This window comes from Eleutherodactylus coqui, chromosome 9 (genome assembly GCF_035609145.1).
Source record: "Eleutherodactylus coqui strain aEleCoq1 chromosome 9, aEleCoq1.hap1, whole genome shotgun sequence".
Taxonomy (NCBI): Eukaryota; Metazoa; Chordata; class Amphibia; order Anura; family Eleutherodactylidae; genus Eleutherodactylus; species Eleutherodactylus coqui.
In genome coordinates, this window is record NC_089845.1 from 159,880,470 (window position 1) to 159,952,558 (window position 72,089).

Below are 72,089 nucleotides of genomic sequence, written 5' to 3' on the forward strand. Positions count from 1 at the left end.
AGTGCTCCTCAGTGACCTCCTCACAGTAATAGTGCCCATCAGTAACCTTCTCATAGTAATAGTGCTCCTCAGTGACCTCCTCATAGTAATAGTGCTCCTCGGTGACCTCCTCACAGTAATAGTGCTCCTCAGTGACCTCCTCACAGTAATAATGCTCCTCAGTGACCTCCTCACAGTAATAGTGCTCCTCAGTGACCCCTCACAGTAATAGTGCTCCTTAGAAAACCCCTCACAGTAATTGTGCCCCTCAGTAACCCCCTCACAGTAATAGTGCTCCTCTGTGACCCCTCACAGTAATAGTGCCCATCAGTAACCTTCTCATAGTAATAGTGCCCCTCAGTGACCCCCTCACAGTAATAGTGCTCCTCAGTGACCCCTCACAGTAATAGTGCTCCTTAGAAAACCCCTCACAGTAATTGTGCCCCTCAGTAACCCTCTCACAGTAATAGTGCTCCTCAGTGACCTCCTCACAGTAATAGTGCCCCTCAGTGACCCCTCACAGTAATAATGCTCCTTAGTAATCCCCTCACAATAATAGTGCCCCTCAGTAACCCCCTCACAGTAAAAGTGCTCCTCAGTGACTCCCCATACAGTAATAGTGACCCTCTCACAGTAATAGTGCTCCTCAGTGACCTCCTCACAGTAATAGTGCCCCTCAGTGATCTCCTCTCAGTAATAATGCTCCTCAGTGACCTCCTCACAGTAATAGTGCCCCTCAGTGATCTCCTCTTAGTAATAATGCTCCTCAGTGACCTCCTCACAGTAATAGTGCCCCTCAGTAACCCCCTCACAGTAAAAGTGCTCCTCAGTTACTCCCGTCATAACAGTTTCCCTATATCCTTTATTATTCAATAAAATGAAAAAAAGCTTATACTCACCTCTCTCACTCCCCCTCACCGCACAGCTGTCTACAAAAGCTACGGTCCCTCACTCACTGCCAGATAAATTGATCGTGTGATCTCTGCAGCCAATCCCCAGCCTCAGTGTTGGTGACTGAGGACAATGATTGGCTGCAGTGATCACATGTTAGCACTATCCAAAAACTAGTGGGGGGGAACAAATTGGGTGAATATGGGAAGTTTTTTTATATTTTACTGCTTTCCTGGCCACCCCTACAGGGGATGTCTTTTGCTTTCTGGGATGGTAGGACAGTCCCAAGAGCTAGGCCTGTCCCACTGACTTTGGGATGGTTGACACAGCTATACTCAGGATCTTATTACATTAGACAAATGACATAACAGTGAAGAGTTAAACGACAGATTCAGCTCTGCTACATCTGTATTATGAAAGTAAGAAAAGTTTCTTCTGCTGACTCTTGAGGGGCATAACTTGCAAAATCCAAGACAGGCTGCTGTAACCTCATGCGACCACAGATACAGTCACCTAGCAGAGCCAATTAGCGGTAGTAGCTCTGTTCAGCATAGTGCATTGTTTGTGACATCCTGAGTGTTTCCAGCCGAAGGTTTTCTGGAACATTTCAAATCATCTATTTATTTTTCGGAATCTATTATTAAAACCTGCAGAAAGGAACACAAGACTTCATTTGGTCCCCCGTCATACGCAAGAGGTTAAAACCCTACATCCACTTCAGAGGATTGACTGGGAGACGTCTGAAACAAAGACGTTTAATATTTAACGTGCTCAGGGGCATCAATGGGAAGCAAAGCACAGGCTGTTAATTCACTGGCCCAGAGTGTGCAAATACAAACCGCTCTCCGATGAATATTCATGACGCGGCGCGCGAACATCGATGTTTGCTTTAATCTGGTTACATTTGTATCAGTCAAAAATCTCCACAACAATGTTTAAACAACTTTGCGGACGTGATCGTCTGACAACCAATCTTCACCTAGACTTGAACGCTGCCAGGCATAGACGGACAACGCGCCAAAGACGCAAATGAATACTTAATAATACTTTTCCCCCAAATTTCTCAGGTGCTGAGCAACTGTAAAACCACTCATTCCAGTAAATGCATGGTCGCCAAGTACAAGCACCGGGACCCCCTTCTTGAGCCGAGAGGTTACTTGAATTTCCTTAACCCCAATGTAAAATTAGTAAATGTCCACAATAAGCATGTGCCATAATAATAAGGCATTTGAATCACAAAAAAGGCACGTCTGTACCTTTTTTTTCTCTACAAATGGGGTTCAGTTGTTAGCACTGTTGCCTTTTATTGCTGGGGTCCTAGGTTCAAATCCCCTAAAGGCTAACATTTGTATGGACTTTGAAAAACTCTATCCAGATGTTGCCCTTGGTCAGATTTGAACTTACCATTCCAATGCTGCAAGGAGTTCTAACAACTGAGCCCCCACACATGTTCTTTCTTCTCCCAAAAAGGAGATTAGTAAACACAAAAAGAACATAAAACTCCATTCAGATGTTGTCCTTGGACAAATTTGAACCTAGAGCCCGGCAGTGCAAGGCAGCAGTGTTAACAGCTGATCTGCTTTACAGGAGGAGAAGAACCAAAACAAGAACAAACACAAAGAAAACATAAAATTCTGAACTATGTGTTGCCCACGGACAGATTTGAATTTAGCTCTGCAGCCTTCCAGTGCTGGAGTTCAAATCTGTCCAAGGGCAACATCTAGAAGGCATGTTTATGTTCTCTTTTTGTTTATTCTCCTCGTTATTCCCCTCCTCTGGAGCAGAAAGTGGTGGCTCAGTTGTTAGTATTGCTGCATTTCTTCTCCAGAGGAGAAGAACAAAGAGAACATGAAAACCCTATCCAGATGTTGCCCTTGATCAGATTTGGACATACTTTGTGTTAATTCTTCTTCTCCATCTTCCCGTCCTCTGGAGAAGGAAGAAAATTAAAGAAGTGTGGTAGCTCTGTTGTTAGCACAGCTGCCTGCAGTCCTGGAGTTACAGGTTCAAATATGACAAAGCATAACATCTGGATGGGGTTTTCTTTGTCATTATTCTTGTTGTTCTTCCTCTCCTCAAGAGCAGAACAGAAAAGTGTGGTGGCTTGATTGTTAGCGCTGCTTTACAGTGCTGAAGTTGTAGGTTCAACTCTGACCAAGTACAACATCTGAATGGCTTTTCTCTGATCTCTTCATAGCGGCTCAGTTGTTTGTACTGCTGCTTTGCAGTGCTGGACCTATGGGTTCAAATCTGACAAAGAGCAACATCAAGATGGAGTTTTTTAAAGTTGATGCAGATGTGGACTTTGAGGGTATTTGAACATAGGACACCAGCACTAAAAGGCAGCAGTGCTGACAACTAAGCCCCATTCATAGAAAAGTACTCATATGTAGGTGGTGGCTTTTTTTTCTCCCATTGGTTATTTCAATAATCGCTCAACATTACACAAGAGCCCCTACATCACACCACAAAAGGAATACAGAGCCCAGATCAGACTCCCTAAACTAATATCACTGGGTCCCCAAAAGGAGTGGAGGGTCATTTTAATTCCTGAGCACTAGTACCACTAGGGTATTAAAGGAGTCCAAGTATAGCTCCCCTATAGCTATTGTAAGGTGGTGGAGGAACTTGCTGGTTCTTCGAGTGAAGAGAAATGTTGCTCTGGGTGACAGAGCCAGGAAGAGACTTTGACAGTCTCTCAGAGCCCTGGACAAGAGGCCCTACCGTCTTGGTGATATGGGTGGTAATGCAACCAGCATGTCACACAGAAGACTTGGGTCTCAGTAGGAAGACTGTTGACCTTCTCCATGGGATGCAGCTAGCTTATTACCAGTGATATGGACTGGTAAGAGGGACTTATTATAAAAGCCAGACAGGCGCCATTGTGCACAGTCCATCATGCAGTTAGAAGGACAGCTAGACAAGTGGCGGAGGCCATCTTAAAGACTGAGTGGGGACTTTGAGTAAAGCCCACTGTGGCTGCTACATCAGAGGGTACAGTGAGCAGACTGCCGGAGAGACCAAAGAATACAAAAGATGGTGAGCAGAACAGCTGATGTATTGGTGAAGTGGGCAGATGATGGTGCAGCCCAGCAGAACAGTTCATGGGGGAGAACAGAGTCTCCATCCCTGCTACGACCAGATGTGATGACCACTGCAAGCCAAGCCAGGTCAAGTGAAGAGGTTGTCCAAAGGAAAGGCCTGCTGCTTAAGGAGTTGTCTAGTTACCGGACAATATTCACCCTATTCCACCAATTGTACTAAAATAAGTAAAGATTCAGTACTTATCCCTTTTTTGCCACCGCGATTCAGCACTGCAGTCCCGCTGTGGTCTTGGTGTTTGTTGTGGCAGATGACGTCAGCGGACATCACCTTACCACTGCAGCCAATAAGAGGCTGCAGTGCCATAGACCGTTTTCCTGGCATCAGAACTCACAGCCTAGATGCCATGATGTCAGGAGTTCAGTACAATCAGAGGCTGTGGCAGTTAGGTGACTTCCGCTAATGTTGTCTGCCACAACAAACAACGGGGCTGCAGCGCTGGACTGAGGCGTCAGAAAAAGGGTAAGTACTTATCTTTTTCTTATTTTAGCACAATTGCTGGTGTGGGGAAAATGCTGCCCAGTAATCGAACAACCCCTTTAGACATGTGTGGGACTGCAAACCAGGAACAGCAGTCAGCATTGACCCCGTATCATGGAGGTTCCCTGTGGGCTGAAGACACAACACAATTTGTTCTTCTGGGCAGTAGGCCCTGATTAAGAGACTTCCGTAAAGTGGGCACTAGCCCCATGTGTTAATGTGTTAGCATTCGGGACTATCTACTATGAGTTTGCAACATTTAAGTAGTCCAGTGCCTACTGTATTTATGTTATGGTTTGTGCTGTATTTATTTTATGAGGTTGGTTGTGGGGCTGTTTTTATGTTATGAACTTAGTTTTAGTGTTATGAGCTTGGTTTTGCTACTGTATTTTTGCACTGTGGTTGGTTTGTGCTGTATTTATATTATAAGGTTGGTTCTGGTACTGTATTAATGTTATGATATTGGTTCTGGTGCAATATTTACTTTATGAGCTTAGTTCTAATGACACATTTATTTTATGAGCTTGATTCTGGTGCTGTATTTATTCACTCAGCTGTTCTGATGTGGGTACTCTGCTTTCTTGCTACCTTCCGTACAAGTAGAATACAGGCAAATTGTCTACCAGCGCTATATATTGTCTACCAGTGCCATCTAGCCTAAGGCCAACACTGTTGCCAACGCTACGCAGAAGTTAGAGTAAAGCGCAATGAAGAGTCACAGGGAAAATAAAGTGAGGATATATGGTATCTGTAGTGGTGAATCTTAGAAAAGGATGATAATGAAGAGCGGCAAAGACAGTGGGAGATGTAAGTGTTTTCTGAAGACTCCGGCCTTCTCATCAATAATTAAATAATTTTCGTTTTTTCTTTCTTTAAGGGATGAAAACCGGATAATGTCAAAGAATTTACTCGCCGCTGCAGGGAACGGATACAAACCCTTTTTCCTGAAAATGCTGATGACTGGGACTATCAAGCATATGATTACTGAACAAATTGCTTTAACTATACAAAGATAGCTGCTTTAAAGTCTGACAACAATCAGAGTCCTGATGTGATTACAGATAAACCTTTTATCTCTTACATATTTTCCTTTATGTACGGCTGATAACAGCAAGGAGCGGCGTGCTGAGCAACCAAAAACACAGAACATCCAAACAATGCAAATTCCACTTTTTTATGCTAATGGCAACGTGTGCGGCTAATACTGTCAGCAAACAAATAATGACTTCACGTTTTACAGAAAACCGCTGGCGATTCCTCGCTTTGCTCACGATTATGAACTGTAGAAGGGAGAGTTATATTACCTGCTGTTGGTCTTTTGTGTCATTTACCATCCGATTCACTAGCTCTGGCACCATTTTCGGTTGTCTAAGATGGCCAACACAAAGTTCTGACCAGAGGTGTAGCTAAAGGCTCAGGGGCCTGGATGCAAAAGTTCAGCAAGTCCCCCCTTCCCCAAAACTTTCCTCTGCAATGCTGGGTCTCTAAAGAAAACCATCAATGCAACACCAGCAGCCAAGGCTATTGCTAGAATCTTAAAAGATTAGGCGGTAAAATCTGTAACATGGCCCCCCAACCATCCATGTGCCATTTATAATGCTGGTGTTTTCTTATATGATAGAGGGGCCTTAGGGCCCCCTAAGGCTAGAGGGCTACCGCTGAACCCCCTATAGCTAACCCCCTGCTTCTGACTACCTAATCCACACAGTGTATTGGTAGTGAGTTAGACTACACTACACCGTTCTCTGATTAGCTAGCATTACTCACATGATCAGTATGGGCCAAGCAGAGAGCAGCACACAGGTGGTTAGAAGATTGGGACCGCCATCTTAGATAACATGATTAAGAGGGCCTAGAATGGGCAGATTAGAGGGACAACGGCTGAGAAAACCAATGAAAGGTAAAGTAAGCCCAGGCTTCTCCTGGAACTGGAGAGTCACTTTAAAGGGGTACTCCCAATATCCTATTAGTAGAGATGAGCGAACGTACTCGTCCGAGCTTGATACTCGTTCGAGTATTAGCGTGTTCGAGATGCTCGTTACTCGAGACGAGTACCACGCGATGTTCGAGTTTCACTTTCGTCTCTGAGACATTAGCGCGCATTTCTGGCCAATAGAAAGACAGGGAAGGCATTACAACTTCCCCCTGCGACGTTCAAGCCCTATACCACCCCCCTGCAGTGAGTGGCTGGGGAGATCAGGTGTCACCCGAGTATATAAATCGGCCCCTCCCGCGGCTCGCCACAGATGCATTCTGACAGAGATCAGGGAAAGTGCTTCTGATGCTGGAGCTGCTATAGGGAGAGGGTTAGGTGTTATTTTAGGCTTCAAGAACCACACGGTCCTTCTTAGGGCCACATCTGACCGTGTGCAGTACTGTTGAGGCTGCTTTTAGCAGTGTTGCACATTTTTTTTTTTTTGTATATTGGCCGTGCAGAGCATTGCGTCCGCAGTCTGCAGTCATTGTACATAGTATAGGGCCAGTACTGGTGAGGCAGGGACAGTGGGAAAGGTGAAAGAGATATTCAGGCTATATAGGCAGTGGGCTTTTTCAAACAAATTTGGGGAAAAAAATATATATTTGGGCTGCCTGTGACCGACCTCAGTGTACTGCGTCTCTGCTGGGGGTAGTAGTCCTAATTAATACGCAGCCAGCTAAGTGTTACACCAGGCTTGCGCAAAAGTGTTTCCTGGCTCTGCGTTGCCCGTTACATCACCGCCGTCATCCCGTCCAGAGGGAAACAGTATACATATATACGCTGCCGTGGGGCGTGGCCTGGGACATGAGGAAGTGAGACATTTCCTCGCAGGGCTCCCGCTGAACACCAGCTCATAATCAGCCTACCTGGCAACCACCAGCGGCATCCGGACACCATGCAACGTGGCAGACGATCTGGACTTCAGGGGACCCCGGACACTAAGAATCCGGGCCCCCCAGACCTATTCCTTCGGCAAAACACCGGGAAGAAGAGAGCCCCGGCAGAAGCCAAGATGGCGCCGATGCTCACTGCAGGGGGCGGAGCTTCTGCGCTCCCCGCTCCCGGCTCGGCTGCAACAGCTTCCCCTCACAGAGGTCCGCAGCGTGAAGAGAAGCAGGGGACACCAGACCCCCGGAGAGGACAGCACTCCCCACAGCAGCCTCAGAAAGGAGCAAAGGACCCGGTAAGGCTCCCGCGACAAGCCCGCCCACCTCGGCAAACATGAAAACCGGCACACAGGTGCCGACTCAGGGACTCCCAGAAACAGCCCCTGGTCTAAATGGGGAGACTCTCACAGCAGGAGGGCCCCCACAAGCAAGCTCCCCCACCAGCAAACTATATGGGCATGGCCACAAGGAATATAGCCACAGCATGCCAGGGAGTGAGTCTAGCTCCCCCCAGTGGCAGGAGGGGGAGAACGCCACAGTCTCAAAACATACCCACAATAAGGGGGGCCCCTGCCAATCCCCATCCTCAACGTACTATGAGGAAGACGAGCTGCCATACGGATCTCTAGAATGCCAGCACAATGAAAGCTGCAGTGGCCAAACTGAATCACCCCTACCAGCTACTAAGCCACAACCAGACCCGAAAGCTCGACCCAGAACTAAACCAACAGAGCCAGCAGACGAAGATGAGGGCTGGGACTGGAAAGCCCACCTAAGAAATATCCCAACACGTAACGAGATAGACGCTCTTATTACAAAAACCGCAAACTCCCAAATGCAAGCCATAGAAGCGCTACAAACAGCAATCAAACAGATAGGCCACAGAGAAGATGACTCTGAAGAATCGCAAGCGCAACTGCAGGCGCAGGTAAACGAACATTATCATATTCTACTAGACCACTCTATACAGATATCGACCATATTAACACAACTGGACAACATTGAAAACAGAAATAGAAGGAATAACATTCGCATCAGGGGCCTGAGTGAAGAGGTGGACTCAACAAAGCTGGAAAGATGGGCCAACAAATGCTTCGGAGACATCCTCAAAAGATCAATGGACAATCCGATAGAAATAGATAGAATACATAGAGCACTGGGGCCTAAAAGCACAGACCTGCCCAACCACGTGATGTCATATGCAGGATCCACTTCTTCAAAGATAAAGAAGCCCTCCTGAGGAGAATCAGAGAAGATGGACCCATTACATACAAAGGCTCAGCCCTCCTGGTTCTCCCTGATCTATCAAGAAGGACCCTGCAGCTGCGCAGAGCCCTAAGACCCATCCTATCTGCATTAAAGGAAAAGAACATTCCATACAGATGGGGATATCCCTTTCATTTACAAGCTGGAAGGGACGGCAATACTGCAATCTTTAGAGGCCTCAGCGACCTTCCCAAATTCCTAGCAAAGCTAGAACTTCCAATGATCTCAATCCCAGACTGGCCTAAAGTCGGGGCGCCGGAACCTCGGCCACCGAGAGAGGAATGGCAAGTGGCCGGATCAGCCGGAAGGCACTGAGATACGAGACAATGCTATTCCCGGACAGACCTACCACACAAGAGTGGCCCATTTCCGCAGATGCCGCAGTAGCCGCCGGAGTCATCCTCGTACGACTTGAAGATTGCCTCCATAAGGACATACCCTTCCAAGGGTCCATTTTTGGAGCCGGAGTTTGGGGGAGCCAAACCCCTGTGTTCTAGTCGTGACTCCTCCAAACTAGGCCAGCAACACTGGTTGTTGCACTAATAATTGTTTACTCTTTTGGTAGCGCTATACGCTACACAATTCCTCTTTCTTTTGGACGGGTCTGCCCTGGCCTCAGACCCAGTCCCAACAACAAAGCAGAACCATGCTATTGTACTACTTAGTCTATTCTTTCTTCTATTTCTCCACTATTTGTCCCCGGTCTCCCCCTTCCTCCTAACTCTTCCCATTCTTGCTGGGCTCCCCCCTATCTCACTCATACAGGCGGAGATCCCCTGCGGACGCTCCGTGCAGTCAGGCACCGCCCCCCGGGGAAAGACCAATGGCTTCCATAACAGTAAGTTCGTACAATGCTAGGGGCCTCAATAGCCCAGGGAAGAGGAACCAAATCCTATACAGCTTCCACAAAAAACGGATCATGGTGATCCTTTTCCAGGAAACTCATTTTACCGCCACTAACACCCCTAGCTGTCATAACCGATATTATCCACACTGGTACCATTCCCCACACCCAGACCGCAAATCCTGCGGGGTATCTATAGCATTCCACAGATTATTGACTCCCCAGGTCTTATCAATTGAAAGAGACAAAGAGGGAAGATATTTATTCTTAAAAATAAAATGGTCCAACGACATCTACACTATTGCTAACCTTTATTTACCTAATCAAGCACAGGTTTCCTACGGATCCAGGGTTCTTCGGAGACTGGTGGAGTTCTCAGAAAACACCACCATTATAGCCGGAGACGACTTTAATATGGCGCTGGACCCGCTCCTGGACACATCCTCCGGCCGATCCTCCGTCTCCCGCTCAGATATCTGCAAATTCAAGAGGACACTGGTGAGTCTACATCTCATTGACCTCTGGAGAACACTCCACCCCTCTAACAGGGATTACACTTACCACTCCCAGATTCACAACTCATACAGCAGAATAGATTATATATTCGTCTCACATAGACTCCTAGATGGTCACCCAAAATGCTCACTCGGTAACTTTACATGGTCAGATCATGCCCCTATATATGGCAAGCTAAGCCCCAGAAGGCAGGACTATAGAGGTTACAACTGGAAATTAAACGATAACCTACTAAGAGATCCAACCTGTATGAGCAACTTATCCAGAACCATAATAATTTTTCTTGAGTCTCACGAGTCGGACCCTACTCCAGCCCCGATTAAGTGGGAGGCTTTGAAATGTGTAATGAGAGGGGTATTCATGTCACACGGCGCGAGACTCAAGAGGGAAAGGTCATTAAATCTAAAACAGCTACTACTGGCCCTAGAGACGAGAGAGAATGCGAATAAAAAAAAGAGCTCAGACACCTTGCTAATGGAAATAACAAATATAAGACACGAGATCCTCTCCATTCTAGACCAGAACACCCTGCACCTGAGGGACAGATTTCGGGCAGGATGGTACGAATATGGCAATAAAAGTGGAAGATGGCTCACAAGAGCCCTGCATCCACGAGCTCCCCAGACAAACATTTTATCCATAAACACCCAGACGGGAAATACAGTACACGCCCCGGGAGAGATACTAGAGACCTTCAGGACATTCTACGCCAAGCTCTACAACATCCCGCGCCCAGGGGAATTGGGCTCAGTTACCCAAGCCAACGACATCAACCACTACTTACAACAAAACATCTCCAAAACCATCCTACCCGAGGTAGCCGAAACACTCGAGGAGGACTTCACCCACGCAGAACTAATGCAGGTTATGAAGGACCTGAAAGTAGGGAAAAGCCCCGGACCAGACGGGTTTACCCCGAGGTTCTATAAAAAATGCGGCGGTCAGATAGCAGAACTCATGCTAGCGGCCTTCAACGCGGTCTCCCGGGGCTCCCCCTTCCCCCCTCAGGCACTACAAGCCCATATAGTAGTTATCCTGAAACCAGGAAAGGACCCCTTATCGTGCAATAGTTACAGGCCCACCTCCCTCATCAACAACGACCTCAAAATTTTCTCCAAGATCCTAGCTAATAGACTAAATCCACACATCCCTCAACTGATCCACACAGATCAGGTGGGCTTCGTCCTGGGCAGGGAGGCACGGGATAATACGATTAAAACCTCCTGATCAACATCGCTCATAGATCAGCTATCCCCCTGTGCCTGCTTGCTGTGGACGCAGAAAAAGCCTTCGACAGGGTAAACTGGAGCTTCATGGAGGAGACGCTGAGGGGGGTGGGCCTGGGACCGAGAAACCTCTCCTGGATTATGGCCTTATATAGTTCCCCTTCCGCCCGTATCAGAATTAACGGAATACTATCAGACTCATTCGAGATCACGAACGGAACCAGACAGGGCTGCCCCCTATCTCCGACCCTATACATTATAGTAAAGGAACCTTTAGCTGAAGCCCTACGAAATAACCCCGACATACAGGGTGTGAAAGACGGAGACAGAGACCACAAGCTGTCCATCTTCGCGGACGACTTACTACTATACGTTTCAAACCCCCGGATCAGTCTGCCAGGAATTCTTAGGGAGCTGTCCAGATTTGGGAAGCTCAGTAATTTTAAAATGAACGCACAAAAGTCCGAAATTCTTAATATTACCCTACCATCTCTGGAAATCGACGCATTGAGAGATGCCTTCCCCTTCCAATGGAAAAAGAGTTCCTTGACATACTTAGGGATACAAATCCCAGCTAAATCCTCCCTGACTTACGAACTGAACTATAGCCCCTTATTGTCAAAACTGGAGTCGGAGTTAGAGGGGTGGTCCAGGCTGCAACTCTCCTGGTTTGGAAGAATTAACGCATTAAAAATGACCATCTTACCTAGAATCCTGTATGTTTTCCAGACAGTCCCCTGGGACCTCCCAAGACAGTTCTTTACTCGCCTACAGAAACTCATGGGCAGATTTGTCTGGAAAAACTCCCCCCCTAGAATAAGCTACAAGATTTTGACCCGGCCTAAATCCTTGGGAGGGGCAGGACTGCCAGACCTCGAACTATATCACAGGGCGGCGATAGGTAGCTGTATCCTGGATACAATACATCGCACTGGCGAGAAATCTTGGGTGGCCATCGAGTTGGGTCAAAACCACTTCGATCTACGCGGGGTTTTCTGGATCCCGGGTAGGGTAGACTGGAAAAAGGAAGGAGCCACACCCCTCGCCCTAAGCCTGATCCAAGCCTGGGCCCACCTCACGAGAGGAGGACAGGTAGTAACGATCCCCGGCCCTCTGACACCCCTGGTAGGGAATCCGCAAATCCCTGCCACAAGATCTAATTCAAATCTGGCTTTTATGCCAAGTAGCCCGACCCCGCGGATCCGGGAGATCGTACACGCGAATGGGATACGTCCCTTGAACGAAATGAGGGAGGGACCTGGATCAAGGCCAGGAGACTGGATGCAGTACTTCCAGGTGAGAGATTATATAAGGACCCTCAAAGCCCCCGAGTCACTCACGGCGGAGCTCACCCCATTTGAGAAAATATATGTCAACAGCACCCCCCAACACATGTAGTATCTCTGCTGTATGGGTTGTTGATCAATAAGCGGGTGAAGGGAGTCCGACTGAGATGGGAATCGAAGTGGGAGGAGGAACTGGGAGGCCGGCTCTCCGAAGAACACTGGACCAAATCCTATACCCTCTCACACAAATTGTCAATATCGGCTAAAGCCCAGGAATTAAATTACAAAATAGTAACTCAATGGTACAGGACCCCGGACAAGCTCCACAGAATCTTCCCGGAAATACCAAACGAGTGCTGGAGGTGCCATTCAGAGGTAGGCACTATGCATCACATATGGTGGAGCTGCCCGATGGTTGCTCCCTTGTGGGGTGATGTTGCCAGACTGTATGGAGCGGTAAGTAGATCCCCCCTGAACCTGTCCCCCAAGATCGCCCTCCTCTCTATGTTACCAGGCTCTCTATCTCACGCCAAAAAAGGGTTGTCTTGGAGACAAGAGGGGGCGATGCCGAGGGTGACCTGGGTGAATGCCCTGGAATCTATTAAATACATGGAGGAACTTGTGAACTTGTGAGATCGGACCGAGATCTGAGCCAGACAACAGCTGACACACATAGCGCATGGAACGCATGGATAGACTTCAAGGGTTCACCCGCGTTCTCCAGGTGGCTCGAAGAGGGGGCGACTTAGGAGACAGGGACGGAACCCCCTCAGTGGACTGATGGACGGAACTTAGCCTCAGCCTTGACCTTAAGCCAGGCCTGGTACTGGGGTTAACCTCAACATAGTGCTAAGCACTTACCATAACAACACCTTAACCACAACATCTACACGAGAGAGAGGTGGGAACCCAACACCCTACCCACTACCCAAGCCCAACATCCCTAACATCCCTCCCCCCCCCCTATCCTCTGGCTTCCTTTAAGCCTCCTTTTCAACCTGCTTTAATCCACTTTCACATTCTATTCTATATTCTTCTTTATACAGTTTTTTATTTCCACGCGTGCTAGGATAGCCCAATACAACAGCTAAAATTTATTTTGATTCTGGTTTAAACTAAAGAGGGCTCTATATTCCTCCCCTCGGGAGGCCCAGCCGATGGGGATGCAGGGCAGATCGCCCACCCGCCTGACGGGTCTCCTCGCGCCTGATCCTCTGGAGGGGTACGTTTAAAGGTAGTTGGTTTCATAGTTGAAGGTTTTATTGACCGTTTAGTTATCTGATGGAAATTAGCAAACAATGTGTCTTTGTATCATTGCAAGATAAACATCCAACATTATTGTACGTAAACCTGCCAACAATGGAGATACAAGCACGTAATCTGTTACATGTAAAGTTAAACGAATAAACATATTTTGAAACATATATACGCTGCCTACAGTATCTGTCTGCTGTCTCAGCTCAGCCTTTAAAAAAATAGAAGGAAAACACTTAAAGGGGTTGTCCCGCGCCGAAACGGTTTTTTTTTTTTTTCAATAGTCCCCCCGTTCGGCGCGAGACAAACCCGATGCAGGGACTTAAAAAAAAAACCGGACAGTGCTTACCTGAATCCCTGCGCTCCGGTGACTTCTTACTTACCTGGTGAAGATGGCCGCCGGGATCTTCACCCTCGGTGGACCGCAGGGCTTCTGTACGGTCCATTGCCGATTCCAGCCTCCTGATTGGCTGGAATCGGCACGTGATGGGGCGGAGCTACGAGGAGCCGCTCTCAGGCACGAGCGGCCCCATTCAGAAAAGAAGAAGATCGGACTGCGCAAGCGCGTCTAATCGGGCGATTAGACGCTGAAAATTAGACGGCACCATGGAGACGAGGACACTAGCAACGGAACAGGTAAGTGAATAACTTTTGATAACTTCTGTATGGCTCATAATTAATGCACAATGTACATTACAAAGTGCATTAATATGGCCATACAGAAGTGTATAACCCCACTTGCTTTCGCGGGACAACCCCTTTAAGGCCTACTAGTGGCCTTTGGACACTTGACTGCTTCTGCGCTGTGAATTCCACTAGCTCAGTCATACGCACCTACGTCTCACTACAGGCTTGCGCAAAATTCTTTCCTGGCTCTGCTGTGCATTCCGTAAGCGAAGTCAGCCTCCAACCACAGGCCAATAAGCCGCACATTTAATTACAGCGTTCTGTTTCTGCACTACTGGTAATACACCATGCTGAGGGGTAGGGGTAGGCCTAGAGGACGTGGACGCGGGCGAGGACGCAGAGGCCCAAGTCAGGGTGTGGGCACAGGCCGAGCTCCTGATCCAGGTGTATCGCAGCCGACTGCTGCGGGATTAGGAGAGAGGCACGTTTCTGGCGTCCCCACATTCATCTCACAATTAATGGGTCCACGCGGTAGACCTTTATTAGAAAATGAGCAGTGTGAGCAGGTCCTGTCGTGGATGGCAGAAAGTGCATCCAGCAATCTATCGACCACCCAGAGTTCTGCGCCGTCCACTGCTGCAACTCTGAATCCTCTGTCTGCTGCTCCTCCTTCCTCCTAGCCTCCTCACTCCATTACAATGACACATTCTGAAGAGCAGGCAGACTCCCAGGAACTGTTCTCGGGCCCCTGCCCAGAATGGCCAGCAATGGTTCCTATCCCACCGGAGGAGTTTGTCGTGACCGATGCCCAACCTTTGGAAAGTTCCCGGGGTCCGGGGGATGAGGCTGGGGACTTCTGGCAGCTGTCTCAAGAGCTTTCAGTGGGTGAGGAGGACGACGACGACGATGAGACACAGTTGTCTATCACTCAGGTAGTAGTAATTGGAGTAAGTCCGAGGGAGGAGCGCACAGAGGATTCGGAAGAAGAGCAGCAGGACGATGAGGTGACTGACCCCACCTGGTTTGCTAAGCCTACTGAGGACAGGTCTTCAGAGGGGGAGGCAAGGGCAGCAGCAGGGCAGGTTGGAAGAGGCAGTGCGGTGGCCAGGGGTAGAGGCAGGGCCAGACCGAATAATCCACCAACTGTTTCCCAAAGCGCCCCCTCGCGCCATGCCAGAGGCCGAGGTGCTCAAAGGTCTGGCAGTTTTTCACTGAGAGTGCAGACGACCGAGCAACAGTGGTGTGCAACCTTTGTCGCGCCAAGATCAGCCGGGGAGCCACCACCACCAGCCTCACCACCACCAGCATGCGCAGGCATATGATGGCCAAGCACCCCACAAGGTGGGACAAAGGCCGTTCATCGCCTCCGGTTTGCACCACTGCCTCTCCCCCTGTGCCCCAACCTGCCACTGAGATCCAACCCCCCTCTCAGGACACAGACACGACCGTCTCCCGGCCTGCACCCACACCCTCACCTCCGCTGTCCTCGGCCCCATCCACCAATGTCTCTCAGCGAACCGTCCAGCCGTCGCTAGCGCAAGTGTTTGAGCGCAAGCGCAAGTACGCTGCCACGCACCCGCACGCTCAAGCATTAAACGTGCACATAGCCAAATTGATCAGCCTGGAGATGCTGCCGTATAGGCTTGTGGAAACGGAGGCTTTCAAAAACATGATGGCGGCCCCGCGCTATTCGGTTCCCAGTCGCCACTACTTTTCCCGATGTGCCGTCCCAGCCCTGCATGACCACGTCTCCCGCAACATTGTACGCGCCCTCACCAACGCGGTTACTGCCAAGGTCCACTTAACAACGGACACGTGGACAAGCACAGGCGGGCAGGGCCACTATATCTCCCTGACGGCACATTGGGTGAATTTAGTGGAGGCTGGGACCGAGTCAGAGCCTGGGACCGCTCATGTCCTACCCACCCCCAGAATTGCGGGCCCCAGCTCGGTGCTGGTATCTGCGGCGGTGTATGCTTCCTCCACTAAACCACCCTCCTCCTCCTCCTACGCAACCTCTGTCTCGCAATCAAGATGTGTCAGCAGCAGCACGGCGCCAGCAGTCAGTGTCGCGCGGCGTGGCAGTACAGAGGTGGCCAAGCGTCAGCAGGCCGTGCTGAAACTACTCAGCTTAGGAGAGAAGAGGCACATGGCCCACGAACTGCTGCAGGGTCTGACAGAGCAGACCGACCGCTGGCTTTCGCCGCTGAGCCTCCAACCGGGCATGGTCGTGTGTGACAACGGCCGTAACCTGGTGGCGGCTCTGCAGCTCGGCAGACTCACGCACGTGCCATGCCTGGCTCACGTCTTTAATTTGGTGGTTCAGTGCTTTCTGAAAAGCTACCCACGCTTGTCAGACCTGCTCAGAAAGGTGCGCCGGCTCAGCGCACATTTCCGCAAGTCCAACACGGACGCTGCCACCCTGCGCACCCTGCAACATCGGTTTAATCTGCCAGTGCACCGACTGCTGTGCGACGTGCCCACACGATGGAACTCTACGCTCCACATGGCCAGGCTCTATGAGCAGCGTAGAGCTATAGTGGAATACCAACTCCAACATGGGCGGTGTAGTGGGAGTCAGCCTCCTCAATTCTTTACAGAAGAGTGGGCCTGGTTCTTGGAAACTTTGAGGAGTCTACCCAGATGGTGAGCGGCGATGCTGCAATCATTAGCGTCACCATTCCTCTGCTATGCCTCTTGAGAAGTTCCCTGCAAAGCATAAAGGCAGATGCTTTGCGCTCTCGGAAACGGAGGCAGGGGAAGACAGTATGTCGCTGGATAGTCAGAGCACCCTCCTGTCTATATCTCAGCGCGTTGAGGAGGAGGAGGTGGAGGAGCATGAGGAGGAGGGGGAAGAGACAGCTTGGCCCACTGCTGAGGGTACCCATGCTGCTTGCCTGTCATCCTTTCAGCGTGTATGGCCTGAGGAGGAGGAGGAGGAGTATCCTGAAAGTGATCTTCCTAGTGAGGACAGCCATGTGTTGCGTATAGGTACCCTGGCACACATGGCTGACTTCATGTTAGGATGCCTTTCTCGTGACCCTCGCGTTACACGCATTCTGGCCACTACGGATTACTGGGTGTACACACTGCTCGACCCACGGTATAAGGAGAGCCTTTCCACTCTCATACCCGAAGAGGAAAGGGGTTTGAGAGTGATGCTATACCACAGGAGCCTGGTGGACAGACTGATGGTAAAATTCCCATCCGACAGCGCTAGTGGCAGAAGACGCAGTTCTGAGGGCCAGGTAGCAGGGGAGGCGCGGAGATCAGGCAGCATGTACAGCACAGGCAGGGGAACACTGTCCAAGGCCTTTGACAGCTTTATGGCTCCCCAGCAAGACTGTGTCACCGCTCCCCAGTCAAGGCTGTCGGCGGGAGCACTGTAAAAGGATGGTGAGGGAGTATGTAGCCGATCGCACGACCGTCCTCCGTGACGCCTCTGCCCCCTACAACTACTGGGTGTCGAAGCTGGACACGTGGCCTGAACTCGCGCTGTATGCCCTGGAGGTGCTTGCTTGTCCTGCGGCTAGCGTCTTGTCAGAGAGGGTGTTTAGTGCGGCTGGGGGAATCATCACGGATAAGTGTACCCGCCTGTAAACCGACAGTGCCGACAGGCTTACAATCATAAAGATGAACAAAGCCTGGATTTCCCCAGACTTCTCTTCTCCACCAGCGGACAGCAGCGGTACCTAAACAATATGTAGGCTGCACCCGCGGATGGAAGCATCATTCTCTATCGCCATAAAAAACGGGGACCTTTTAGCTTCATCAATCTGTGTATTATATTCATACTCCTCCTCCTGCTCCTCCTCCTGAAACCTCACGTAATCACGTCGAACGGGCAATTTTTCTTAGGCCCACAAGGCTCAGTCATATAACTTTTGTAAACAATGTTTATACGTTTCAATTCTCAATTCAATAAAGCGTTGAAACTTTCACCTGAACCAATTTTTATTTTAACTGGGCTGTCTACAGGCCTAGTTACAAATTAAGCCACATTAACCAAAGCGATTAATGGGTTTCACCTGCCCTCTTGGTTGAGCATGGGCAATGTTTCTGAAGTACATTTGTACTGTTGGTACACCAATTTTTTTGGGCCCTCGCCTACATTGTAATCCTAGTAATTTTTAGCCCACCTGCATTAAAGCTGACGTTACCTCAGCTGTGCTGGGCACTGCAATGGGATATATTTATGTACCACCGGTGGGTTCCAGGGAGCCACCCATGCTGTCGGTCCACACGGAGTTGTAACTGCATGTGTCCACTTCTAAAGAACCCCAGTCTGACTGGGGAATACAGTGTGGGCCGAAGACCACCTGCATTAAACCTGACGTTACCTCAGCTGTCATGGGCACTGCAATGGGATTTATTTATGTACCGCCGGTGGGTTCCAGGGAGCCACCCATGCTGTGGGTCCACAGAGACTTCACATTAGGGATTTGTACCTGCCAGTGTCTATGTATTAAAAACCCCGGTCAGACTGGGGCATGCACTGTGGGCCGAAGACCACCTGCATTAAACCTGATGTTACCTCAGCTGTGCTGGGCACTGCAATGGGATATATTTATGTACCGCCGGTGGCTTCCTGGGACCCACCCATTCTGTCGGTCCACACGGAGTTGTAACTGCATGTGTCCACTTCTAAAGAACCCCAGTCTGACTGGGGCATGCAGTGTGGGCCGAAGCCCACCTGCATTAAACCTGACGTTACCTCAGCTGTGATGGGCAATGCAATGGGATTTATTTATCTACAGCCGGTGGGTTCCAGGGAGCCACCCATGCTGTGGGTGCACACGGAATTCCCATTGCGGAGTTGTACCTGCCTGTGACTATTTATAAAAAACTCCGGTCTGACTGGGGCATGCAGACACCTTGACAGAATGAATAGTGTGTGGCACATGGGTTCCCCATTGCTATGCCCACGTGTGCAGCTCCTGATGGAGGTGGCACAGGATTGGATTTCTCATTGCTTCTGTACAGCATTATGGGCTATCGCCCCGCCCCTTTTAAAGAGGGTCGCTGCCTGGCCGTGCCAACCCTCTGCAGTGTGTGCCTGCGGTTCCTCCTCATGGCAGACGCGCTTATAAATAGACATGAGGGTGGTGTGGCATGAGGGCAGCTGAAGGCTGCGCAGGGACACTTTGGTGTGCGCTGTGGACACTGGGTCGTGCGGGGGGGGGGGGGTTGGCAGCATGTAGCCCAGGAGAAGTGGCAGCGGAGTGTCATGCAGGCAGTGATTGTGCTTTGTTGGAGGTAGTGTGGTGCTTAGTTAAAGGGGTTGTCCCGCGCCGAAACGTTTTTTTTTTTTTTCAATAGCCCCCCTCGTTCGGCGCGAGACAAACCTGATGCAGGGGTAAAAAAAAACGTCCAGTACTTACCCGAATCCCCGCGCTCCCGCGACTTCTTACTTACCTTAGTAAGATGGCCGCCGGGATCTTCACCCACGATGCACCGCGGGTCTTCTCCCATGGTGCACCGTGGGCTCTGTGCGCTCCATTGCCGATTCCAGCCTCCTGATTGGCTGTAATCGGCACACGTGACGGGGCGGAGCTACAAGGAGCAGCTCTCCGGCACGAGCGGCCCCATTCGGAAGGGAGAAGACCGGACTGCGCAAGCGCGTCTAATCGGGCGATTAGACGCTGAAATTAGACGGCACCATGGAGACGAGGACGCTAGCAACGGAGCAGGTAAGTGAATAACTTCTGTATGGCTCATATTTAATGCACAATGTACATTACAAAGTGCATTAATATGGCCATACAGAAGTGTATAACCCCACTTGCTTTCGCGGGACAACCCCTTTAAGGTATGCATTGCTAATGAGGGTTTTTCAGATGTAAAAATTGTTGGGAGGGGGGGGGGCACTCTTGCCGGTATTGAGTCTTAATAGTGGGACCTGGTAACTTGAGATGCAGCCCAACATGTAGCCCCTCGCCTGCCCTATCCGTTGCTGTGTCGTTCCCATCACTTTCTTGAATTGCCCAGATTTTCACAAATGGAAACCTTAGCGAGCATCAGCAATATACAAAAATACTCAGGTCGCCCATTGACTTCAATGGGGTTCGTTACTCGAAACGAACCCTCGAGCATTGCGAAAATTTCGTCTCGAGTAACGAGCACCCGAGCATTTTGGTGCTCGCTCATCTCTACCTATTAGTTTAGTCTGTTCTATGGCTCAAATAATTTGTTTTAGCAATTACAATCCTTTACCATAGTTACACTGTTTTCTCAGTATGTGCCACGTAAAATTCCCTCCCCTACTCTCTATGTCCCTCCCCTACTCTCTAGATTACCCCTGGGGACGTCCTGTGGTATTTTGTAACCAGCCATTCAAGCATGCACAGAATCATTTCTATTGACCGCTATGTTATCATCTACTGTTATGCACTATTTACTGCTGCAAAATGTAGCATCCAAGTGGTCACAATCACGTGTCTATGAAACAGGTGTGACCATTCTGACATCAAACAAAGGCTTGGAAAGGAGAGCAAAATATACACAATCGGACCACAGTGTGTCTGTTGTAGTGTAGTACCTGCAGGGTAGTCAAAAGGTAGTCAGATAATTCACCGCAGTACTTCTCTCTAGCAGTGTATTTTCTCTATTCCATTGCACTATGATTTTGTGAGAACATAACATTTTTGGATAACCCCTTCAAATAGGTGAAGTCAATACAGAACTAATATGGTAGCAAATATGCTGAGCAATGCCATACTGTGGGCCCTACCTCACTCTTCAGGACCCTGCAAAACTAGAAGTGGGGTTTGCCCTATATAGTTGACCAAAGACAGATTAAATGAAGTGGGTAGCTAGGGTAGGTGTGCCCATGAATCCGGGATCTCATGGTTCTGAGCAAATCCTTCAACATTAACGGGTTCATCTTCCGTACACTCTATATATTTTTGTGAATAGGAGAAAACCATTAGTTTGAGTGAAGTAAAACAGTCGAACCCTGATTTAGGTCGGACTTTGCTAAAAGTTCAATGGGAACCCAAGGCATTTTGTCTTGGCCAAATACACTAAAACAACCTCTTCTTCCTCCCTCCTCCTCAATTCTAAGTTCAAGTCTGACCAAGCACAACATCTGCATGGATGTTTGTATGGGTTTCTACAAAAATTCCAGCTAATTTGGACCTAGCCAAACTTTTTGCCAAACTTTCAATGAACCAGCCAAACCAAGCTTCGAAAAGTTTGCTCAACACTAAAAATTGTAATAACCAAAGGAAGCCAACGCAAACATCGAGACTTCATGAAGGTTCTGATCTGGTTGAATGGAAACCATCACCGCAGTTTTTCTTTTCAATACTTTTTATTGGGTTTTATAATAAACAAAGAATAACAGAAAGTTGACATATTTGTTGCGTTAGAATTAGAGTTGAGCGAACGTACTCTGCCGAGCTTGAGAGAGGAAAAAAAAAAGCTCGGCACCCGGCAGGTCCCATACAAAACTGCTCGAGTCTCCCATTGAAGTCAAAGAAAATAGTTGCCAGGTTAATGCAGTGCGTCACTTGAGTACTAGATATCAACTGTGAACGAGAAACTAGAAACTTGTGTGAATCACATTTATGGCTTTTACTTTATCCAGCAGCAAGAATAAAGGACATCACTGATATTGGGGCGTCTTGCTCCCTCACAATCCAAACCTGGAAAAGACAGAGGAGTAGCCATAGAAGGTGAAAAATTAGCAGTTACCCTTGAGACCACATACCTGAGGAGGCCCAAAGACCCTTCTGCCACATAAGATGACACCAGTATTTGAATTGTCTCATGATGGGTGGGTTTCTTTTTCTACAACTTGGGATGCAGGAGCTTAAATCCCATCCCATAATGAACATGTATGTTATGAGAGAGAAGGAATTTGTGCTACATATCATACACTTAGAGAATGTAGATGGTGGGAGCTCAGGAGCTAAGGCCTATGCCATCTGCAGTGAGAACTGGCTTTAACTGATAGCTTGGGTCCTGCTGTAATGGCCAGGATTATAGATAACTGTGATCCTGGCCATTAACCCATACATGCCATGGCAAATGTTGACAATGGCATGGAAGTGGTTAAGAGAGGAAGGGAGCTCCCTCTGTCATATCATGGGCCCTCAACAATGCAATTACAGAGGGCCGCTGGGTTGCTATGGCAACCAGGGGCCTAACAGTAGCCTTTGGACCTGCTATTAGAGATGAGCGAACGTGTTCGGCTCCGCCCCTTTTCACCCGAGCACCGAACTTTGCGAGCAATTCCGTGCTCGGGCGAAAAAAGTTCGGGGGTCGCCGTGGCAGCGCGGGGGGGTGCGGCGGGGAGTGGGGGGGAGAGGGAGAGAGAGAGGGCTCCCCCCTGTTCCCCGCTGCTGCCGCCCGCGCCGCCGCACCTCCCCCCGCCGCCCGGCGCCGGCCGAATACTTACGCGCGGACACTGAAGTCCTCGGATAAGCCGGTGTCTGGGTGCGTAAGTGTTCGTTAAGAACACGTTCGCTCATCTCTACCTGCTATGGCTCATAGTGCAATAGAGAAAATACACTGCAAGAGAGAAGTACTGCAGTGTATTATCTGAGCAATCATACGATCACAGGTTCAAGTCCTTTACAGAAACACAAAAAAAACCCTCAAAAATAGACAAAAAATTTTTTTCTAAAATCAGCTGTTTTGAAATGATTTATTTGTATATTGAGCTGTTTTCTGCAGAAAGCAGACAGCTCTGTTCTGACTTCAGTGGCCAGGCTTGGTATTGCAGGCCAAGTTCACATTAATTTCAATGTTTCTAATGCCAAATCTGACCACTGCAGTGAGTGCAGAGTAGAGATGAGCGAACGCGTTCGTCCGAGCTTGATATTCGTGCGAATATTAGGGTGTTCGGGATGTTCGTTATTCGTAACGAACACCATGCGGTGTTCTGGTTACTTTCACTTACTTCCCTGAGACGTTTGCGCGCTTTTCTGGCCAATTGAAAGACAGGGAAGGCATTACAACTTCCCCCTGTGACGTTCAAGCCCTATACCACCCCCCTGCTGTGAGTGGCTGGGAAGATCAGGTGTTCGCCTAATATAAAAGTCGGCCCCTCCCGCGGCTCGCCTCAGATGCCTGGTGAGTTAGATGAGGGACAGTGCTGTTTGTACCGGAGCTGCTGTAGGGAAAGAATTGGTAGTTAGTGTAGGCTTCAAGACCCCCCAAAGGTCCTTATTAGGGCCACTGATAGCTGTGTGTTGGCTGCTGTTAGCAGTGGCATTTTTTTTTCTTCTCAAAATCGGCTCTGCAGAGCGTTGCACCTGGCATTAGGGACAGAAGTGCTGCATAGACAGGGAGAGTGTTAGGAGTGAGTGTAGCCTTCAAGAACCTCAACGGTCCTTTCTAGGGCCATATTTATCCGTGTGCAGTACTGTCCAGGCTGCTGTTAGCTGTGCTGCATTTTTTTTGGGCTTCTCAAAATCGCCTCTGCAGAGCATTCCACCCTCCATTGATACTGCAGGGAAAGAATTGTATAGGCAGGGCCACAACACAGTTATTATTCATTGAATATACGCAGTGCTGCCTTTTGCTTGTAAAACAAGTGAAAATAATTCTATTTGTCCTGCCTCTGTCCGTCCTAACGCCGGTGGACACGTGTGAGCTGCGTGAACAACATTGCTAAATCATACGCACCCAGCTACGCTTTACTGCTGGCTTCGCCATTTGCTTTCCTTAATTGGGAAAAAAATACCTGCTCTGCCAGAGTTATAATAACTCTGCTACCCTCACGTTCTGTGACACATAAGCAGGGACACAGCACAGTTATTAAACTTCTCATGTTCATTGAATATACGCAGTGCTGCCTTTTGGTGGAAAAAAACTGAAAACAAATCTATTTGTCCTGCCTCTGTCCGTCCTAACGCCGGTGGACACGTGTGAGCTGCGTGAACAACATTGCTAAATCATACGCACCCAGCTACGCTTTACTGCTGGCTTCGCCATTTGCTTTCCTTAATTGGGAAAAAAATACCTGCTCTGCCAGAGTTATAATAACTCTGCTACCCTCACGTTCTGTGACACATAAGCAGGGACACAGCACAGTTATTAAACTTCTCATGTTCATTGAATATACGCAGTGCTGCCTTTTGGTGGAAAAAAACTGAAAACAAATCTATTTGTCCAGCCTCTGTCCGTCCTAAGGGCTGTGGACACGTGTGAGCTGCGTGAACAACATTGCTAAATCAGACGCACCCAGCTACGCTTTACTGCTGGCTTCGCCATTTGCTTTCCTTAATTGGGAAAAAAAATACCTGCTCTGCCAGAGTTATAATAACTCTGCTACCCTCACGTTCTGTGACACATTAGCAGGGACACAGCACAGTTATTAAACTTAGATTATTCATTCACTTGAGGCAGTGGGGCCTTTCGTTTTCCAAAAAGGGCAAAAATTATATTTGGCCTGCAGTCTTGCGCCAATTTATTTCCTGCCTGGGAAATCAAATCACTGGTAATACAGCATGCTGAGGGGTAGGGGTAGGCCTAGAGGACGTGGACGCGGCCGAGGACGCGGAGGGCCAAGTCAGGGTGTGGGCACAGGCCGAGCTCCTGATCCCGGTGTGTCGCAGCCGACTGCTGCGCGATTAGGAGAGAGGCACGTTTCTGGCGTCCCCACATTCATCGCCCAATTAATGGGTCCACGCGGGAGACGGTTATTAGAAAATGAGCAGTGTGAGCAGGTCCTGTCCTGGATGGCAGAAAGTGCTTCGAGCAACCTATCGTCAACACGCAGTTCTGCGCCGTCCACTGCTGCAAATCCGAATCCTCTGTCTGCTGCTCCTCCTTCCTCCCAGCCTCCTCACTCCACTACAATGACACCTGCTCAGGAGCGGGAAGACTCCCAGGAACTGTTCTCGGGCCCCTGCTCAGATTGGGCAGCAGCAGTTCCTCTCCCACCAGAGGAGTTTATAGTCACTGATGCCCAACCATTCGAAAGTTCCCGGGGTCCGGGGGATGAGGCTGGGGACTTCCGCCAACTGTCTCAACAACTTTCTGTGGGTGAGGAGGACGATGACGATCAGACACAGTTGTCTTGCAGTGAGGTAGTAGTAAGGGCAGTAAGTCCGAGGGAGCAGCGCACAGAGGATTCGGAGGAAGAGCAGCAGGACGATGAGGTGACTGACCCCACCTGGTGTGCAACGCTTACTCAGGAGGACAGGTCTTCAGAGGGGGAGTCAAGGGCATCAGCAGGGCAGGTTGCAAGAGGCAGTGCGGTGGCCAGGGCCAGGGGTAGAGGCAGGGCCAGACCGAATAATCCACCAAGTGTTTCCCAAAGCGCCCCCTCGCGCCATGCCACCCTGCAGAGGCCAAGGTGCTCTAAGGTCTGGCAGTTTTTCACAGAGACGCCTGACGACCGACGAACAGTGGTGTGAAACCTTTGTCGCGCAAAGCTCAGCCGGGGAGCCAACACCAACAGCCTCACCACCACCACCATGCGCAGGCATATGATGGCCAAGCACCCCACAAGGTGGGACGAAGGCCGTTCAGCGCCTCCGGTTTGCACCCCTGCCTCTCCTCCTGTGCCCCAACCTGCCACTGAGATGCAACCCCCCTCTCAGGACACAGGCACTACCGCCTCATGGCCTGCACCCACACCCTCATCTACGCTGTCCTCGGCCCCATCCAGCAGTGTAGTTCAGCGCACCGTCCAGCCGTCGCTTGCGCAAGTGTTCGAGCGCAAGCGCAAGTACGCCGCCACGCACCCGCACGCTCAAACGTTAACCGTCCGCATCGCAAAATTCATCAGCCTTGAGATGCTGCCGTATAGGGTTGTGGAAACTGAGTCCTTCAAAAGTATCATGGAGGCGGCGGCCCCGCGCTACTCAGTTCCCAGTCGCCACTACTTTTCCCGATGTGCCGTCCCAGCCCTGCACGACCACGTCTCCCGCAACATTGTACGCGCCCTCACCAACGCGGTTACTGCCACGGTCCACTTAACTACGGACACGTGGACAAGCACAGGCGGGCAGGGCCACTACATCTCCCTGACGGCACATTGGGTGAATTTAGTGGAGGCTGGGACAGAGTCAGAGCCTGGGACCGCTCACGTCCTACCCACCCCCAGAATTGCGGGCCCCAGCTCGGTGCTGGTATCTGCGGAGGTGTATGCTTCCTCCACTAAAGCACCCTCCTCCTCCTCCTCCTCCTCCTCCTCCTCTGTCTCGCAATCAAGATGTGTTAGCAGCAGCATGTCGCCAGCAGTCGGTGTCGCGCGGTGTGGCAGCACAGCGGTGGGCAAGCGTCAGCAGGCCGTGCTGAAACTACTCAGCTTAGGCGATAAGAGGCACACGGCCCACGAACTGCTGCAGGGTCTGACAGAGCAGACCGACCGCTGGCTTGCGCCGCTGAGCCTCCAACCGGGCATGGTCGTGTGTGACAACGGCCGTAACCTGGTGGCGGCTCTGCAGCTCGGCAGCCTCACGCACGTGCCATGCCTGGCCCACGTCTTTAATTTGGCGGTTCAGCGCTTTCTGAAAAGCTACCCACGCTTGTCAGACCTGCTCGTAAAGGCGCGCCGGCTCTGCGCACATTTCCGCAAGTCCCACACGGACGCTGCCACCCTGCGCACCCTGCAACATCACTTTAAGCTGCCAGTGCACCGACTGCTGTGCGACGTGCCCACACGGTGGAACTCTACGCTCCACATGTTGGCCAGGCTCTATGAACAACGGAGAGCTATAGTCGAATACCAACTCCAACATGGGCGGCGCAGTGGGAGTCAGCCTCCTCAATTCCTTTCAGAAGAGTGGGCCTGGTTGGCAGACATCTGCCATGTCCTTGGTAATTTTGAGGAGTCTACCCAGGTGGTGAGCGGCGATGCTACAATCATTAGCGTCACCATTCCTCTGCTATGCATCTTGAGAAATTCCCTGCAAACCATAAAGGCAGCTGCTTTGCGCTCGGAAACGGGGGCGGGGGAAGACAGTATGCCGCTGGATAGTCAGGGCACCCTCCTGTCTATTTCTCAGCGCGTACAGGAGGAGGAGGAGGAGCATGAGGAGGATGAGGAGGAGGGGGAAGAGACAGCTTGGGCCGCTGCTGACGGTACACCGGCTGATTGCCTGTCATCCTTTCAGCGTGTATGGCCTGAGGAGGAGGAGGAGGAGGAGGAGGAGGAGGATCCTGAAAGTGATCTTCCTAGTGAGGACAGCCATGTGTTGCGTACTGGTACCCTGGCACACATGGCTGACTTCATGTTAGGATGCCTTTCTCGTGACCCTCGCGTTGCACGCATTCTGGCCACGACGGATTACTGGGTGTACACACTGCTCGATCCACGGTATAAGGAGAACCTGCCCACTCTGATTCCCGAAGAGGAAAGGGGTTCGAGAGTGTTGCTATACCACAGGACCCTTGCGGACAAGCTGATGGTAAAATTCCCAGCCGACAGCGCTAGTGGCAGAAGGCGCAGTACCGAGGGCAAGGTAGCAGGGGATGTGCGTAGATCGAGCAGCATGTACATCCCAGGCAGTGCAACAGTCTTTAAGGGCCTGGCCAGCTTTATGGCTCCCCACCAAGACTGTGTCACCGCTCCCCAGTCACGGCTGAGTCGGCGGGAGCACTGTAAAAGGATGGTGAGGGAGTACGTAGCGGATCGCACGACCATCCTTGGTGACGCCTCTGCCCCCTACAACTACTGGGTGTCGAAGCTGGACACGTGGCCTGAACTCGCGCTGTATGCCCTGGAGGTGCTTGCTTGTCCTGCGGCTAGCGTCTTGTCGGAAAGGGTGTTTAGTGCGGCTGGGGGAATCATCACAGATAAGCGTAGCCGCTTGTCAACCGACAGTGCCGACAGGCTAACACTCATCAAGATGAACAAAGCCTGGATTTCCCCAGACTTCTCTTCTCCACCAGCGGACAGCAGCGATACGTAAGCAATACGTAGGCTGCACCCGCGGATGGAAGCTACGTTCTCTCTCACCATCCAAAACGGGGACATTTCTGCTTCATCAATCTGTGTCTAATATTCCTCCTCCTCCTCCTGCTCCTCCTCCTGAAACCTCACGTAATCACGCTGAACGGGCAATTTTTCTTAGGGCCACAAGGCTCAGTCAAATAATTTTTCAGAACAATTTTTATAACTTTCAATGCGCTTAAAAGCGTTGGAACTTTAACTTGAACCAATTTTTCGTTACACTGGGCTGCCTCCAGGCCTAGTTACCACTTAAGCCACATTAACCAAAGCGATTAATGGGTTTCACCTGCCCTCTTGGCTGGCCATGGCCAATTTTTGGGATGTACATTAGTACTGTTGATACAGCAATTTTTGTGGGCCCTCGCCTACAGTGTAATCAAATTAATTTTTAGCCCACCTGCATTACAGCTGACGTAACCTCAGCTGTGTTGGGCAATGCAATGGGATATTTTTATGTACCGCCGGTGGGTTCCAGGGAGCCACCCATGCTGTAGGTGCACACGGAGTTTTTAATACATCTGTCCACTTGTAAAGAACCCCAGTCTGACTGGGGCATGCAGTGTGGGCCGAAGCCCACCTGTATTACGCACGACATTACTACCTCAGCTGTGTTGGGCAATGCAATGGGATATTTCTATGTACCGCCGGTGGCTTCCTGGCACCCACCCAGGCAGTGGGTCCACAGGGAGTTTAACCTACATGTGTCCACTTGTAAAGAACCCCAGTCTGACTGGGGCATGCAGTGTGGGCCGAAGCCCACCTGTATTACGCACGACATTACTACCTCAGCTGTGTTGGGCAATGCAATGGGATATTTCTATGTACCGCCGGTGGCTTCCTGGCACCCACCCATGCTGTAGGTGCACACGGAGTTTTTACTACATCTGTCCACTTCTAAAGAACCCCAGTCTGACTGGGGCATGCAGTGTGGGCCGAAGCCCACCTGCATTAAGCACGACATTACTACCTCAGCTGTGTTGGGCAATGCAATGGGATATTTCTGTGTACCGCCGGTGGGTTCCAGGGAGCCACCCATGCTGTGGGTCGACAGGGACTTCACAATAGGGAGTTGTACCTGCCTGTGTCTATGAATTAAAAAGCCCGGTCTGACTGGGGCATGCAGACACCTTGACAGAATGAATAGTGTGTGGCACATAGGTTCCCCATTGCTATGCCCACGTGTGCAGCTCCTGATGGCGGTGGCACAGGATTCTATTTCTCATTGCTTCTGTACAGCATTGTGGGCTATCGCTCCGCCACTTTTAAAGAGGGTCGCTGCCTAGCCGTGCCAACCTCTGCAGTGTGTGCCTGCGGTCCCTCGTCATGGCAGACGCAATTCTAAATAGACATGAGCGTGGTGTGGCATGAGGGCAGCTGAAGGCTGCCCAGGGACACTTTGGTGTGCGCTGTGGGGGGGAGGGGGGGCGGTTGGTCAGCATGTAACCCAGGAGAAGTGTCAGTGGAGTGTCATGCAGGCAGTGATTGTGCTTTGTTGGAGGTAGTGTGGTGCTTAGCAAAGGTATGCCATGCTAATGAGGGCTTTTCAGAAGTAAAAGTTGTTGGGAGGGGGGAGGGCCCACTCTTGCCGGTATTGTGGCTTAATAGTGGGACCTGTGAACTTGAGATGCAGCCCAACATGTAGCCCCTCGCCTGCCCTATCCGTCACTGTGTCATTCCCATCACTTTCCTGAATTGCCCAGATTTTCACACATGAAAACCTTAGCGAGCATCGGCGAAATACAAAAATGTTCTGGTCGCCCATTGACTTCAATGGGGTTCGTTGTTCGAAACGAACCCTCGAGCATCACGGGAAGTTCGTTCCGAATAACGAACACCCGAACATTTTGGTGTTCGCTCATCTCTAGTGCAGAGCTGTTTGCTTGCTGCAGAAATTAGCTCAGTGCCTGAGCACAACGGGCCAGAGAACAACTGATTAGTAGGATTCCCCGGTGATGTATATCTGTTGATCTATTGATATATCCTGAGGATAGACCATCAATAGTTTGCAAGTGAACAACCTGTTTAAAGAGTGAAGTCAGGTGTTTGGGATAGTTGAATATTTTGATGCGTTGTATGCCAGAGGCTGTCCAGGTATGCTGAGCACAGTAGTTTTGCCATAGCTGGAAAGTCACCCTATCTGGTACACAGGATTCTAAGCATGCATTAGGAGAACAGACTCTACTATATGTCCATGTTACCTACTGGAGTGGAAGAACTAGGGACCCCAGGACCACTGATGCCCAACTGGCAGCTTAGGAACCCATTATTGGCCCTCATGTGCAGCCACAAGGCTAAAGAGATCAGCAAATTAGTATGGCAAAGCTGCCTCCCTCAAGATAAAGAGGATGTGTGCCTACCCCATGACCTGACCCTGAAGAAAGGTATGGCCAATCATAGAGCCAAGGGTCATATCTGAGCCACCTACAATACATCATATCTGGTTGACAAACCCTGTCCTACACCCTTGGTGGCTCGTCTCTCAATCCCTGATGAAATGTTTTCATAAATACTGCCGCATTCAGTGATGAAGCTTTGGATGACTTCACTCGGCGAGCTGTCGGAATTTCATTCATCATCAATTTACCAAGCAGTTTGCACAATTAATGAAGCCGTCTTGATGGGTGGAGGATGTAGCTCCCTAATGCTGTCTGCTATAATTGAATGTTAGCAAAGTAAAAAGGTAAAGCTAATTACAGAACTACTCATTTATTTTGCAGCTACATTTCCTTAGAGCATCGTGTCTTCAATTTTAATTGCACACGTAGATATCAGACTAATCCATAAGAACGGCGACTAATGTCGATTGAACTTTCTATCGCCGGCCATATTTTAATACTATTATGTGGAGCACGCGGCTACCTTCAGCTACAATAACATTTGTATGCAGGTTATTTACTGAGTCGTAATACATCTACTTTATTAATCACTTCATATTTCTACCAGTAGGGGCAAAATTGTATTACATATCATAGAGTGAAAATGCTTGGGGAACTATGAATCGCAGTGCAGCGACTGTACACTGGGCTCCCCGCTGTGATCATATCTCCCAACTTTTGAACTATGAAAAGAGGAACAGCTATAGCCGTAAGTTACACGTATCACTGAAAATTTTTATGATACGCCGTGCCCCTTTTTATGATACGCCGTGCCCCGTGCCTCGCCATAGGTATCCCATAATAGCACCCTTCAGGGACCTCTGTACAGTAATAGTGTCCCTCAGTGACCCCCTGACTGTAATAGTGATCCCCTTAATAGCCACAAGAGTAAGAGTGACCCCCTTAATGGCCCTAGTAGTAATAGTGATCTCTATAGTGGCCCCAGTAGTAACAGTGTCTCCGTTGGTGGTTCAGTGGTAATAGTGACCCCCTTAGTAGCTCTAATAATAAAAGTGATTTCCATAGTGGTTGCAGTAATAACAGTACCTCTGTTAGTGGCCCTTCTAGGAATACTACCCCCCCATAGGAGCCACAATAGTAATAGTGTCCCCTATAGTTGCCCCATTAGTAATAGTGTCCCCAATAGTGGCTTCAGTAGTATAAGTTTCCCCATTAGTGATCCCAGTGTTACAGTACTAGTAGTGTGCACAGGTATGCACGGCGCAGGACTCCATGACTCCCACCCACGCCAATGTCCCTTCCTGGAGGTAGCCCCAAAGGTGGACAGGTCCAGGCCGCCAAAACTGACCCTATGCTGCCTAGTGGCAGGACAGGAAGGAACCGCCGTACCAACGCAGAGGACAACTTACTAGTACTGACAGGCTAGGCAGATGGAATAACCAAAACGACAGGAAAACCACAGGACCAAGGCAGAGCTGGATCGAGCCAAGGTAACTTCCACAGGAGCGGGACAGAAGTAAAACATACAGGGAATGGAACAAAGCACCAGAGCCAGAGACTCAGCAGGTCTGAGCAGCAGGACTGCTCAGGGATCACTGGTGAATAATCGGCAACTCCCAGGGAGCAAGAGCTGGCTCTTATAGGGAGGCGAAAGAAGCTGACTGGCAGACAGACATGTCAATCACCAGCACACCTCTCAGACCCTAGCAGGGTAATTAACCAAGAGTAGAAAGCACAGGAGCTGATAACCCTGGCTTGTCTGGACAGAGCCTACAGAAACAAGGTGTTCTGGCAAATAATTAACTATGTGCTGACTGAAACGTGACATCCAGTAGTAATAATGAGCACCATAGTGTCCCCAGTAATAACAGTGGCCCCAGTAGTAATAGTGACCCCCACAGTGGTTCCACTAGTGATCATGCCCCCACAGTGGCCTTAGTAGTATTAATAATCTCCATAGTGGCCCCAGTAGTAATAGTGACTCCCATTGTGGACCCAATAGTAATGATGCCCCTACTAGGGCATGATTTTACTTCATTTACTGCATTTATTGTTTTTTTTTAATCTTTGCATCTATGTGGATTTATTTCTGTTTTTCCCTTTTATCAATGTTATGTATTGATGTTTATTTCTGTTTACTTTATGTGTATTTGCATTAATATTATCAATAAGGGTTTTTATCATGTTTATGGTCTTAGATTATCAGTGAAACTTCTCTAGGCATTCACTGTATGGCAAGTCAGATATGGCTACATATGAGGCCTTTGATATTCCCGGGCCTATAGTGGGGGCTAAGATGGACCAGGCGGTGCCGGGGGCCACTCTGAGGGCAGTAGCATATGCCTACAATGTCATGCTCTTTGTGCCCTCAAGAGAGTAGGAGGAGTTTGTGGTATCGGAGGTGGACAGCTACTAAGATGTCTCCAGATCCAGGGTCAACTGGGATAAGTGTGAGAGTCTCTGGTTAGGAAGGGGGTATCATGCATTTGATCTGCTGGACACCCTTCCAGTGCCACAGACTTCGGCCAAAGTTCTTAGCATCAAATTTGGCAAGGGAGATTACCCCATGCAAAATTGGGTGAACAGGCTGGATGGTGCCACTCACAAGGGTAATCAGTGGAAGGGTTGGTCTTTGCCCCTTCAGGAAAAAGTTAGCCTGATCAAAATATACCTGCTTCTTTTACTCATCTACCTGGGCAGCATATGCATTTTGCCAGAACCTCTCTGGACCCAGGTCTACAACCTGTTCTTCCTAATGTTGTGGGGAAATAGGGGGGGTTATCTATGGTCAACCCTGTGGTGTTTCTCGAAGACACCTTTTTTTAAGATCAACATAGGTAAACTCTGGACCTTTTTCCAGGAATGGGAGACAGGAGGGTGAGTGAGTGCGGATATATGCCGGCTTACACTACCTTGGCTCTAAAGGTGATATGCCCGGTAGGCTCTGGGGATGTAAGAGATTAGGACTCTGAAGAGCAGGCTCCTTGATAATAGAGTCCTGTTGATCCATTTCCTGGAGCCCCTGTCCCCAAGTCGTGTTACGTTTACTGAATTCAACCTAGGTCCCCTTGAATTTTGGGACTTGGCTTTGCTCTGCTTTCATGGGAGACTGTATGTAAGCAGTAATCTGACCTCTCGTTGTTAGGGGTTGCCTATGTCAGTATTGCAGCAATGTGCTGGAAAGTGTGGAGCATTTCGTGCTTCAGTGCCCCTTTAATACGAAGCTATGCCAACAGGTAGGGATCTCCATAGGATTTCCTCAGCTGGCAGACCTCTCCTGTGTGGAGTGGGCTTATGGAACATTCAGAGGTCCTGGTGTCAGGGACCACAGCACTTTATTTCTAGTTAGCCTAGTGGTCAGGTTTCACATCTGGAGTGTACGGTGCTTAACCCCTTAATGCTACAGGATGTGCAATGTCCAAGGAGCAGGCCCTCAGCTGTGACGCCACCATTCCGTCCTCTGTGGCGAATCCTTGGAGATGGAGAAAATAGTCCACGCACACAGAGTATCTTTTGGAACAAAACCAGGAATGGTCAATCTTGTCCATTAACTTAAACTTCTTAATAAAGTCAATTACAGTTGAAGAAATCACAGCATACCAGAATTAAATATGGAACTCACAGGGTACTGAAACAATCCACAGGCAAAGTTATCTGCAGGTCCTTTCACTCCCGGCAAACACTTTTTTCACCGGCAAAAACACTCATACTTGCCTTTCTTCTCTTCTCGCTAATAAGAGGTTCCTTTCTCTTAGTACTCAACAGTGGTACTGAGGATTCCTGGGTTGAACGGGCCCAGGCTGAGCAGCAGGTGTAGTGGCCCAGCTGGTCCTACAGAATACTCACAGCACACTTGTCCTGTCTCACTTGTCTGTATGCTGTCTATAGATACAGAAGGTGCCGTCTGTGGAAGAGACCCTGTGTCTCCCCTCCTGCTCTAAGTCTAGAGCTCAACCCTGATGTCAGCTGGTCTCTCATTGGCTGACAGGTTTAATTTGACTGATGCAGAGCCCAAAGGTGAGGAAGCAGCTTCACAAGTCCCTATGTAGGAGGAGGAGTCCAGAAAGTGCAGGAAGAAAAGAGAGGTTATAAAAGAGATTGACAGAGAACAGTTAGGCAGACTCAGCCAGGTGTGAGTAAGGGGAGGTTGCAGTTCAGTTGTCGGAGAGGAGGAGTCCAGTTCAACATGTCTTTCACCCAAGGTAGAGTGAGGTGAACAACCCACTCCCTTGGCACTGCAGCAGAGTAAAAGAAGAAGATTTCTGAGGTCTATCTTCATCAAACAGTGAGTTATAGCTACCTGGTGAAATCAAAGCCAGGATTAGCATACATCCACTTGTCTCTCTGCTGCACAAATCCTTCAGTCAAAACCAACTCAATTATTCATCTAAATCTACTAGTGGGAAAATTGTCCAATTTAGCAATATCCAGGAAAGGAGTTGGGAGAGTGTTTAAGTTAAGGTCCACTTATACAGGACAAATGTCGGGCAAACGATGCGCGACACTCATCCCTGTTTCCTCACTCCCGTGCTGTCACACAGGAGCTAGCAGAGCAGGCTCGCTCACGGAGCGGCCAGCAGGGGGGCAGGGCAGTGCAGGAGATTTTTTTCTCCTCTCGCTCCCCCGCCCCCCTCCATTGAGACAACACAGCGGCCGTTCACTACTGAACGGCCACTGTTTAAACTGAACAATGAGCGATAAGCTCATTGTTTATGCAGCATAACCGATGGGTGATTATCTCATCGCTCCTCGTTCAGTTTAAACAGCGTCCGTTCACTACTGAATAACTGTGTTATCTCAATGGAGAGGGGAGGGTGAGTGAGAGGAGAGAAGTCTTCTGCACTGCCCCCCCCCCCCCCCTGCTAACAGCTCCGTGAGCGAGATAACTCTGCTAGCTCCTGTGCAGGAGCACGGGAGCGAGGAAGCACAGGGACGAGTGTCGGGCATCGTTTGCCTGACATTCATCCTGTGTAAATAGACCTTAAGAGTATCTTCAACTCAATACTGTTGTATTCAAATTGTCTGCTTGCTGTTGCATCTTATTGTATTCATTTCACATAGGTGTTACAGAGAACTGTGTACTCAATTTGTTTGTGCAACATGAAAATTTAGTAAATCTGCACACTCTCAGATTATTAAACTATTATTTCTGCGGCATATCATCCTGAGTGTCCAGTTAGAGTGTTGGCATTACGTGACAAGGATTAGGCCCCCGGCCATATGGACTGTAAGTCCATTGGGGCGTTACAGCAGGTAATCGCTCAGCCTCCTCCATACTCCACACACAGGCGGACCTGACAGCCTCTCTGTCTCTGATCGTGTCTCACTGACTGACTGACTGTCCAACTGTGCATTGCCTTCTTGCAAACACATATATCAAGCATCATTACTAGAGATGAGCGAGCATACTCGTCAGAGCTTGATGCTCGTTCGAGTATTAGGGTGCTAGAGATGCTTGTTACTCGAGACGAGCACCACACGGTACTCGTCTCGATTAAACGAGCACTGACCATTGAATTCAATGAAGCCGGCAATACAGCCGGCTCCATTGAAAGCAATGGGCTGCCGGCGAGCGCGGGATGAATTTTCGGGAAGGGCTTAAAGATATAAGCCCTTACCTGAAAATCATCCTTAAGGGTGCGTTCAGACGAGCGTGTTTTGGTGCGTGCATACGCACGCACAAAAACACGCTTGTATTTACAACACTGCATTCCCTATGGTGTGTGCACATATCCATACTTTGCAGGTGCGTGCCTGCAAAGATAGGACATGCGTGCACCATAGGGAATGCACGCATTGTTTTCAATGGAGCCGCGGCTGCTGCCGGCGGCTCCATTGAAAACAATGGCCTGCTGGCTCCCTGCATTCCTTTTCAGGGAAGGACTTTACATATAAGCCCTTCCCTGAAAAAGAAAGATTTTAGTGTAAAAAAGAATAAAAATGCAGGCATTCTCTTCAATGGAGCCACTGCTGCTGCCGGCGACTCCATTGAAGACAATAGTCTGCTGGCACACCTGAATTCTTTTTCAGGGAAGGGCTTTACATATAAGCCATTCCCTGGAAATGAATTAAAAGTGATTTAAAAAACAAAAAAAATAGATACTCACCTCCCTTCAGCTGCCGCGGCACAGCCCAGTCTTCTCCTGCTGTCCTGCAGGGGACAGCAGGAGAAGACGCGGCTGTGCCCCGGCAGCTGAAGGGAGGTGAGTACCTATTTTTTTTATTTTTTTTTACTATTTTAAAAGGCTTTTCAGGGAAGGGCTTATGAAGCCCTTCCCTGCAAAGCCACTAACAGCTGCCGGGACTCAGCGGGAACTTCTGCCGCTGTCCCCGGCTCTGTAGCGCTCCTGAGCTATCAGCAGCCGGGGATTTTAAATCCCCGGCTGCTGATAGCTCAGAACTACAGAGCCTGTGACAGCGCTAGAAGTCACGGCTGAGCCCCGGCAACTGAAGGGAGGTGAGAATTGTTTTTTTTTTCATTTTTTGCACTAATTTAAATGGCTTTTTAGGGAAGGGCTTATGAAGCCCTTCCCTGAAAAGCCATTGACAGGATGCCGGCAGCAGGATTCTATACCGCAGCTGTCATGTGTGACAGCTGCGGTTTAGAATTGAAGAATTCCTTTTGCTGCATCTGCCACAGATGTGGCAGATGTAGCAGCAGGGAATTCTTTTAACTAGCGGGGGCGAAGGATACAACTGCCGCATGCGGCAAATGTGTTCTTCATGCCCGCGGGGGTCACAGCAGCGGCAGAGAGGTACGTTTTTTTTTATTCTTTTTTTGTTTTGCACTAAAATGTTTCTTTTTCAGGAAAGGGCTTATATTTTTAAGCCCTTCCCGAAAATTCATCCCGCGCTCGCCGGCAGCCCATTGCTTTCAATGGAGCCGGCTGTATTGCCGGCTTCATTGAATTCAATGGGCTAACATCGTTTTTCTCTGCCACAGCTGTTACAGCTATGGCAGAGGAGAACGATCTTTATGCTGACAGTGAGGATGGGCGGGGGGGCGATCTTACTCTTGTGGCTTAATAGTGAGACCTCGGAGCCCGAAATGCAGCCCTGCCCTATCCATTTCTGTGTTTTTTACATGACTTTGGTGATTTGCTAAGATTTTCACAAATGAAAGCCTTAGCGGAGCACCAGTCATATACAAAAATGCTCGAGTCGCCCATTGACTTCAATGGGGTTCGTTACTCGAAACGAACTCTCGAGCATCACTGAAAGTTCGAGTCGAGTAACGAGCACCCGAGCATTTTGGTGCTCGCTCATCTCTAATCATTACGTGACCATCAACGATACATTTTCCAGACAGGACAGAACATACCAGACATCTAATGCACTCCACAAACAAGACACTGACAAGACAGGGACACGAGACAGACATAGAACTTTCTGGAGGGGCCCCTATTAATTCTGGGCCACTACAGATGTACAGTTACATTCTGCAGCATCAGGGTATGTATGAAAAAAGATCGTGCGGTGATCTTTCTTCATACAACACATGCACCGGTTGTTTCTTACAGCTGGCGCACGCCCACAACAGCTCCAATAAGCCGTGCTGCTCATCGGAGCTGTTAACCTTTTAAATGCCACCATCAATTCTGACAGCAGCATTCAAATTCCCCAGCCGATGTTACCGTGTCCCATACGCCACCCCCTCCCCCACAATGAGATCGCAGGTTGCCATGCGGGTGTCATGGCAGACGGGGGCCTTCTGCAAGGCCCCAGGACTATCATAGTAGAATTCCTATCAAGCCTTGCCCTTGGCGTGGCTTGATAGAATGCCTGTTTGATTGCAGTATGATGTAATGCTACGGCATTACATCATACTGCAGGAGCGATCAAAGCATTGCATGTTCTTGTTCCCTGTGGAAAAAAAAGTAAAAATAAGTTTATACTATTTCTAAAAAAATAAAAGTTCTTTAAAAAACCTTTTGCCATATTTATAATAGAATTTAAATAATAAAACAAAAATATATATTTGGTATCGCAGCGTCCATAAAAGCCCGATCTATCAAAGTAAGTCGTTATTTATCCCGCACGGTGAAAGTCGTCTAAAAAAAATTAAAGAATGCCAGAATTGTGCTTTTTTTTGGTTACCCCCGTCTCCAAGAAGCAATGCAATAAAAAACAATCAAAAAGTCGTATGTACTCCAGAATGGTACCAACGGAAGCTACAGGACGTCCCCCAAAAACTGAGCCTTCGCACAGCTATGTCGACAAAAAAATAAAAAAGTTATGGCTGTTGGACGATGGCGGCAGAAAATTATTTTTAAAAATTCAATATCTTTGAAAATAAATAAAATAGTACAGCAAAAAAAAAACTATATAAGTTTGGTATCGTAGTACTTGTACCGACCCATAGAATAAAGTTATCAGGTCGTTTTTGTTGCAGTTTGTGCGCCGTAGAAACAAGACGCACTGAAAGATGGCAGAATTTCAGTTCTTTTTCCTTTTCACTCCACTTTAAATTTTTTTTTTAAGTTTTTCAGTAGATTACATGGTACATTAAATAATAGCATTGTAAAATAGAACTTGTCCCGCAAGAAACAGGCCGTCATACAGCAACGATGGATAAATAGAAGAGTTATGATTCTTTAAAGGGGGGGGGGGGATAAAATGAAAAAAAGAAAAGGGGGCCATGTCCTTAAAGGGGTTGTCTCGCGAAAGCAAGTGGGGTTATACACTTCTGTATGGCCATATTAATGCACTTTGTAATATACATCGTGCATTAAATATGAGCCATACAGAAGTTATTCACTTACCTGCTCCGTTGCTGGCGTCCCCGTCTCCATGGTGCCGTCTAACTTCAGCGTCTAATCGCCCGATTAGACGCGCTTGCGCAGAAGGGTCTTCTGCCTTCGGCTCGGTCTCGCACGAGCAGCGTTCTGGCTCCGCCCCCTTCTACGCGTCATCGCGTAGCTCGCCCCGTCACGTGTGCCGATTCCAGCCAATCAGGAGGCTGGAATCGGCACACGTGACGGGGTGGAGCTACGCGATGACGCGTAGAAGGGGGCGGAGCCAGAACGCCGCTGCTGCCGGACAGACCCGAAGGCAGAAGACCCTTCTGCGCAAGTGCGTCTAATCGGGCGATTAGACACTGAAGTTAGACGGAGCCATGGAGACGGGGACGCCAGCGCAGGGAAGGTAAGTGAATAACTTCTGTATGGCTCATATTTAATGCACGATGTATATTACAAAGTGCATTAATATGGCCATACAGAAGTGCTTAACCCCACTTGCTTTCGCGAGACAACCCCTTTAAGGGGTTAATCTCGACGGAGATAAAAGTCCTACCTGTGGATACGGTATGTAGGAACATCCTGGTTGACCTGGTGAAGGTACGTTCTGTGGAGTATGAGAGGCTGGGCACATCTAAAGCTTCTCTCCTAAGGAGAGGGCTTGTATTTCGTTAGGGACAGTCTTTTCTTAATTTTCTAGGGGCAGAGTAGGGAGAGAGGAGGGATAGGGTAGGGGCAATTTCTATTGAGGGGCAGACTAAGGACAGTCCAGGGCAAATTAGGGAAAGAACAGGGAGACCTTCTCTAAATTCAAGGGATAGGATATTGTCATGTCTGTGCCCGGCTTATCACCTCCAATCCCGGTGGGGGGCTGTGAGTGCACCATGAAGCCTTTTGTTTTGGTTTGGGCAAAAGGGAATGAGGTAGGACTGCAGGTGAGCCGACCTTAGGCTTTCGGGTTATGTGTGTAGTTGTATTATGTATGTTGGTTTATTAGAGTTTATTATGTCATATGTTTATATTACCATTAGGTGGTAGGTATGTTGGCTGGGAAGTCGGGGTAGTAGGATTCACGCCTTGAGCCGAAGCCTGGCACATCCCGAAAATTGAGCTGTGGGCACGGACTGGTGAAGCAGGCATGGCCCCCAGGCTGCAGCGGGCACAGTGTGGTATTATTAAAAAAAATAAAATAAATCCCTGGTGTGGCTTGGCACATCCTGAACTTTGAATTCTGGGCACGGACTGGTGGAGCAGGCTTGGCTTTGTATTTCTGTTAGTATTTGGTTCGTCTGGTCTCTGTGAGATGTGGCTGGGCCTGAAGTTTTAGTTTCTAGGATTTTATATTCTCTTTTATGCATATGCGTTATATGTTGTGAGGGCACGGCGGTGGGAGGGAGTCCTGATTTGAACATAGATTGATTTTATAAAAATTCTTTTGTTCGTAGATCACGGACCGGAGGTGAAGGGCCTTATTTTTTCTGTGCGGTCTTCTGAATTTGTTATTGTAATTGTTTCAGTTTTGTTGCTTTTATGTCTTCTGTTTTTCTAATAAGAGATCTACAGGATGTAACAATACAGCATAAGTAACTCCACCAGCAGAATAGTGAGTGCAGCTCTGGAGTATAATACAGGATGTAACTCAGGATCAGTACAGGATAAGTAATGTATGTACACAGTGACTCCACCAGCAGAATAGTGAGTGCAGCTCTGGGGTATAATACAGGATGTAACTCAGGATCGGTATAGGATAAGTAATGTATGTACACAGTGACTCCACCAGCAGAATAGTGAGTGCAGCTCTGGAGTATAATACAGAATGTAACTCAGGATCAGTACAGGATAAGTAATGTATGTACACAGTGACTCCACCAGCAGAATAGTGAGCGCAGCTCCGGGGTATAATACAAGATGTAACTCAGGATCAGTACAGGATAAGTAATGTATGTACAGAGTGACTCCACCAGCAGAATAGTGAGCGCAGCTCCGGGGTATAATACAAGATGTAACTCAGGAGCAGTATAGGATAAGTAATGTATGTACACAGTGACTCCACCAGCAGAATAGTAAGTGCAGCTCTGGAGTATAATACAGGATGTAACTCAGGATCAGTATAGGATAAGTAATGTATGTACACAGTGACTCCACCAGCAGAATAGTGAGTGCAGCTCTGGAGTATAATACAGGATGTAACTCAGCATCAGCACAGGATAAGTAATGTATGTACACAGTGACTCCACCAGCAGAATAGTGAGTGCAGCTCTGGAGTATAATACAGGATGTAACCCAGGATCAGTACAGGATAAGTAATGTATGTACACAGTGATTCCAGCAGCAGAATAGTGAGTGCAGCTCTGGAGTATAATACTGAATGTAACTCAGGAGCAGCACAGTATAAGTAATGTATGTACACAGTGACTCCATCAGCAGAATAGTGAGTGCAGCTCTGGGGTATAATACAGGATGTAACTCAGGGTCAGTACAGGATAAGTAATGTATGTACACAGTGACTCCACCAGCAGAATAGTGAGAGCAGCTCTGGAGTATAATACAGGATGAAACTCAGGATCAGTACAGGATAAGTAATGTATATATAGAGTGACTCCACCAGCAGAATAGTGAGTGCAGCTCTGGAGTATAATACAGGATGTAACTCAGCAGCAGTACAGGATAAGTAATGAATGTACACAGTGACTCCACAAGCAGAATAGTGAGTGCAGCTCTGGAGAATGATACAGGATGTAACTCAGGATCAGTACAGGATAAGTAATGTATATATAGAGTGACTCCACCAGCAGAATAGTGAGTGCAGCTCTGGAGTATAATACAGGATGTAACTCAGGATCAGTACAGGATAAGTAATGTATGTATACAGTGACTCCACCAGCAGAATAGTGAGTGCAGCTCTGGAGGATAATGCAGTATGAGTAATGTATGTATACAGTGACTTAACTATTTATGTAAACGTTCGCTATAAACTGGTGATGAAAGGTTATTATGTCTCATTTTCATTATTAGCACATTTTAGCTATAATCTTTGCTATTTGCTTGTGTAATTGAAAATGAGTTCTCAATCCTAAACTTTGGCGCACACATGTATGTAAAGCACTACGGGTGAACTTATTATCGATAAGTTGGCAGCCTTACGCCAGCAGTGTCAGTAATGTGTTAGTTCTTTCAGAGCTATTTTGGGTTTGAATATATTAGAAAATAAAATTTCACCGAACATTTGAGTTTCTGTCTCTTTTGTTGAATAATTGTATTTGTCAGAGGAACTTTCAGAAATGTCTTATTATGGATACAAATTCGGAATCCATACGAGTCATTTACATTCTTCTGTGGGAACCCGGTAGAGTCAATGTCTATATTTAGAGGAAAGCGAATAGTAAATCTCTAGGCACAAAAATATCCAATATCGACTAAGTTTTAGAGGAAGCGTGAAGAACTTTTCCATCTAATTAGCTTTAAGATTAATAAAAAGTTTTTTGGCTTCTTAACCCCTAAAGGCTTAGTTCACAAGAGCGTTGTTTTGCACGCATCCGTGCTGCACAAAACGCAGCACTGCACAGATGTGCAGAAAAACGGGTGTACGAAGCTCCGTGCCAATTGCTTTCAATGGGTCCTCCGCTGCTGCCTGCGGTCCCATTGAAAGTAATGGGCTGCAGGCACCCCCCGCAGTGATTTTTAAGGAAGGGCTTTAAATTTAAGCCCTTCCCTGAAAATCATCTCTAGCATCTGTAAAATAAAAAAATATATATATATACTCACCTCTCCGTGGCTGTCAGGGCTCGTAGCGTCTAGCCGCTTGGTCCCCCTGCACTACTCTGAAGCTCTTTCAGCAGGTGGGGATTTTAAATCCCCACCTGCTGAAAGGGCTGTGTCTGATTGGCTGAGTGCTCAGTCAATCACAGGCAGTGCTCAGCCTATCTCCACCCTCTAGTTGATCCAAAGGAAGGCAAAAACCCCAAGAAGCCAATTAGCCTATTTGGGGAAAAATTCCTTCCCGACTCCATAATGGCAATCAGAATAATCACTGGATCAACCTTGATAGTTCCTACCTGACTGTAAGACCTGGAGCAAAAAAACATCTGATCACCTAATGTCTATATCCTGTGATACCTTTCCACTCTAGATAGACGTATAGTCCCTCTTAAACTCCTGTATGGATTTTGCCATCACCACATCCTCAGGCAGAGAGTTCCACAGTCTCACTGCTTTTACAGTAAAGAACCCCCTCCTGTGTTGGTGATGAAACCTGCTTTCTTCTAGACATAGCGGATGCCATCTCGTTACCGTCGCAGTCCTGGGTATAAACAGATCATGGGAGAGATCCTTGTATCGTCCCCTCGTGTATTTATACATAGTTATTTGATCGCCCCTTAAACGTCTTTTTTCCAGGGTAAATTATCCCAGTTTTTATGCCTCTCTTGGTATTTCAGTCCCGTCATTCCATGTATTAGTTTGGTTGCCCTTCTTTGAACCCCCTCAAGCACTGCAACATCCTTCCTGAGCCCGGGTGACCAGAACTGTGCGCAATATTCCATGTGAGGCCTGACAAGTGCCTTATATAGTGGGAGGATAATGTTCTCGTCCCTCGCCCCTATACCTCTTTTACTGCAACCCAAGACTTTATTAGCTTTTGCAGCAGCTGACTGGCATTGGTTACTCCAGTTTAGTCTACAATCCACTAGTACCCCCAGGTCTTTTTCCATATCACTTTTCCCTAGCAGTACCCCATTAAGTGTATATTGGTGACATCCTTTTCTCCTGCCCATATACCTAACCTTACATTTATCCACATTGAACTTCATTTGCCATTGTTTGCCCAAGCCCCCGGCTTATCTCGGTCCATTTGTAGCCGTACATTGTCCTCCGTTGTATTAATTATATTGTATAATTTTGTGTCATCTGCAAATATTGATATTTTGCTGTGCAGCCCCTCTATCAGGTCGTTGATAAATATATTGATCAGAATGGGGCCTAATACTGAACCCTGTGGCCCCCCGCTAGTGACGGTGGCCCAATCAGAGTACGAACCATTTATTACCACCCTCTGCTTTCTATCTCTGAGCCAGTTCTTCACCCAGATACACACGTTTTCGCCCAGTCCGAGGTGTCTCATTTTACATATCAGCCTATTATGCGGCACGGTGTCAAATGCTTTAGAGAAGTCCAGATATACAAGATCAATAGACTCTCCCTGGTCCAACGTAGAACTTACTTCATCGTAGAAGCTGATCAGATTTGTCTGACATGATCGACCCCTCATGAACCCATGCTGGTGAGGAGTTATTCCGTTGTTCTCCTTGAGGTATTTTAGGATGGCGTCTCTCAGAAACCCCTCAAATATTTTTCCTGTTACTGAAGTGAGACTAACCGGCCTGTAGTTACCAGGCTCTCTTTTGGACCCCTTTTTGTAGATTGGAACCATGTTGGCAATGTGCCAATCCAATGGTACAACCCCGGTCTTGATAGTGTCCATAAATATAAGAAATAGTGGCCTAGCTATCACATCACTTAGTTCCCTTAGAATCCTTGGGTGTTTTCCATCTGGAACCAGTGACATCGATTTTAATCCTCTGCGATCCTCTGCCACAGCTGTGACAGCTGTGGCAGGGGATTCTTTACTCCCCGCATGGAGTGCCATCATCACTGGACACTGACAGTGCTGTCACAGTGTTCAGTGATGAGGGCACTCCCTGTGGGAAATATTTACGCGCACCACAGACCTATGGTGCACACATATCTTAACTTTTGCAAGTACGTGCGTTTGCACACCCGCAAAACACGGACATGCTAACACATCAAGGAAACCACTGGTTCTGATAGACGCGCGGTTATGTGCGCACATAAACACGCTCGTCTGAATGAGGCCTAATGAAGCTCCCCTTTTTCTTTTTGGCTTTTCCACCCCACTTTCAAAAAATCTTAAGTCTCTAAGTTATGCATCCACGTAGCTGCCTGAAGGCTTGTTGTTTTTAGTGGGCGAGTTGTATGATACTATTCAACGTACTGAAAAGCTTTAAAAAATTTCTAAGTGGAGTGAAATGGAAAAAAATGCAATTCCTGCCGGCTTTGGCAGGGTTTTTTTTATGGCGAATACACTGCGGAAAAATTAAATTCTGTGGGTCAGTACGATTACGACAATACCACGTTATAGAGGGGTGTTTGCTGCGGTACAACTGAAAAATAAAATCTTTGGAAAAAAATACAATCTTTTCTGCTGCCATCTCTATAACTTTTTTTTTTTTTTTTTCAGTTGATACAGTTGTGTAAGGCATTATTTTTGGGGGTCATTTCTATTTATATCATTTTGACGTTTATATGACTTTTTAATAATTATTTTTATGAAGTCGGTGTGGCCAAAGAATTGCAATTCTGGTGTATTATTTTCTTCTGCCAACTTACACCATGCAGGATAAATAATGTGTAAGTTTGATTGATTGGAATTTTAAATACGTAGCAATAACAAAGCAAACTTTTTTTAAACTAATTTTTACTTTTTTTTTAGTACCTGTAGATGATTTTAACTTGCAGTTATTTAATCGCTCATACAGTATAAGGGCTTGTTTACATGAGCGTATATCGCCCGGCGTTTTTACGGCTGGCTGAAATACGCTTCCACCTGAGCAGTCCTCCGCTTCCCTCCCCCTCACTGACTCTCTATCTCTCTCCTCCTCTCTGAGCAGTTTGCAATGGGAGTGGGCAGGATGGGGGCGGAGCTAAGCTCTGGCCCCTTGTCCACAGCCAGCAATGGGAGTCCTCCGCTCTGTCCTGCCCACTCCCATTGCAAACACCGGAGTGGAGGAGGGAGGCAGAGAGCTGGTGAGGGGTACGGAAGGGGGGAACTGCTTAGTTGGTAGCGTATATCGGCCCGCCGTGAAAATGCCGTCCGATATATGCTCATGTAAATTAGCCCTATTGCAGTACCATAGTATTGCATTCTGATTGGCTGTCTATGAAGACATGGCACAGGCACCTTGATAGGCCACCAGTCATGGCAGCCCTCGGGGGCTTCAGAAGACCCCAGTCTGCTATGAGAACTAAAACAATATCATCGCGGGGTGTGGTGTTTGTGACCCCCAAGTAAAAATCAGAGCATTTAAAGGGTTAACAGCTGTGATCAGTGTTTAAGGTTATCGTGCCTGTTGTGGACGGGTTCAGCTGACAAAGACAGCCGGCACCCATTGTGTGTGGAGCAGGATCAGCTTCTAATCCTGCCCTATACAACACCGGGTGACCAGGATGTTAACCCCTTCCTGTCCTGGCAGAGGGTTGCTTAACACACCAGGACATACACTTACATCCTGGGGATAGCGCAAGATCCGGAGAGATCCTGCGCTATCCGGCAGTGGGAGCCGGCTGTCAGTGATAGCCGGCCTCCCGCTGCAACAGTGGGGGTGCATCGGGACAGCAGCCCCCGCTGTTAACGCCTACCCTGCCGTGATCTATATGGATTGCGGCACGTAAAGGGCTTACAGAGGGCTCTTGGTTGACAAAGGCTTCTGGAAGAGGAGCCGAAACGTCGTGCTTTTCTTGTCTGTGGCGTCATTGGAGTCTTGTGATGAAATCGCGGAGTGCCCGACTTGTTGCCATGGCAACAGGATGCCAGCTACAGGCATCCTGTATTACCACTGCCTATGATCACTATAACAAGCTATAAGACACTGCAGGAGAGAAGTCCTGCAATGTCTTATCATACCGATTGGTGCTATGATGTAAGTCCCCAGAGGGACACAAATGGTGTGAAAAAAGATAAAAAATAATGTGCAAAAAAGAAAAATTTAAAAACAAAAAAAGGAAAAAAAAAACTTTTTTGTGGTTTTTCCCATATTAGCATATATATTTATATATATTTTTTTTTTTTATTAAAATCTCACATATTTGGTATTGTCGTACCCATAACGACACGTGCAATAAATTGAACATGCTTTTTATCCTGCACGGCAAAAAGCGTTAATAAAAACCTAAAAAATCGACGCAAAATGCTTATTTTTTTCATTTTGCCTCCCAAAAAACGCAATAAAAGTAATCAACAAAGCTGTATGTGCCCCAAAATGGTGTCAATAAAAACTACAGCTCGTTTCGCAAAAAAAAAGCCCTCACAGAGAGTTTTTAGTACTTAATTACATGAATGTATATTGGCCGGGGTTTTCACAGCCGGCCGATATATACTTTCATCTAAGCAGTTTCCCCCCCCTTCCCTCCCACTCACCAGCTCTCTCCTCCTGCAATGGGAGTGGGCAGGATGGGGGTGGAGCTAAGCTCCCGCCCATTGTCCATAGCCAGCAATAGGAGGCGGGACAGAGCGGAGCTTGGCTCCTCCCCCTTCCCATTGCAGAGGCCAGAGTGGAGGAGAGAGGGAGGGAAGGATGGAACTGCTTAGATGGCAGCGTATATCGGCCGGCCGTGAAAACGCCCTTATTCTGGAAAAGTGAAAAACCGAAAAAGAAATATAAAAATTTTGATACCGTTGTAATCATACCAACCCACAGAAAAAATGTATTGCATCATTTATGCTGCATGATTAATGCTGTAAAAAAAATCCCTGGAAGAATTGTGCAATGATAAATCGCATCTCAAGATTGCAGCATGCCGCGATGAACTTATCGTGAAGATAGGTTCATCCCAGAAAAACGCACGGAAAATCGCAGTGACATGAGTGCTCTCCAGCGGGGGAATATCGCTGGCGATATTACATCCCTCCCATGGACACTCAGCCTAAGGGGTTGATGTACGCCCTTGGGCGTGAAGCAGTTAGGGTCCTTTTACATGGGACATCCTGTCAAGCACAGATACCTGATAGGTAGAGATGAGCGAGCACCAAAATGCTCGGGTGCTCGTTACTCGGGATGAACTTTTCGCAATGCTCGAGGGTTTGTTTCGAATAACGAACCCCATTGAAGTCAATGGGCGACCTGAGCATTTTTGTATTTCGCCGATGCTCGCTAAGGTTTTCGTTTGTGAAAATCTGGGCAATTCAAGAAAGTGATGGGAACGACACAGCAACAGATAGGGCAGGCGAGGGGCTACATGTTGGGCTGCATCTCAAGTTCCCAGGTCCCACTATTAAGCCACAATAGCGGCAAGAGTTGGCCTCCCCCCCGCACTGTCAGCGTAAAGATCGTTCTCCTCTGCCACAGCAGTAACAGCTGTGGCAGAGAAGAACGATGTTTTCCCATTGAATTCAATGGAGCCAGCAATACAGCCGGTTCCACTGAAAGCAATGGGCTGCCGGCGATCAAAGGATGAATTGTCGGGAAGGGCTTAAATATATAAGCCCTTCCCTGCAATTCATCCAGAAATGTGTTACAGTAAAAATATATACCGGCGTATAAGGCGACGGGGCGTATAAGACGACCCCCCAACTGTCACCTTATACGACGGCAATACAGTGGAGCAAAGAATAAAAATCATTACTCACTTCTCCTGGCGTTCTGCGGCGCTGCTGCAGAATGTCGCTCCCTCCTGGTCTCCGGCAGAGCATTGCTTTCTGGACGCAGGGCTTGACATCCCCGCCTCCAGAAACACACGTGCCTTCAGCCAATCACAGCCATTTAATGACATCATTGTCATTGGCTGTGATTGGCTGAAGGCACGTGTGTTTCTGGAGGCGGGGATTTAAAGCCCTTCATAGAGAAAGCAATGCTCTGCCGTGGACCAGGAGGGAGCGACAGCCTGCAGCAGCACCGCAGAACGCCAGGAGAAGTGAGTAATGATTTTTATTCTTTGCTCCGCTGTATTACCGGCGTATAAGGTGACAGTTGGGGGGTCGTCTTATACGCCCCGTCGCCTTATACGCCGGTATATATTTTTATTGTAACACATTTCTGGATGAATTGCAGGGAAGGGCTTATATATTTAAGCCCTTCCCGACAATTCATCCTGCAATCGCCGGCAGCCCATTGCTTTCAATGGAGGTGGCTGTATTGCTGGCTCCATTGAATTCAATGGGCAAACATCGTTCTTCTCTGCCACAGCTGTTACAGCTATGGCAGAGAAGAATGATTTGTCTTCCATATGTTCTCAATGGGGTCGGCGCTGCTGCCGCCGGCCCCATTGAGCGCATATAGAGAAGAGAACAGAAATCGCAGATCGCACATAGGTGCGATCTGCGATTTCTATGGCCTTAAGAAGGACCGTTGGGGTTCTTGAAACCTAAAATACTCCTAACACTCTCCCTATAGCAGCTCCGGCATCAGCAGCACTTTCCCTGAACTAATGTCAGAATGCATCTGTGGCGAGCCGCGGGAGGGGCAGATTTTAATACTCGGGTGACACCTGATCTCGCCAGCCACTCACTGCAGGGGGGTGGTATAGGGCTTGAACGTCGCAGGGGGAAGTTGTAATGCCTTCCCTGTCTTTCTATTGGCCAGAAAAGCACTCAAATTTCTCAGGGAAGAAAATGAAAGTAACCCGAACATCACGTGGTACTCGTCACGAGTAACGAGCATCTCGAACACCCTAATACTGGAACGAGTATCAAGCGCGGACGAGTATGCTCGCTCATCTCTACTGATAGGCCATCCCAGTGATGATCGCTCTTGTTGTTTTACACAGGAATGATCATCACTCAGTGAATGAATGCGACCAGGTGGGCATCATTCCAGCACACCCTCCTGCATTCACAGTGAACAGGCAGTTGCTCATAAATGACTGACTACCTGTTTACAAGGCCCGATTTGCTATTCGTTTTTAGGCATGCATAAACTGAATGAAGTCTGTGTGTATTGGTCTCGATCATCGGAACGATTTGTCGGTCTGTCTGAAAGGACTCTTAAAAGGGTTGTCAAGAGTAGAATAATATTGCTGTGTTCTTCCAGAAACAGCACCACATATGTCTATAGGTTTTGTCTGGTAGTACAGTGGAACTCCATTGAGGTGGATGGAGCTGGGCTCCTTTAAAATTTCAAGAGTTCACCCACTCCTCTAACTTTATGATGACTTCTCACATAAGGGAACAAGTTATTGTATGTGTTTTACTCGATGACCCGTCTATTGGAGATCTCCCTATTTTTAAAAGGTCAGAAAAGACATAAATGACTATACCCATGGGTTGAAGTACTTTTTTGTACCGTGGGAGGAAGGAGAATCTGCTAGTTGCCCACCAGTTTTAAATTCAGAGGGGTAGTTAGTAGAAAAACTGCTTCAAACCAAAACAAAAAAAAAACTAAAATACCTAAATATATGAACTTTCAGCCTAAAGGATGTAAATGAGGGAGTGTAAGTGAGTGTGTGGTGTAAGTGAGTGGGTGTAAGTGAGTGTGTAGTTTAAGTGAGGGGGTGTGGGTAAGTGAGGGGGTGTAAATGAGAGGGTGTAAGAGTAAGTGAGTGTGTAAGTGACAGGGGTTAAATAAGGGGGTGTAAGAGAATAAGTGAGAGTGTAAGTGAAGCGAATCAGTGTGACCTGTGAGCGATTTAAAAGAGAGATTTTACTAAATTAATAAATTTTAAGTTGCAAATGGGCAGAGGCATGTGAGTGGTTGTGAACAGAGAGAGGCACGTGAGTGGTTGCATATGGACAGAGGCATGTGAACGGTAGCGAATGGGCAGAGGCACATGAGTGGTTGCGAACAGACAGTGGCAAGTGAGTGGTTGCGAATGGCCAATGGGCACATGAGTGGTGGCGTATGGTCAGAGGCAAGTGAGGGGTTGCGAATGGGCAGAGGCACATGAGTGGTTGCGAATGGGCAGAGGCACAAGAGTGGTTGCGAATGGGCAGAGGCACATGAGGGGTTGCAAATGGGCAGAGGCACATGAGGGGTTGCAAATGGGCAGAGGCACATAAGTGGTTGCAAATGGGCAGAGTCATGTGAATGGTTGCACATGGGCAAAGTCACATGAGTGGTTGCAAATGGGGAAAGTCACGTGAGTGGTTGCAAATGGGCAAAGTCACGTGAGTGTTTGCGAATGGGCAGAGGCACGTCAGTGGTTGCAAATGGTCAGAGGAACGTGAAGAGCGTGATCTAGATTATTTTTGTTACTTATGCAAGCAAATTTGTAGATACCCCCTAGAACGTGCTCCATGCTTGACAATGTCGTCCAGTGTGCTACTTGTGCAATGTATGCAGTCCTTGATCAGCCAATCGAGGGTGTATACTGTTGCGCAAGAAGCATGCACGTTGCACATTTGGAAGCTCAAATCCTGGATCTAAATGAGCGACTTACCCTTTGACTGCCAGGGAGATGACTGGCTCCAGTAAGAAGGGGAAGGGGAGCACAGGGCAGGCTAGACAGGTCCTAGTTGTGGGGGACTCAATTATAAGGGGAACAGACAGGGCAATATGCCACAAAGACCAGGATCATCAAACGGTGTGTTGTGTTCCTGGCTCTTGAGTGCGACACATCGTAGATCGGGTTGATATATTACTGGGAGGGGTTGGTGAGGATCACCATTTGCACCAATGGCAAAGTTAGAGGTCAATGGAGGACCCTCAAAACCAATTTCAGGGATCTAGGATCTAAGCTTAGGGTGAAAAACCTCCAAGGTAGTTTTCTCGGAATTACTACCTGTACCACAAGCTACACCAGAAAGGTAGTGGGAGATTAGAGAGGTAAACAAGTGGCTCCAGAGTTGGTGTAAGCAAGAGGGGTTTGTGTTCCTAGAAAACTGGGCTGACTTTGCTGTCGGCTACAGGCTCTACCATAGGGACTAGCTGCATCTCAATGGGGAGGGTGCAGTTGTGTTGGGGGAGAAGATGGATATGTAGTGGCCCAGTGGGTCCTACAGAACACTCACACCAACACTAGTCCTGTCTCAACTGTCTATGTTCCGTTCATGGACATAGAAGATGCCCTCTGTAGGAGAGACCCTGTTTCTCCCCTTCTCTCCACTAAGCCTAGAACTTAGCTCCGATGTCAGATGGTGTCCTATTGGCTGATAGTCAGCTACAATCTCACTGGTGCAGAGTCCAATGGTGGGAAAGCCACAACATAAGTCTCTATGCAAGAGTGGGAGGAGTCCAGAAAGTGTGGAAAAGAAATAGAGGAGATAAAAGGCGGAGTCAGTGAGCAGTTAGCCAGGAGTAAGAGAGGTGTGGTTGTAGTCCAGTCGTGTCAGTGAGGAGGAGGTATGCGTACAGAAGTAAGTCAGGAGTGCAGCACGTTTCTTCCGAGGTTGAGCGTGGTGTAAACCCATTCCCTTGGCATCCCACGACAGAGGAAATGAGAACCTTTCTGAGGTTAGCCTTTTACTAACAGTAAGTCATAGCTACCCAGTGAATTCAAAGCCAGGATTAGCTTTACAGCCACTGTACCCTCTGCTTCATCTACACTTCACCGAAACTTAAATCAACCCTTCATCTAGAATAACTAGTGGGGATTGTCTGTCAAGTCAGTTTATAGGAAAGGAAAGGAGAAAGAGTATTGAAGTCAGGTCCTAATCAAGTCAAAGGTTACTGTATTTCCCTTCATGTTCAATTGCCTGCCTAGTACTGCATTTCCATGTACCTGTTCAAAGTACCTTTGTGGATAATTGTAAATTCAATTATATTGCAAAATATCAGTCAGTAAATCTGCGTACTCCCAGATCCCTAACCTACTACTGGACTCAACTCATTTATTTCATCATCATTACATCCCGAGGGTCCAGTTGAAGTACTGACGTCACCATGACAAAACAGGCCTTCCTGCCACCCGTACTATGGTACGTTCTGTGGGTCATTGCAGCTAGAAGGTTGGAGGAGTGTTGAAAGTAGGGACTGGGGGGAAGGGCAACAAGAGCAATAAGGGGGAAGACAGTTTAGACAGTGACCTGGGACCAAATAATGGTAATGGGGGGATTGAGCAGGAGGTGGGGTTACTCACTTAGGAGGTGATAGGACTATAGGTAGCATGATAAATATAAAGAATAACAACAAGCGTATAAATTGTATGGCAACAAATGCAAGAAGTCTGATCAGTAAAGTGGGGAGATTGAAGCGAGAATTTCTGAAGAAAAGTATGACATAGTAGGAATAAGAGCAGTGAGACTGTGGAACTCTCTGCCTGAGGACGTTGTGATGGCTAAATCCATAGAGGAGTTTAAAGGGGTTGTCCCGCGCCGAAACGGGTTTTTTTTTTTTTCAATAGCCCCCCCGTTCAGCGCGAGACAAACCCGATGCAGGGGTAAAAAAAAAACTGGATAGTACTTACCCGAATCCCCGCGCTGCGGTGACTTCTTACTTACCTTGCTAAGATGGCCGCCGGGATCTTCACCCACGGTGGACCGCAGGTCTTCTCCCATGGTGCACCGTGGGCTCTGTGCGTTCCATTGCCGATTCCAGCCTCCTGATTGGCTGGAATCGGCACACGTGACTGGGCGGAGCTACGAGGAGCAGCTCTCCAGCACGAGCGGCCCCATTCAGAAGGGAGAAGACCGGACTGCGCAAGCGCGTCTAATTGGGAGATTAGACGCTGAAATTAGACGGCACCATGGAGACGAGGACGCTAGCAACGGAACAGGTAAGTGAATAACTTCTGTTTGGCTCATATTTAATGCACAATGTACATTACAAAGTGCATTAATATGGCCATACAGAAGTGTATAACCCCACTTGCTTTCGCGGGACAACCCCTTTAAGAGGGACTAGATGCCTTTCTACAGCGCTATGACATTACAGGATATAGACATTAAATAACCAGCGGGGTTGTTGATCCGGGTCTTGCAGTCAGGTAGAAACTTTCAAGCGTTGATCCAGGGATTATTCTGACTGCCATTATGGAGTCGGTAAGGAATTTTCCCCCCAAATATGCTGAATTGGCTTCTGCCTCATTAAAGGTTTTTCGTCTTCCTCTGGATGAACAAAGGGTGGGGTGGAAACAGGCTGAACTAGATGAACATTGTCTCCCTTCAGCCTAACAGACTATGTTATTATGTTGTGAGTTCTCTTCAGAGGTAATGCGAACAGCTCCATGGCCAGACTGGAACTCAGGCAGATCCGGCTTTATGACTAGCCCTTGTATAAAACACTTCAACTGATAACAACTTGATTCATTTTATTCCTTTCCCCACACTGCCAATTACCTTCTATCCCTCAGAGACTTCTAACCCTGGTGCTGGAGTGGAGACTGTAAACCTGATAAGTAAACCTACAACAGTTTCGTTATGTATGTAAATAAGGTCCCATGGTGCCTCGTGTCCCATTACAGGTGCGACAGATAACAGCAAGCTGGAGAGGAACTTCTTAAGACCCCTGTTGTGGTTACTGCAAAATTAATTTATCCAAATAAATGGTCTTGTAGCATAAAATACGATTCAAACAACTGCAGCGTCTTCACCAACACACAAAGCCCAGCTATAACGGAGGACGAGCTCGCGCCTTAAAGGGGTTTGGTCATTATAAAAAAAAAAATTCCATACTTACTAGAGATGAGCGAGCATGCTCGTCTGAGCATTAGCATACTTGAAAGTACTCATTACTCAAGCGAGCACCACACGGTGTTCGAGAAATTTTACCCTCTCCTCCCCACATATTTAGCAGCTTTTTTAGTCAATGGCTTTAGGAAGGCTTTGGCACCTCCTGCTATGACATGCCAACCCTGTGCACATCTATAGCAGTGACTGGCTGGCTGGACCAGGTGACCTAGGATCATAAAAACTCAGGTCATCTGATGCTCGCCTCACACAGAGGCTGGAATAGCTGCGGGACAGAGCTGCTGTGAATGAGGGAGAGCGTCAGTGTAGGTCAGAAGGAACGTTTAGGCAGGGATCCATCTTCAAAGAACCCAACAGTCCTTTTTAGGACTACAACTCCACTTTTGTGCTTCATCAGTTTGGCTGCCTGGGACCAGTAGTGCGCACATAGCATTGACAAGCATCCCGGCTGTATGCTGCATACTGTTACTGGTTCTATACAGTATACTGCTACTGGTGTACACAGACTATATAGGAACTAACAAAACTCCTCTCATTTTTTATTTTTTTATTTGTTTTTGGCTAAAAGCATTTTCATAATAGGCCCAAGTGTGCGTCCTCTGAATCCGCACAAACAAACAATAATCCAGTGGTAGACTGGATTGCTCTTCAGTCTACCACTAAGGCTGGAGACTATATCTGTGTTCTGTGTCCTTCTTTGTTATTTTTCATGGGGGATGGGGAATTTTTCCTAGGCTTGGCGAGATTGTTCACTAGGGCTTTATATATCTGAGCTTCAATTAGTCAGTTTTCCACCCAGTCAGACAGGGACAGCATAGTGGAGAATATTCTAATCTACTAATTTGAGTATTTTTGTAACACTCTTATTTTTGAGTGCTTTACTTTATTTCAGCTACTCCATACTGCTCTACTTTTTTTCAGTTGTTCTGGAGGCGCACAAATGTCGCTTTTCATATTTAGACAACAAGTACTCCAAACATCCTCCTTTTGAGCCATTTGTAAAACTTTCCAAAGGTTCTATTTTTTCATGGGTTCCTGATGAGTCGCTCTCGTGACGAAACGTGTAGAACCACGAACTGAACCGGGATCTGAACATGAATTACATGTTGTAACCCTATCTAAACCTCTAGCAAACCGACTTGTTGGTCCAATTCACTGAACCCAATATCCATGTTGAGTTTGAACCAGAATTCGATTCGCCACTCGAACTTTTTCCTTATCTCCATTTGGAGTTGGCTCCTCAGACTAGGGGTTAAACTGCTTTAGGTCGTGTTATATGCTGACCCCACACTTTTGTCGCAGTCCTGAATATTTCTAAACAAAGGGAGTTAATGACCAGTCCTCCAATGCCCCTATTTAAGCATTGCAACTAGAGATGAGCGAACGTGCTCTTTTAAAAGAATTACTCGATCGAGCATCGCTTTTTTTCGAGTAACTGCCTAATCGGTCAAAAAGACTCGGGGGGGGGGGGGGGGCGCCGCTGGTGAGCGGGGGGTTGTGGGAGGGAGGGGGGAGAGAAAGAGAGAGGGCATCCCCCTGCTCCCCCCTGTTCCCCCCTGCAACCCCCGCTCCACCCCGCCGCCCCCCGCGCCCCCTGAATCTTTTTGCCCGAGTAGGCAGTTACTCGAAAAAAGCGATGCTCTATCGAGTAATTGTCCTAAACGAGCACGTTCACTCATCTCTAATTGCAACACCTCACACCTATGATGAGCCATGCAATCTCTATATACGATTCCTGAGTATTATCCTCCCACAGTGCCGTTTTCTACCCGACAGGGTGGTTACTCACGATTTTGTACTTTTAGAGAGCTGGAGACATATATATTGTTCACCACCTCTTTTACATTACCAGAAATAAGTTCACACTGGCACCCTAGTCATTATTACATAGGTGAAAGGGGAGAGATCTGTAGGCTATTGTCAAGACTATGCTCCAAAATGCTCAAGTGCTCGTTGCTCGAGTCAAACTTTTCGTAATGCTCGAGAGCTCGTTTCGAGTAATGAACCCCATTGAAGTCACTGGGGGACTTGAGTATTTTTGTATGGGACCGATGCTCTGCATAGGGGATGACTTGTGAAACACCAGAAAACATCAGAAAGTCATGGAAACACCACAGAAATGGATAGGGAATGGCAGGGGCAGCATGCATGGCTGCATGTGAGGCTCCCAGGTCCCACTATTAAGCCAAAATGGGGGCAAGAGCCTGGCTGTCACCCCCTTAACAATTTACTTGGGACAAACCCTCATTAGCAAAGCACACGCGCTGGCACATCTTAGCTAAGCACCATACTACCTGCGACCGCCTCGGCCCACATTTCTGCCCAATTAATTTTTTGTATGTGTCAGATAGTTGAACAATGCAATGGGGAAGCCTTTGTGCACCCACTGTAAAGGCAAGCCCCTGGAACCCAGGGACAGTATTAAACAGGAAGAAAAGAAAGTGTCCAAACATGGCAAAGTTTCACCCTGCCCAGGACCTCAGCCTCGGCTCACATTTCTGCCCAATTCATTCTTTGTATGTGTCAGATAGCTGAACAATGCAATGGGAAAGCCTTTGTGCACCCACAGCATAGGCAAGCCCAAAGAACTGAAAGATGGTATTACACATGAGGAAAACAGAGTACTCAAACATGGCAGAGTTTCACCCTGCCAAGGACCTTGGCCCACATTTCTGCCTTAGTCAGTCAGTGCTTTTGTGCCAGACAGGTAAAAACACGGCAATGGAAAGTCTTTGTGCACCCACAGCATAGGCGAGCCCAAGGAACTAAAATATGGTATTACACATGAGAAAAACAGAGTGCCCAAACATGGCAGAGTTTCACCTCGCCAAGGGCCTTGGCCCACATTTCTGCCCTTTTCAGTCAGTGTATTTGTGCCAGATAGGTAAAACACTGCAATGGGAAAGCCGTCTGAACCCTAGCCAAGTCAGTCAGTGTATTTCTGCCAGACAGGTAAAACAACACAATGGGAAGTCTTTGTGCACCCACAGCATAGGCAAGCCCATGAAGCTCAAAGACGGTATTACACATAAAGAAATTAGAGCACCCAAACAAGGCAGTTTTACCCTGCCAAGGACCTCAGCTTCGGCTCACACCCTCAGTAATCGTGGGCATAAAGCGGACTCGGATGCTAGTACAGCTGTGAACGTCTCTTTAAATCAGTTATGGTTGCTTCCATCGCTCCAAAGACTGGATGAACCACAAAAAAGTTCCACAGGACAAACGTGGTGCAGTTGATTCTTCCCCCCCCAGGACCTTGGCCTCTGCCCACACCCTCAGTAATCGTGGGCTTCAAGCGGATTCGGATGCTTGTGCAGCTGTGAACGTCTCATTAATTCAGTAACGCTCCTTTTGTTTGGCCCAAACCACTGTCTCAGATAACTGTGGTAACACGAGAGAAAATACGTATTGCCCAGTGCTGATCCCGAGACCCCAAGCAGGAGGAGGAGGTGGCATAATAAGGCCTAGAAACCATGACCGAAGTAGGACCTGCAATACTCTGTGTGGGAAGTACGTGAGTGGGCCCTGGGTCAGATTCGGTTCCAGCCTCCACCTTGTGTGACCCAAGGTGCTGTGAGTTAAATAGCTATGGGAAATCCATGAGTCCCCACACACTTCATTCTGTGTATGTGTCAGGCAGCTGAACACCGCAATGGGAAACCTTTGTGCACCCACAGTATAGGCAGACCCCAGTAACATTTCTGTAGCGAGAGTAAAGGTAAACCCCTCAAACCTTTCAGTAGCAAGTGTATAGGCGGACCGCAGTAACATTTTTGTAGCAAGAGTATAGGTGAACCCCTCAAACCTTTCAGTACCAAATGTATAAGCGGACCCCAGTAACATTTCTGTAGCAAGAGTATAGGCGGACCCCAGTAACATTTATGTAGCAAGAGTATAGGCGGACCCCAGTAACATTTCTGTAGCAAGAGTATAGGCGGACCCCAGTAACATTTCTGTAGCAAGAGTATAGGCGGATGCCTGTAACATTTCTGTAGCAAGAATGTAGGCGAACCCCTGAAACATTGGTGTACCAAGAGTATAGGCGAACACCTGAAAAATTAGTTAGATAACAGTATAGGCAAGGGCCTGAAAAATTGGTGTACCAAGAGTACAGATATACCCCTGAAAAATTGCTCAACCGTGAGGGCAGGTGAAACCCATAAACACTTTTTAAATATACAGCTCGCTGTTGCTTAATTTATAGCAGAGCCTGGAGGCAGCCTTGTGAAAAAAATTGGTTTCTGTTAAAGTTTAAATACTTTTGAAACTTGGAAAAATTGTAAAAAACTTTTAAACAGAGCCTTTTGGGCCGCAGAAAAATTGGCAGTTCAGCGTGATGACATGCTGTTTTAGGAGGAGGAGTGGGAGGAGGAGTAATAATATCCAAGAGTGATTGATGAAGCTAATTCCCCCTTTTTTGTGGTCATAGAGGATGCACTTTTCTCCTGTTGCAGCGAAAAGAATCATTGGGTTCCGCTGCTTTCCACCAGTGGAGAAGAGAAGTCTGGGGAAATCCAGCCTTTATAAGTGTAAGCATGTCGGCATTGGCAGTTGACAGGCGGGTACGCTTATCCGTGATGATTCCCCCCGCTGCACTAAACACCCTATCTGACAAGACGCTAGTGGCAGGGCAGGCCAGCACCTCCAGGGCGTACGGCACAAGTTCATGCCATGTGTCCAGCTTTGACACCCAATAGTTGTATGGAGCAGAGGCATCACAGAGGACGGTAGTACGATTGGCTACATACTCCCTCACCATCCTTTTAAAGTGCTCCCTCCGACTCTGCCTTGACTGGGAAGTGGTGACACAGTCTTGCTGGGGAGCCATAAAGCTGGCAAAGGCCTTAAAAAGTGTTCCCCTGCCTGCGCTGGACATGCTGCCTGTTCCCCTCGTCTCCCCTGCTACTTGGCCCTCTGAACTGTGTTTTCTGCCACCAGTGTTGTCAGATGGGAACTTTAGCATCACTTCGTCCACGAGGGCCCAGGGACTCTCGTACCCCTTTCCCCTTCGGGAATGAGAGTGGAAAGGTTCTCTTTATACCGTGGGTCTAGAGGGGTGTACACCCAGAATCCGTGTTGGCCAGAATGCATCTAATGCGAGGGTCACGGGAAAGGCAGCCTAACATGAAGTCAGCCATGTGTGCCAGGGTCCCAGTACGCAACACATCGCTGTCCTCACTAGGAGGATGACTTTTAGGATCCTCCTCCTCCTGTTCAGCCCATACACGCTGAACAGATGAGAGGCAAGCAGCATGAGTACCCTCTGCAGTGTAGCCAGCTTTCTCTTCCTCCTCCTCCTGCTCCTCCTCCCCCTCTCCCCTCCTCCTCCTCCTTCAAAACACGTTGAGATATAGACATGAGGGTGGTCTGGTGATCAAGCGTCATACTGTCCTCCCCCGTCTCCTGTTCCAACCGCAAAGCGTCGGCCTTTATGCTTAGCAGTGAACTTCTCAGCAAGCAAAGCAGCGGGATGGTAACGTTAATGATGGCCGCATCGCCGCTCACCATCTGGGTAGACTCTTCAAAGTTTACGAGGACCTGGCAGATATCTGCCTTCCATGCCCACTCCCCAGTAAAGAATTGCAGAGGCTGACTACCACTCCGCCACCCATGTTGCAGCTGGTATTCCACAATTGCTCTACGCTACCCGTACAGCCTGGCCAACATGTGCAGTGTAGAATTCCAGGGTGTGGGCACGTAGCACAGCAGTCGGTGCTCTGGCAGCTGAAACCGATGTTGCAGAGTCCTCAGGGTGGCAGCATCCGTGGTTGACTTGCGGAAATGTGCGCAGACATGGCACACCTTGCCGAGCAGGTCAGACATGTGGGGGTAGTTTTTCAGAAACCGCTGAACCACCAGATTAAAGATGTGGGCCAGGCATGGCACGTGTGTGAGGCTGCCGAGCTGCAGAGCGGCAACCAGGTTACGGCCGTTGTCACACACGACCATGCCCGGTTGGAGGCTCAGCGGCGAAAGCCAGAGGTCGGTCTGCTCTGTCAGACCCTGCAACAGCTCGGGGACCGTGTGCTAATTATCACCTAAGCTGATTAGTTTCAGCACCGCTTGCTGACGCTTGCCTACTGCTGTGCTGCCGCGCGCTACCGACTGCTGGCGACATGCTCACACTTCTTAATTGAGAGGTAGATGTGGTGGAGAAGGAGGAGGGTGAGAGTTTGGAGGAGGTGGCATAAAATGCTGCAGATACCAGCACTGAGATAGGACCCGCTATTCTGGGTGTGGGTAGGACGTGAGCGGTCCCAGGCTCTGACTCGGTCCCAGCCTCCAGCAAGTTCACCCAATGTGCCATCAGAGAGATATAGTGGCCCTGCCCGCCAGTACTTGGTTAAGTGGACCTTCCCAGTAACAGCGTTGGGGAGGGCACGATTTATGCTGCAGGAGACGTGCTGGTGTAGGGCGGGGACGGCACACTGGGAAAAATAGTGGCAACTGGGAACCGAGTAGCGTGAGACCGCCGCCGCCATCATGTTTTTTAAAAGCCTCCGTTTCCACAAGCCTATACGGCAGCATCTCCAGGCTGATTAATTTGGCGATTTGGCAACGTTTAAAAATTGTGCATGCGGGTGGGTGGCGGCATATTTCCACTTTCGCTCCAACGCTTGTGTTAGCGACAGCTGAAGGCTACGCTGATAGACATTGCTGGATGGATTGGAGGACGGTGGAGGTGAGGGTGTGGGTGCAGGCCGGGAGGCACTCGTGCCTGCGTTCTAGAAGGGGGATTGTATCTGTGTGGCAGGTTGTGGCACAAGGGAAGAGGCAGTGGTGTGACTCGGAGGTGGTGAATGGCCTTCGCCCCACCTTGTGGGGTGTTTGGCCATCACATGTCTGCGCATGCTGGTGGCGGTGAGGCTGGTAGTGGTGGCTCCCCGGCTGATCTTGGTGCGACACAGGTTGCATACCACTGTTTGTTGGTCGTCCGCGCTCTCACTAAAAAATCATCCACACCTTTGAACACCTAGCCCTCTGCACAGAGGCTTACCGCGAGGGGGTGCTTTGGCAAACAGTTGGGGGATTCTTCACTCTGGTCCTGCCTCTTCTCCTGGCCAGTCCACTGCCTCTTCCAACCTGCCCTGCGGCTGCACTTGCCTCCCCCTCTGAAGCCCTGTCCTCAGTAGGCTTAGCAAACCAGGTGGGGTCAGTCGCCTCATCGTCCAGCTGCTCTTCCTCCGATTCCTCTGTGCGCTCCTCCCTCGGACCTACTGCCCTTACTACTACCTCACTGACAGACAACTGTGTATCATCATCCACAAAAAGCTCTTGAGACAGTTGCCGGAAGTCCCCAGCCTCATCACCTGGTCTCTGGCAACTTTCCAAAGGTTGGGCATTGGTTAACGACAAACTCTTCAGGTGAGAGAGGAGCCGTTTTTTCCCACTCATGGCAGGGACCCGAGAACAGTTCCTGGGAGTCTGCCTGCTCAGAATATGTCATTTTCATTGAGTGAGAAGGCTGGGAGGAAGGAGGAGCAGCCAGAGGATTCAGCGTTGCAGTCCCTAGGCCGGGAGTAGTGGACTGCGTAGAAGACTGGGTGGTCGATATTGCTGGACGTGTTTTCTGCAATCCACGACAGGACCTGCTCGCACTGCTCTGTTTGTAATAAAGGTCTACCACGCGGAACCACAAATTGTGATATGAAGCTGGGGAGGCCAGAAACTTGCTTCTCTCCTTATCCCTCAGCAGCCAGTTGTGATTCACCCCGCCCAGGAACTCAGCCTGTTCCCACACTCTCACTTGGACGCCCGCGTCCGCGTCCACGTCCTCGACCGTTACCCGTACTCCTCATTATTGCGGATTAAGAATAGAGCAGGGGCCAAATAAGTTACCCCACTGTACAGCGCTGACAACTGTGGCTTAATTCACCACACACAGAGACTTGTAGACAGCGGAGGCTCTATGCTGTGACCAGAAAAAATTAAACCACTGTCTTGTGCAGATACCTAGGGGTAATTTACCGCTCACAGAGACTTGTAGATAAGAGAGGCTGTATGGAGTGGGAGAAGACTCTAAAGCCAGTGGATAGTGCTGGTAACTGCGGCTATCTCAAGCCCCCCAAGGAAAGGGTATTGTGAGATGCTCTGCACAGTGGCAGACCTAAAATACTTTGCAGTGGCCTAGAAAATATTACAGTACTGGTAAACGGTGAGACCTCGGAGTTATGCAATGCAGGCTGAGAATGCTATAACTGAAAGGCTGGGACAGGCCTAGATGCGTAATACAAAAGTTGGTGGACGACTGCTCCCAGCAAGCCACAACTATAATGCACACGGTGAGATGTAACCCTAAGAAGGGCCGTTGCGGTTCTTGCACAGAGGATCAGGAGGACTGTAAAACTTTCCCTATATAAGTAGCTGTGACCCTACACTCCGCCTTATGCACTGCACACACAGAACGGTATAACTGAAATACTTTGCAGTAGCCTAGGAAATTTTAGAGTGCAGTTTCACAGTGAGAGCTTGTTGTATGGCACTGTAGTCTGAGAATGCTATAACTGAAAGGCTGGTAACAGGCCTAGATGCGTAATACAAAAGTTGGTGGATGACTGCTCCCAGCAAGCCACAACTATAATGCACACAGTGAGATGTAGCCCTAAGAAGGACCGCTGGGGTTCTTGCATAGAGGATCAGGAGGACTGTAAAACTTTCCCTATATAGGCAGCTCTGTCCCTGAACTCTGCGTAATGCACTGCAGACTGAGAACGCTATAGCTGAAATGGCCTGCACGGCCCGAGATGCTTAAAAAAAAATTGGTGCACTACTGCTCCAAGCCAGCCACAACTATAATGCACACGATGAGGAGTAGCCCTAAGAAGGATCATTGTGGTTCTTGAACACAGGATCCTACGCTAAAATTATCCATGTATAAGCAGCGGCACTTTCCCTAACCTCTGCCAGCATGCGTCTGAGTCGAGCTGCGGACGGGACCAGTTTAAGTAATCGGCGGTCACCTGATCGGCTAAGCCACTCACTGCTGTTAGCGGGCAGAGGGCTGGCATGTCACAGCAGGAAGTGGTAATGCCTTCCCCCCATGCTTATTAGCTAGAAAATGGCACTAAACATGCAAGGAAGGAAATGCAATTTACTCGAGTACCGTGTGGTGTACGTCTCGAGTAACGAGCATCTCGTGTACCCTAATACATCAAGCTCGGACGAGTGTGCTCGCTCATCTCTAGTTAGCACCTTTTTTGTAGGTGCTCAAGATAGTACATAGCCTACTGCTAGCGTATATGCACGTGGGTGATGCAACTTTCTTGCATCAGCCTCACTTGATACAAACAAATACCCTACTCTCTCGCTCAAAAATCTTTCAGGTTCTGCAATCTTGGTAAAAAAAATTCTTCTTTTTAAAATGGGTTGTTTTCTTCATAAACAATGTAGAAGTACTGGCCTCTGAGTCCCCCCTATGCTGGTGTTTGTGGCTAATGATATGCTGCGATGGAGGTGGCATGGGATGGTACTTACAATCAACTATTAATTTGTCTGCGATTTGTCAGCTATGAAGCACAATTTTAAAAGGGTCACACGGCATACGGAAACATATCTCAGCCTGGTGTCTATCTTTGGCCACTAATTTCTTTACAGTTCATGCTGTCTTTCCCCGGGGCACTGGTTAACAAGCCCCTCGGGGAGAGGCAGGGGCTGGGACAGTCGGTAGCTTGCCTGTCGGTGGACCCCAAACAGAATCCCGTTAAGCAAGTACGAGCTATCACTCAAAAAATCTTTCAGGTTTTTACCTGCACTCTTGGTAAACAAATCTTTCAAGAGTGCATCTATACTCTTGGCAAACAAATCTTTCAGGGGTTCGCCTGCACTCTGGGTAAAAAAATCTTCTGTTTAAGGGCGCCCACCCACTGGCGTTTTTTTTCACTGCGAAATTCGCAGGTTTTTTTTTTCTGCAGGGGGTCTATGGGACTTGTAATGTAAAAATCGCGATCGCGCAAAATCGCGATTTACCGCGATATCGCGATTTTGCGCGATCGCGATTTTAGCTTTGCATGTCCCATAGCCCAAAGACCCCTGCAGAAAAAAAAAACGCTGCGAATTTCGCAGTAAAAAAACGCTAGTGGGTGGGCACCCTTAGAATGGGGTGTTAAATTGTGGAGATGTGTAGAAGTACTGCCATCTGAGTCCCCTTTATGCCCATGTTTGCAGCTCCTGACAATTTTGTGACGGAGGTGGAACGGGATTGGAATTATGATCGTACATCAATTTATCAGCAATTCTCATCAGCATTGTGGGCTATCACCCACAATTTCAAAGAGGGTCGCTGCCAGGCCCTGCCAACCCTCTGCAGTGTGTGTCTCCTGTTCCTCCTTATCCAATACACACTTATAAATAGACATGAGGGTGGTGTGGCTATCAAGCGACCGTGTGGCATGAGAATAGCTGAACGCTGCGCTGGGAAAAATTTCAGTACGCTGTGGTCTACTGAGTAGGCGAAGGGGTGCGCCTTACCCCGTCTGGGATGGTGACAGCTGGACGCTGGGAAAAATTTCAGTACGCTGTGGATGCAGGCTCGTGCCTGGGTCCTGGGGGGGATTGGACAGCAATGCCAGCATTTAACACAGGAGAAGAGGCAGTGGTGTCACTTGCAGGGAATGATTGGCCTTCGTTCCACCAAGTGTGGTGCTTAGCTAAGATGTGCCAGCGTGTGTGCCTTGCTGATTATGGTCTGGCCCGATTAAATTGTTAGTGGGGGGGACCACCAGGCTCTTGCCCACAATTTGGCTTAATAGTGCGACCTGGGAGCCTCAGATGCATCCATGATCTTCATGTTTTGGAGCGTCCATTAGCTGCAGTTCACTTCCTGCTGGGCAGTGAACGCTACAAGTGACATAGCGTTCACAGCCTAGCAGGGAATGCCGGCAATGTACGCTTCGTCACAGGAAGAAGAGGATACGGCCGGCTTGCAGTGAGGTCACCCAGGGAACTGAAGAAGCCAGGATAAGATCTTTTAGTTGAAGATCTTGTAAGTAGACTGCCTGGGGAGGAAAAGGTAAGTATTGAATTTTTTTTTTATGACAAAACCCCTTTAACTTTTATGTACACTGTTGGAATGACGACTACTTCACATTAGTACTTTTGTTAATTACGTCTTCAGTAGTTGCACATGTTGTATGTATGTCCTTCCTGAGCGGGGACATCGCCCTGATAAAGGGCAGCCCAGTAGTCTTCGGATATGGGCTCTTGCTGCTCCTAGGAACCACGCACCCAGGATAGGACACATAAACATGCCACCACGACAGGGACAACTGGACAGAGTAAGCTGACACACAGAGCCATAATCACACAATACAGCAGCCAAAATGCAAACACTAATAGCAGGTGATAAGCTATAAATACCAGGTATTAGTTGACATTTTGATCAAAACATGGAAGCTAGCGGGCCACATCACAGCTCCTGGCTATACCACTAGTCCCTACACTAACCAGGAGTCCAGCGGCAACAGCACAGACAACAGAACACAAGTCACACATCGAGCTGCAACAGTACTTTCTTGCACCCACCACACATAGAACCTGTTCACACCACAAACAGAGACAGAGTGAGCACTGAATAGGACAGCTCACACCAGACTACAACATGTAGTGCATACAACACGGACTCCACCCAGAGCTCACATGCACACAGATGAAACTCCACAGCAAGTCTAACAGTGCCCTCACACCAGGGCCACCAAGCCGACATAGGGAACTGTGTCAGGGATCCACCATCTGACACACAGACGAGACATAAGACGTTTGGAGGCTGCACCTGTCAGAGGAAGGGAAGAGGGTGTCTGCATATGATACAGACAAGGACTACAGGTGTCCAAACCATGAGTGGGAACATCACAGATATATCCAAACAGTACAAAGACCAGCATCAACTACTGAGAGATGCTGGTTCTTATGTGCTGCAGACTAAAGGAGATTGGCTGCTAGAGAATACCACAGCCAGCTCAATTAGCCCTCACCTGTGGAGCTGTGCTGCTAGGAACCTTAGTACTACAGATCCTAGCAGCACACCCTGACAGCTAGCACTTCATAAGGGCTCTTTCCCATGAGCATATATCAGCCAGCCGTTTTCACGGCCGGCTGATATACGCTGTGATCTGATGCATTGGATTCCAATGCATCGAATCACATGACCGTATTCCTGAGACGTAAAAGCGCCCGGCCAGCCCAATATAGTGCCGAGCGTTTTTATGTTGGACCAAAAGATAGTCCTTGAACTATCTTTTGGGCCGGAAAACATCGGCCGCTGCATGGGCTCCTATGGAAGACCATGGCAGCGTCCGCAGGTGGGAGGAAGTTTAGCAGCGTGGCTGCTAAACTTCCTCCCTCTGCTCTCCTCCCCCTGTGCAGCTAAGCTTTTCTTCACCCCGGGCAAAGATTTATTTTGCTGTCCTGGCCCTCTATATAAATGCCATAGCAAAGGTGAACTGTCTTGTTGGTGCCCCTCTGTCACCCACCACCCAGGGCACATGCCCCAACAGCTCCGGTTGGGTTGTAGTTTCAGAACCACTGGAGAGCCACAAGTTGGAGACTACTAGTCTAAAGCAGCAAAAAATTCAAAAAAAAATTACATTCTGATTCTGCCCAGAATCCGAGCCTCCAGAAGTCTTAAGTAACATTACCTGACATCAGTTGCCACACAGCGCATCCCCTCATAATAGAATCACCAAAAATATATATATTTAATGAGTCTCCACGAGGAGGGTTGGCGCTTTGAACATGATTAGGCATACAGTGCGTCCTCTCAAAGAATTTGTAATTAAAATTGTAATTAACTTTTGGCGGCTTTTACAGCGCTTGCACAAATTGACTTCTGAAAGTTTAGCCACTTTCTAAAAAAGTTCGGGAGGGAATAAAGGGCTTGTGATGCTGTGAGCGACGCCGTTCCATGCAGGAGATCAAAGCGGTGGCTGCACTTCCTAATTGCAGATAGTGACAGTTTGTTCTGCTAGTTTTCCTATCAGAAGATCCAGAGCATCATTTAGGGCAGGAATACACAGGCTGAAGGGATCAGATACACTTACTGCTAACATTCATCATCACACGGTATCTGCTGCTTTGGAGGAAAGCTACAGCGACACAAATCAGCAAAAATTGTATTAATATTTGGTAACGACGCGGAGGATACGGAGAATGTGTTCTTGATTAAAGACCTAAAAACTGGAAATGGATAAACAAATTCTTCTTTGATGTTTACACACAAATGTAGCAGACTTGAGCGTGGACTTCATTGGTTTCTTTTGAAGAGGAAAGATAATCAGTGACATAGTGTTACCTGCGGTGTTGTCATGGTACCCTGGCGTAATGGGGGTGGTGCGTGAACTATGCCAACTTTTACAAAACATTGTGGAAGTGGCATGCAGCCCCTGTGATATGTGGCCAATGGTAGCTGTGTTAAGCCATGCCCCCTCCGGGCCAGGACCCGGCCGTGGGACGTGGAGAGAAGAGGCGATTGCGTGGTGCAATGCTCCCTCTGCTGGTCACAGTTATAGCTGGAGAGGGCAGAACAGTCAGGCTGCTGTGTTGAGAGGCCCTACTCACAGGCATCCCTACAACAGGGATTGGGGGAAAGAAGGGGCGCAGTGTATCATGTGTAAGAGCAGCGTGTAGTGCTGAAGAGGGGGGTTCTTTCTCTAGCGATGGCCGCGCTGAAGTGATTAGCATGGCAGCATTAGGGAGAACACTTGATAGGGTATAATGCAGGGCCAAGCCAGCCCAGAGGTCCTGAAAGTCACTAGGTGCCTGCAGATGCCCCATAAAAGGCATTAAAGCTGCGTCACAGCTCAGTGTAGCGCAGAGAAAGTGATATGAGCACAGCCAGAGTGCAGCAAAGGGAGACAGCGAGGGCCTGCATGCAGGGGCGTAACTAACGTCTAATGGGCCCGGGTGCAAAAGTTCAACCCGGACCCCCCCCCCCCCCCCCAGTGACTCTGCATGGCTGTATATATATTATATAGCTATGCAAATATATATTTTCAGCACATATGACTCGACAGTTTAGCTACAGTGACTCGGCTATAGTAACTGCTATATAATGCTGACACCATATAATAGTCACACACCAGTTCTACATCTACATAGTACTAAAGATTACAGAGCAGTTACCTCCTGTGGTCACAGGTGGCATCTTCTCTGATTGGTGTCATTCACTTTCTCTTCTCCATCCGGCCCAGACTACCATAGAGATTTCTTAAAGGGGTTGTCCCGCGGCAGCAAGTGGGTCTATACACTTCTGTATGGCCATAATAATGCACTTTGTAATATACATTGTGCATTAATTATGAGCCATACAGAAGTTATAAAAAGTTTTTTACTTACCTGCTCCGTTGCTAGCGTCCTCGTTCCCATGGAGCCGACTAATTTTCGCCCTCCGATGGCCAAATTAGCCGCGCTTGCGCAGTCCTGGTCTTCTGCTCTCTTCAATGGAGCCGCTCGTGCAGAATGCCGCCTCCGTGTAGCTCCGCCCCGTCACGTGCCGATTCCAGCCAATCAGGAGGCTGGAATCGGCAATGGACCGCACAGAAGAGCCGCGGTCCACGGAGGAAGAGGATTCCGGCGGCCATCTTCACCGGTAAGTATAGAAGTCACCGGAGCGCGGGGATTAAGGTAAGCGCTCCGGTAAGCTTTCTTTAGGTCCCTGCATCGGGGTTGTCTCGCGCCGAACGGGGGGGGGTTGAAAAAAAAAAAAACCCGTTTCGGCGCGGGACAACCCCTTTAAGGTTACAACTTGACTGCAAACTCTCTCCATCCTGCTGCTACCCCCAATGCCCCTGTCAGTGCCTCCCATAGAACAAGTCCCCCCTCTGATGCTCCACAAAGCCTGCCTTGTGCCCCTTACTGTAAAAATACCCATTTATGTCCCAAATAGTTGTAATTCCTCTCTGTGTCCCCGCACAAACTAATAATGCCCACTTTGCACCCCAGAAAAGTAATTTAACCCCCCTATGCTAACAAAGTAATTATGGTCCCTTAAAGGGGATGTCTGTTTTTTTTTTAATTCCTGCACCCCAAGTATAAAAATAATAAACAATCATATACTCGCCTCTCCAGGCTCCACACAGCTCCATTCTTCAGCTCCGGGTCTGTATGCGTTGACAGGCTGCAGTAGCTTGTTTATGGGTTGTCACAGTTTGTGGTTGGACCTCTTTTGGCCTTCAAATCTGCAGTAAATCATTGTGATGTGCACCTACAGGTATCAGAGGACCCGAGTGTGTCAAGAAAACCGTCCTCACGGCATTAGTCTACCTCCACCAGTCTGATAGGCATGGGATTCATGCTGCTTGCGCCAAATTCTGACCCCCCGTCAGTATGTTGCAACTTAAATCTGGATCCATCTTACCAGGCCATGTGATACAATTTGCGCTCTTTTGCCCACTGGAGTCTCTCCTTTCTCTTTCTCTTAAACACAATGGCGCTGAACTGGTCGTCTGCTGTTACAGACCATCCATGCTAAGGAATAGGGTTGTGCATTTGGACACGTTAGTTGTAGCACCAGTGTTGTATTCATCTACTCCTGATGGTGCGGTGCCTGTTGGTCAGAGCGATTCCTGACATCCTCCTCTGACCCCTCTTGGTGATGAGTTGTTTCCGTCCACAGGATCCCCTTTCATTTAATGTTTTCCCTGATCACACCGCTCTCTGTATACTCTTCACATCATTACACGAGAAAACCTCATGTGGTTGCCAATGAAATCCAATGACCAAGCTTCGTTGGAAGTTGCTCAAATCATTGGATTCACATTGAAACCGATCCACGGAAAACTTGTCACATGATTTTATGCTGAACTAATTTCCATACAGGGAAGCGACAATTATCCCTTTTGACCCTCACCCACCCTGCACTGGTCTCCCTCTCACCTCTGGGTAGTGCGATCACATGATTTCTGCAGCCTGTCCCTGGCTTTAGTGCTGGTATGGCTGAGGACAATGGAGGGGGAGCAAAAGGGGTAAGTATAGACTGTTTTTTATTCTACTCTACTCCTGGCCACCGATGCAGGACATGTCTTCTGCCTCCTGGGATCATGGGCCAGCCCCAAAATCTGGGATGGTTGGAAGACATGAAATTTGAGATAGGTATGGGTCCCAGACATGGGACCCACACCTATCAGACTAAAAGTCTAGATAGGAATATCCTGTTCACAACTACGGACACCTTGGGAGAGCAACTTTTTTCACTTGCAATCATTTTTGCCATAGGCTGTAATTAAAACTTTTGCCCAGTTTGTCCTCTGCATCTTCTACATATCACTGTATATATAAACTGCAGACTGAGTCTCAATAAGAGATCCATCAGCGAGGCTGAACTACTGGATTAGTTTCTGTCTGTTTTCTCTTCTCCTGTTCCTTCTTATCAGCTCTTTTATGACCAGAACAAAGTTTTCTGATCCCACAAAGATAGATAATAGTAATATGAAACTATAAAAAGCAAATGGCTGTGTAAAGGGGCCACTATGGCAGAGCCCTCAGCCTGGGATCGGAATGGGCCAACAGGCATTGTAGTCTCTGGATCTTGTGATGCCGAGTCCTCCACAGGGAGCTTGATGTCAACACCATCCACCCAGCTTACCAGCGTTTTCTCCGCTGCCGTCTTATCTCCCTCTCCATATAACCCGTGGTTCTTATGGCTTTCATCCCCAACAGAAGTATCAGAATGCACATCCATAGTGAACTTCAATGGAACTTTAATGTGACACTTGGGTTCTCTCAGGGTGCTGGGGTGGTGCACTCGGTGGAGCTGACAAGGTAATCCCCACCTCGCTACCTACTTGGCCTTCGGCTCCTCACCATACAGCAACTCTAACTCTGCAACTGGCTTACTCACTCTCTGCCCCCATTGGCACTGCCCTTCCTGTATATAACACTCCCTGGTTACCTGGGCAATAGGGACTTTTAGCAGGTTGCGCCAGCCACAGGTTGTCCCACCCAGAGGGTACAGTACTTAAACAAAACGTTTCTTACAGCAAAATCTTAAAGAGACAGTACATGTAATGCAATCAATCCTCCAATAATACCCGGGGCTATGCACCGCCCTCTTACAACTGCTAAAAAGAGGGCAATTACTTTTTCATGTAGATGTTGGGTAACTTAGCAGGGCATATATAGAGAAGGATAATTGGCTTGGAATATTCTTGATTTCTACTTCCTATCACCACAATCGTTTGTGAAATATGAGCCTTTTCAACCTGTTCCATAGGAGTTACGAGTCTTCCAGCCCTGAACTGAGATGCGCGAGCTTTATTTGAATCCTCCATTTCCATACAATAGCGGATCGTTCCTCCCTCCTCATCTCACAAGAGTTTTAATAAAGTTTGTATCTTTAAGATTAATCACCTTCCTTAATGACTTTTAATAAAAAATCACGTATTAATAAATTACAGGTTTTATGATCATCTCTATTAATTAAAT